Here is a 72,089-nt window from a genome sequence, read left to right as displayed (position 1 = left end):
TGCATTTCATTAAGTTTCCATTTAAAAGTTTTGTTTTGTTTTTGCTTGGCTTTGAACAGTGATTGAAGCTCTGATATTACAGGACTGTACCAGGATATGAGAGCTAGATAGTGGACCTGAAACTAGCTATAAACAAAACTGACCCTGACTAGCCTATATGTTAGTGTCCAAGCTGAGAAAGATGCAAAAAGTAAAATAAAAAAAAATGCCACCCCATCCCACAAATAAACAACTCACCATTAATGATGAGAAGTAAATGAGATAAATATGATTTTTTTAACCAATGTGCCTTCAAATGTTCAGTTGTGAATTTTAAATAATATATATACTGGTATTGTACAATGTACTCCTGACTTTGTATTAGCCAATTCGGTGTTGGTAAGATCCCAGCAGTGGTAATATGCAATAACAGAATCTAGCTGGATGATTCATCAGCCAATCAGCTTGTGGAATTTCTTCCATCCATTTTGTAATTCAGGAGGGACCTTCCCTATCTCACCCACCCCCATTCCCAGTTTAACCCTCCAATGATCCTTTTATCCCGTATTGAAAAGGACTATAATCCACACTAAATATGCTAATCAAGAATTACCTTGAGAGTCTTTTTTGATCATTTGACTTATACAAATGTGCTAAACCGGCCGCTTTCTGCAGAGTTATCTGAATAGTAAAGTCACTGTCTCTTGTATGCGTTATACCATTTTCTTTGTCCTGTACAATAGGCAGGTTTTAAACATACTACTGTGTATCCCCAAATCCAGGCTGTGAGATTAGTTGAATGGGGTGAATTCCATACAAGCACGGCTGTTATCCTGGCTAAATGCTGTGACCTTCCAATCAAGAGATATTATTGCAAATAATTTTAAGGGGAACAAAGAGGAGAAGGAAGCAGTCTTTGTCCCCAGGATCCCTATTTAGATCTGTCTCTCTCTCTCTTTCCCTGGATCCCACAGAGAATATTCTGTGTCTGAAGATTTGTGTGGATAGCGGATGAAGTTCCATTAATGATTGCATAAGCATCCTCTTTGCTGTGGGATTCCTTGAAAGAAGAGTGCTAAAGGCAGCTTCAGGAAGGGGAAGTCCCAATAGCTCTGTGGGGCTGTGCTGCCTGATGGCCAGTCAGGGAGCAGAGGGCCTTAGATGCATGTGTTCTGCACCAGTGGTCCTATGCCTCTGGTGGAATCTCTGATCTGTGGGTTGTGGGAGTGAAACCCTTTCCACTTTTCAGGTGGGAAAAGCTTCACCCCCATCTCCATGGGAACAAGCTAGGGAAAACTCGCTGAGTAAAACACCATAGAAGTTTCCTTCAGCCAGTGCCTTCTCCTGAGCATTTTTCCATGGGGAGGGGCTATGACCCTGCTAGCTGTTGTTATAATTGTCAGATCGTATTACTCATTGTACTGGCAGATGGAGAAAAGTAGGTTTAAAAACACTGCTAAAGAAAATGGTGGCTCTCTCTCCTTGTAGCTGATAGCTTAATATTTGATCTTTGGAGTAGATCCCATGAGGTACTGAGCTTCCTGAAGGCTCATTAAAGGGAAAAAGAGCTGAGGACCACACAGTATCACTCAGAAGGTGCTCAGCACCTCAGAGGATTGGGCCCTACATTCCTGCACAAAGAACAAGAAGAAAAGGGCAGAGTTTAGCATTACAAACATCAGGCTAGATTCTCAGCTGTTTGAAATTGGCAGAGCTCCACAGCCAAGCCAATTTGCACCATCTGAAAATCTGGCCCTATGTATTAAAATAGGTCCCTTGGAAATATTGCATAGTCTTGATTGAAGCAGAAATGCCTAATGTGCCCTTCCCATTTCTATTATTTAAAGGGTCACTAATCAATCAGGATATCCAACTGAATTTACCTTACTGACCAATCTACATACCAGATTATCAATATTCATTTGGCGCTAATAACATCCCTTTCGTATATACCGCACTTGTGAATACAACCTTAGCCATCTCCCTCCTAGAGCAGGACTGGCAAAAACTGAGAACTGGGAAATGATCCCCTATGATTTGCATTGCAAACTGCAGGGAAAGTGCTTCTAACCACCAGCAGCTTCTGTTGGTACAGTAGTGGCGAGCCTAGGAAGGGTTAAAGTTTTGTCTGTGACACTGAAATTGAGGCCAGCTGTAGGTCATATTCACGTCCCAGTCACAGGAAAATGAACCTGTGAGACAGAACCTAATTATCTGCTAAACCAAAAGCCAGTCTCAGTTCAATAACTTACGACAGAGCTGGCAGCCAGATATAGTGTTGCCATGGTAACACTGAAAAAAACCCACTGCAGTGGAGAACAAGAAGGAAAAGAAGGAGACTGTAACCCTAAATATGCTGTAGCCATTTGCTCTTGGACAAGTATGTATGTCTAAAGAACCAGATTGCTACAGCTGTCTATCCACTTTAATATGCTCTATAATTACTGAAATGAAAAATGCAATTATAGTGTGCTCTGAGCTAAAATCTAGGAGTAACTGGCTAACTGGGAATTAATTTTAGAGTGAACAATATCAGCTTCTTCCCCTCTCAACATGCAGACTTAGAAGTATGTGGGGGTTGGAGAGCAAAGGCGCCTGCTTCATGCTCATCCAAAATTCTTTCATACCAGTCAACCCTTTGGTTTTCACCATTGCGTTCCCTTCCCCCTATCTTCTCCCCGAAATATCCACAAGGGAAGAGTTTAGTAGATTAAAGCACTAACTCTCACTTTGGAGATATTACTGTGGTTAAAGAACTATTTAAAGTTATGAGTAAGATGAGTTTAAAGGTCTCAGCTCAGTGACCGGGAAATGGTACCCTACACCAGACAGCTACAGTAGATCATATGCAGAATAATCAATCTATGTTTCTAAAAGGCACAGAACTAAGGACCAATCCTGCAAACGCTTACTACCAAGTATAGTGCTTGCTACCATGAGCAGTTCAAGGGAACTTCTGTTTGGTGGTAAGGGTGGGGCTCGAAGATAACATCAGAACTGGGCTTTTCTCTCTCCTCCTCACCGCCCCCCTCCCCATTAGCCAGATAAAAGGAAATCTCACCCTACAGCTGCCTGCACTGTACACAACTTGCAAATAACTAGAGAAGTCCACTTGCCTGTTTGCCAGTTTCTTAATTACAGCCACAAAAGTTCATTCAGCACCTAAAATGAATTCTTCATTTTGAAAACAAAGAATTACTGCTTGCTGCTTCACAGGAATCATGTCACTTTCTGAGCATTTTGTTCTATAGTCCTGATGTCAAACAGGTTAGCTGAGATTTCATAAGGGGTGGGGAGTTGTGCGAGAGAGAGAGAGAGATTAAATAAAATACCGTGGTTGGGAAAATAAATGTAAGCCAAAAAAACCCCAACCCAACCAAGCATCTATTCTGGTCGGCACTTCTGTTATACGTGCATTCAGGTTTCTAGTCAGTGTTATTCAAAGCAGATTGCTAAACAGTGAGATTCAGCCAATCACATATTTATGCTATTGAATCTCAAAACACTGGGTAACTTTTAATTTAAAATTAGATTTCTACTAGGGATTTATAGTGGCAAAATCATTTCCCCCCCTGAAAGCGTGATGATGAAACATCATCCTCATGTTTTTTATCTTATGTAGTTTTCCTTCATATTACTGGGCAAACTGCTGTCCTGATCCTGCACCTTACTCAGGAAGAACTTCCATTATTCCAATTGGAAGTCTGCCTGAAAAAGGAATACTTATCCTGGTCCTCTGTACTTTGCAAAGCAGGTTGCACATCTACTGCTACTGCATGATGCTATATAAGTAATAAAGGAAAATGACTTGTTCAGCAGTATGTTATTGGGTATCATAGTTGTTGCTCACTGTGTAGAGAAAAACAATTATTTTTCTTCCATTGCAGGCAGTAGAGAATAAAAGTATATAAGGTTCTCCTTGCATCTCTCAAATGCCAAAATTAAGGACCTGAGCTTGTAAACAATTACTACTGAATGTAGCATTTACTCCCATGTGTAGTCTCATTGAGCTGCAAGGGGCCTAGGATGTTTGCAGAGTGTTGGGGTATGTGTTCCTTCTATATGCATGCATAGTTCCTGTTAACAATAATGAACATCAAAGGGAGGATACGCTGTTAGTTTCAATGGGCCAGACTTACAGCTGACATAAGTGGGTGCATTTCTGCTGAAGTCAATGGAGCTGAACCAGCTTATGCCAGCCATGAATTTTGGCCCCATTTTTATCACTGCAAATATAAATGTCCCAACCGTGGACTTTAGCTGTGCTTTACGTTTCTGAAGTGATTATAACATGCTTTTAAATCAATCTGGGAATGTTCTCCTTCTTCAAGTTCTGCAAAGGCCTTATAGGACCAATTCCACAGCTAGTGTAAATAGGGTTAAATGTGCTGATTTATAGCAGGTAAGGATATGGTCCACAAACTTGTCCAGAATACATTTTTTAAAGGCACATTTTAGTAGTGACTCCCGATTTTCTGTGATAAAGTCTAGTCTCACAGAAAATTCAAGAAGAAACAAATAGTACAGAAATGGGAAAACTGTTTAGGTAAGCAAACATGTTGGGAGAATGCAGGACCAGATTAAAGCATATTCAACCTGAACCCAAACTCCTGGAGCCACAGCAGATCAGAATCTCAGCTTTCATTTAAAGAAACGGAACAAAAGATAACCCTATAGATGCCATCTATATATTGAAAAGGTGACCAAAGTGTAACTGATGTCTGCCTGAGTATGCAGACAGCCTGAAACAATAAAGCCAAGAGATGTGAACTGCCCTGAAAATTGTGGCTGTCTCCAGGAGGGGCACGGCCACGACAGGGTGTGGAGCAATGGGGAGCCCCATGTGAATTGTGCCTAAAACTCCAGATTGCCTTAATTCAGATATGGGATAATGGGATGATTGTTTACTGAGGTCTCATTTCTTCTTGCTGTATTCTTGTAATTCTCACTGGTATGATTGAAGATTGTGCTTGAACAGCTAGAGGAGAACAATCCCAGCTATGACTTTACTAGGATGTTGCCTATTAAAGAACATCAGGCCTGTACATTTAAAATTGTTCTTTATAACTATGAAAATTATAAGCTAGAGTAAATGCTGCTGATCTCCAGTAGCTCCTCCACTGAAATGCAAACATGTGCCTCGGCTAATCCTCTGGGGCTTGTACAAAATGGTAGGAAAAGATCATCAGTTAATGAAAAGGGGGACATCGCTCTGTCATGGCAGCAGCATTAGAGACATTTATTGATTAAAGTGTCTTTGATTTTTAGCATCAGCATTCACCAAAAAAAAAAAAAAAAAAAAAAGAGAGAGAGAGAGAGAGAGAGAGAGAGAGAGAGAGAGAAATATTGTCAGGCTATTATGGCCATAACAGTAGTGCAGTCCAATGGCCAAATTCTGGCTTTTATATGTGTGCATGAAATGCCCACTGACTTCCAACACAGCTGCATCCACATACCTGGGGGCAGAATTTAGCCCCAAGAGATTTCACTCAAATCCCCACTGAAAACATTAGGCCATTTTAACTTCAGAATGTAATTCTCCAAATGGTCACATCCAAATATTTTAAGGGAAGTCATCTCTGTGAACGAGCAACTTCATGTGGAATTTTTAAGGGGGCCCAATGGAGCACAGGTCCCTATTGCCATTTAAAGTCAATGGGATTCAAGTGCTTAATTCCTTCAGGCCCCTTTGACATCCCATCTATACTGTAACTGAAATGGCCCTCCACAGCCAAAACAAATACGTCTCAGTGGTTCTAAATTTGGCTATGGACTCACTGGGAGACCAAATCCATTTAGTCCAGCATGCGTGAATAGATCCCAGCCACCTTGTAATCAGATTAAAATATGTGCTATAGCTACAGCTGCTATCTAGGCTAAAGGTGGGGTTGTTTTTTTAAATCTGGTTATAACGCAGTGAGTCTGCTTTCCCACTCCACCACACCTAGCATAGTCACCTATGCAAAGTGGCTGAAAAATGGCACCACTCTGACCTGGTAGTATTTTGTGCACCGGTGTAAATGACTACACAAGGTGCACGGCAATGGAGAACCAGGTCTGGTTTGTAATATCCACACCGAGTGGATCAAAGTCACAACTGCATTCGTTACAACTGTGCTGAGTAACCAATACTAAACTCAATTGTTTATACTGCACAGCCAGAACTTGAAAGAAATGACTGAAGAAAATACCAACTAAATCCATTTTGATTGTCTTCATATAACATATTGTAGCATGTCTTGATAAACTGGAATTATAGAGCAGAGTATCTTGATCTAATCCTCTTAAAATCAACATTTATCAGTAGATATTACATTTTGTTTTTGTAACAAGAACTGAATGGCTGCCTTATGAAAGGGGGCTGCAGATTACATCAAAGCACATTTTAGCAAAAGTTATAGACATTTACAAATTATGGGCCCATAATTACAGTGACAGATACAATATATGAATCATCCAGTCAGGTTGCAAGTTACAAAAACTAAACATCTCATTTAAATCCAGTATGAATATTTAAATTCAGTTTCCATTAAAAACAGTTTTTGTATCGAGTAAAACTGGAATATAGTGAGGTTGCTTCAGTTGCTACTTTAAAAAAAGTGTAAGTAAACTGAATATGATTTTAGATTTCTTTGCTGAATAACCAAATATATCCTTTAGTGGGATAACAAAGTCACAGTGCAGAGCTGGTATTCAGCAATACTCCAGTCTTCAACCTGGGCTTTTTAGATGAATCTGTAATCTTTTTTTTATGTGAAAAGAATTCCTAGAGCATGAAATACATCCCTGTATGTTACAGTGGCCCCAGTCCTGCATTGCTTGGATTCCCAGAACTGCAGAAGAAAATCAATAGGCATTTGGGGTGCATAAAAAAGGTAGGATCAGATTCATAATATGGATTATTTCAGCACTAGAAACTTTATGAGTGATTTGTTAGGGTGGAGGGGTGCAACTTTTCCAAACCTAACATTTACTGAGTAAAATCCTGTACCCACTGAAGTCAATGGCAAAACTCACATTGACTTTAGTGGGGCCAGGATTTCACCCATCATCTTTATGTCTAAGAGCTTTATCGTGTCCTTCTGTAAGTACATATGTAGGCAGGGCATTAATTTACACTGAAAACTACTCATGAAAACATCACAGTGCTACATGACACATCTTGCAATCAAATCCGTATTAAAATCCCTCGATTATACAGAACAATGCACATGGGCTGAAAAAGTTACACAACTATCAGAAAAGGGCCAAAACCATCAGAAATAGCCACCATACCTCATGAGATGAGGAAGGCTGCATGCCCACACATTATAAAAAGTGGTTGAAAAAAGCCCTTACAACAGGTAAAACAGCTGAGTTTAATTAAGGTCGTTAAGCACAATTGTGACCTGGGGCCTCAATGACGCAAAGCAGATATCTGCCCAGGCATACATAAGTCTTCAGCTGAGTTTTGCCAAACTTCCATATTCACAAATGCAGCTGCTGGGGCTATTTTGGGAATGCATTCCTTGTTAACCTTAATGTAATCCAGACTGTCAGCACTTTCATCCCACAACAGCACTCTCTCTTTTGCTGCCTCTAGTGATGTGCTGCGATACACCCAATGAACATATTTGCAATTGGCAGCATCCAGTACATGCATTGCCATTGCATTGCATGTCAATTGATGCACTGGACTATGCTGCGTTTTCTCTGTTTGTTTTTTTCTCATGTTATTCTTACAATTTTTCAAAGATATCATACCCCAAAAACTGACTCTTAACACAAACACCACTCTGTTTTCATTGTATTAAAAAAATTGCTGTATGCTGTTTTCAGTAGTTGAATTTAGAATGACATCCGCCACTTGTGTGTACCATCCTTCCCTATAGGTCTTGGACAACCTTCCTCATTCCCCTTCAGATAGCTCCATCTATCCAATGGCAGCTCCATATCAAAATGGTAGGTAGGGCTCTGCTAACTTGCCTTAGCACCGGACCCGTTCATTATTTAACGGCACTTTTGAAAGTGCCCTCGTCTTGTCTTCTGACTGACAGTCAATTCAAGGAAGTTGTGTTCTTGCACTGGAACGCTGTACAGGAACATGTACGTGGATTCTCATTATTTAACTACGCTTTTTAAAGTACCCTTCATTGCTTGCTTGTGATTGCTGGGCTAATCAATGAAGTCTTGCTCTACTGTGGCTGTGAAGTCCCCTGCTGGACTATACATGTGTACTATATAGTCTGGTGCACCAGAGCAGCTGCTCCCACAGGGAACCTTCTTCTGGAAGAGCTATCCCGTTATATTAGCAACCATGAATGACAGAGACAATTAGGGGGAAAGTACATTATTTTTTTCTGATTTTTTCCTCTTTTTGTTTTTGTCAGTGCAACTCTGTTCTGGGTGCCTCAGTTGCAGAGCTTGCTGTGGGAATATCTGGCCAGGCCAGTATATTCATGTAAAATTTAGCATATGGGACAGTTAAAAAAAAACATTCAGGGATAATTCCATTCCCTAAGGTTTTGTTTGTTTGTTCTGCATCCAAATTTTAAAAAATGCCTAGGGAAAGTATCTGTCATAAATTCTGGGCCAGACTGGATGGGATGTGTGCATGGCGGGGCACTGATGTAGATTCATCCCACCCCGCCAGGAAGAATTCCTGGGGAGCACAGACTAGGGTAACAACTTTGCTATCTCTTCAAGGGTTATGGCATGCACTCCCCACCACACCTGGCCAGCTCTGAGAGCCACAGTGTCTGAGATTATGCCCCCCACCACATCCCAAGTATTTCTGGTACCTGTCAGGTAGGAAGGGGGAATTCAAAGGACATTTGCTCCACACCCCCAAAGGGGACTGTGCCAGCACCTACACAAGATTGCAAGGGAGGGAAGTTTCCTTTACACACACAGAGCCACGTACACAGTGTGCCGTTTCTATAATTGTATATCGTATGTAGGAAGTGAAAGTCGTATAACACAACTAATCCTTTATCAAGATTATGGGAATCCCGAATAAGACACAAAAAAGAAGAAGAAAAGGTTTGGAGTAGTATCCCAACATTTGTGAAATGAAATTGATTTCCATTCAAATCAGGTCTTTTACTCTTCTTGAAAATGTCAAGGTGTCAGCCTTGGCCATTACCAGACTGTGATTTATAGTTGAGACAAAGTGATAATACTCAGGTGACTGTCTGGAGTTGTACTGCAGTGTCTGGAAAGGCTACAGATGACAGCCACCTCTTTTCTTAACCAACTTGCATTGCTTATCTAAAATCGCAGTCGTTTCCCCCCCCATCCTTGATAAGAAAACGATAAAATACAGGCCTAAAGATTTACTTAGACTGAGGAAAATAAACAAGCATTGTGAAGGGAATAGATTACAGATCTTCAGAGGAATACATTAAAAACATGCTTTATGACAAACTGTATCTCCCCTGTTTGGAAGAATGTATTTAAAACATGATCCTGAGCAGCTAGTTCACATTGCAGAGGTCATTTTAACTCACCTGTATAAAGACAGTGTATTTCTATAATTCAAGTGAAGTACAAGTATGGGAAATATTGACTGTCAAGATAAATTTCCAAACATTCAGAGTTATAGTCCCAGTTTTATTCCATTTGGAATTAAGATTAAAATATTGTGCTAACCATACCATTCAGAGAGAATATCAAATACTGACGTTGGCACAACCTAGGTGATAAGGGATTTGCACTTTAATCATATGATTAGAAAGAGTTAGAAATGACCCAGATATTGTATGGTCAAATACTCACTGGCAGCGCTTTAATGTGGCTTTGTAGTCACGGCATAAAACCCCCCACCTCCACAAGGGTATAAAAAAACACCTCCACACAGCATTAAAAAAACACTGTGTAGTCGCGGCATAAAAAAACCCACCTCCATGAGGGGAATAGCTACCAGCGCTAGTGCACTGTCTACACTGGCACTTTACAGTGCTGAAACTTGCAGTGCTCAGGGGTGTGTTTTTTCACACCCCTGAGCGAGAAAGTTGCAGCGCTGTAACGTGCCAGTGTAGACAAGCCATCAGATACTCAGTTATTTCTCCCATTGACTTTAATGGGAGTTTTGCTTGACTAGGGATGACAGGATTTACTCCATAGAGCCATGGGCCAGATTTATAAAGGTATTTAGATGCCTAAAGATGCAGATCAGTGCCTAGTGAGATTTACAGACGTGCTCAAACAGATTAGTTGCACAACTCCCATTAACTTCAATGGGTGTTAGGCATCTACTCTGTTTAGGAACTTCTGTAATTCTGGCCCCATACCCTTACCCTTTCAGCTACAAATGCAGAGGGGCCCTAGTAACTTATGGTCAGAGTGGATAACCAACTCTACCTGAGCTCCTAGTGTAATGGACTGGTTAAGAGAGCAGATGTGATCTATGAATGTATAAGCAGGGGAATACAGAGTAGAAATAGACAGGCATTATTGCCACTGCATATGGCATTAGTGAGATCATTACTGATATTCTGTGTCTAGTTCTGGCGCCCACACATGTAAAGGATGTTGACAAATTAGAACAGGTTCAAAAACAGCTTCAAGACTGATCTGAGGTCTGGAAAAACCAGTTTTTCAGTGAAAGTCTACAGAAGTTCAATCTATTTAATTCATCCAAGAGACAGGTAAGAGATGACTTGATCACAGTCTACACGTACCTATATGGGGGAGCTGGACAAATTCAGACTAGAAATAAGGTGCAAATTTTTAACAGTAAAGATAATCAATCATTGCAACAATTTAGGAAGGGTAATGAGGGATTATCCATCACATGAAGTATTTATAATGAAGATTGGTTGTCTACTAAAAGATATACTCTAGCCCAAATAGAAGTTATGGGCTTGATGCAGAAGTTTATATGGTTCATGTTATGTAGGAGGCAAAATGGCTTTAAAAAATATCTGAATCTATAAAGCAGAAGCATTGTAGTTCTGTTGTGTGGGGGAGGATGCCAGCCTCATAAATATGTGGTACATAACTTATATGGCACCAAGTCTCCTAGCATAACTTAATGCAGCTGGTGTTTGGGAGCTGGCTGGGCATGGGAGCAGAGGCATAGATATCATGACTATGCTGTACTTGTGGGGCAGCTGCATAAGAGCAGTAGAGCCTACTGCAGTCATTAGGGTTTGCTGTCACTTCATGGTATGGGCTGGATGCTGGGGACAGGATTTTGGCGTTTGTGAGAGTAAGCAGGAAACAATTTTTATATATCTATCTATCTCATATAGAACTATGGGAAGTGCACAGAACAGGTTTATCTAGACAGTTGCTACACCCAGCAAATCTTTCTTGAAGAGCAATTTATTGACAATACTTTTCCTACTGGATATCTCAGAAAACCATTAGGAGCATTTTAAATGATCTATCTGAAAACTCATAAATGTGGGTGCAGAAACTATGTTGGAAGGTCTTGATGTGGAATACAAGATTCAGGGCATTGGGACAGTGAACCTATCACTGATTTAAATGTGACCCAAGTCAGCAGTGACAGAAAGTTACTACAATCTGGCAGCTAGTGACAGATGTGAAATAAATTGTAGTGTTCAATGCAGCTGCTTGTGGACAGACAACCACATTACAAAAATACACCACCAGAACAGGCTTAGGGTGATTAAAGACTGGATGGTCTGGAAGACTGAACATCCCGCTCACATCTATAGAAGTGGTGGTCCCTGAAGAATGGGACTAGGCCCTGGTCTACACTACAGACATGTTGATATAACTATGTCACTCAGGGGTGTGGAAAATCCACATTCGATCGATGTAGTTACACTGACCTAACCCCTGGACAGCCCATAGACAGCGCTATGTCGACAGCTACTGTTAACCTAGCTTCCTCCTGAGGGGTAGTAACTGACAGGACAAGCTCTCCTGTTGGCATCGGTAGTGTCTTCACTAAGTGCTACAGCGGCGCAGCTGCACTGACACAGCTGAGCCACTGCAGCGCTGTAAGTGTCCACAAACCCTGACGCACATTGACAGTGGTGTTGGGAAAATTGTACTGCTGCTGCTCCCCTTCTGGGCCCAATCTTGCAATTCCTGAAGCACTGGATACATTACCAATATCTATGAAAATGTCTGTCCAAGCAAACCATGACCTTGATCTGATTATTCATTATCGGTATTACCGTAGCGCCTAGAGGTTCAAACCAAGGTGAGGGCCCCATTGTATCTAGAAAGAGACAATCCCTGTCCTGATGAGCTTACAGTCGAACTAGACAAGACAAAGGGCTGGAGAAAAGAAGAAGAACTATACCCATTTGGATGGGGAACTGAGACAGAGAGATCATATGCAACTTGCTCCAAGTCACACAGGAAGCCAGTTGCACAGCAAGGAATTGAACCCAGATCTCCTGAGTTATAGGCCACTGTCTTAATTACAAGATCATCTTTCCACTGATATAACAACAAGTCATGGCATAGGAAGAAAAAGATACTCATGTATAGTAGGAGAGGCTTAATATTCGGTGGAGAGAATTCTCAGGCATGGGTTGATGTTCATTCCCCGTGCATTGGGTTGATTTTCTCTAATCTTCAGACACTTATCTGACTTAGATAGCAAATGCATGTACCTTGTTACCTGTAAACATTTTTACAGCATTTTGAATTGTAGCCATTAAACTTGATGATTGTGATTTTCCCCAAGCATTTCTTAAGAAATGATCACCAAATGCTAGAAGGGCAGTCTGCAGCCTACAGCAACCATAAACAAATAAAAGCGCCTCACTCCACTCAACCCCCGACACACCACCAGCCCTCAGCTAACGCTAACATTCAGGCAAAATTTCATTTCCGTGGAGTCAGTCAGGGCAGGTTACCAAAAGGCCCTCTTTTTTAAGAGAAACCCCTTATAGACACCTGTGACTGGCTGACTTTTAACAAGTCAATATAGCATCTCTTTAGGCTGTATTTCAGGGGGGAAAAATGTACACAGGTGTGACACATACAGAATTATGGGAGATGCTATAATTTAAAAATAGTTTTGCCCTGTATTTTTCCACATGGCTCCCCTAGATTTACTTAAAACATAACTGGTCACCCTAAGCTGCCAAATGGGCAGCTGTGTTATGTATATATACACACAGACTATAGACACATTACATCCCTACAGTTTTGATGAGCCCTCCCGTTAGAAACATAAGTGGAAGTGCAATTACTTCTAGTCTTGGGGGCGAGAGGCAATGCTACAATGTTAGCCACAAAATGGCTGCAAGCAGCCATTTTGCATTCTAGGCATGACAAGTTTTGATGCACTCAACATCCCCATTTCTTTTGCCACACAGAGCAAGACAGTCAGTCTCTGTGCATTGTGTGAGCAGGTAATAGACAACTCAGGACATGCATTAGGCACTGACTAGCCTGTCTGATCACCTGAAGTGCTGTGCAAATAGTCTGCTTCCAGGGGACATCCAAGAAGCGAGCCTGCATACCCGCTACAGGATTAGCTTGTCTGTGGATAAACAAAGGCCTTCAAGTTTCCGGGGCTGTCAATCCAACACTTTTAATGAGCAGTAAATTTGGTTTAAAATAAAAGAATACTGCTAAAGCTGAACATTCATTCAAGCCAAGGTTATTTAGTGTAGTGAGTGCCCTTGAAGGTGGCATAACAGCAGATAATTCCTGTCTCCCAAATCACAGTCTCTGAGATTTATGTTTTACATACTATCCCTTTTATTTTTAATAGTCAATGACCAGGGCTACCACACCATTGCATGGAAGAAAACTAATGATAAGGGGAACTTAGCTGCTTTATTTTTAACCCGTAGGAAGCCACACAATCAGGCAGCTAACAAGCTGGTATGAAACCACTAACTGGCTAGTTACCAAAGGAATTTGGAGGAAATGGCGAAGCTGTAGTGTGCTTTGGTTTGCCAGAGAAGAAGACCAGGACATTGCTTTGGAATGAGTCCTGTCAGCCCAGTCTTCCTGATGATGGGGACAGTCACTGATATCGGGCACAGCATTCCTGACAGCCTATTTCTAGTTCCTGACCCGTTTCCTCAGGCTGCAAAATTAGCGGGGGGCCAGCTTATCTGGGACCTCATATCCAGAAAGTGAAAGAACAGGCATAGAGCCAAAGCAACAGTAATAGTGGGAGGCAGGGGTTAATTCAAACCTAGACTAGGGGATAGAGTGCATTTTGTGGTGCTTCACATTGATGGTTATAAAAAGGAATTTATTCCGCTGGAGGTGAGGAGAATACCACAATGGAGGAGGAGGTTGCTTCTTTTAGGGAAGGGAGAAAGGCCAGCAGCTGAAGACAAGTGCAAAGATTTCAGTTTAGATGCACAGTGTAATGCACTGAGAATGGGGCTTATAAGGGTTAACATTGTGCTTCCATTTCATATGACATCTGTTATCAGAAAACAGTGACCAACTCGCCCCATTCTTTATTTAGGAATGCCATTTTTTTCAGCATCCATTATGGGACAGCAGAATGTACACAGAAAATAAAAGTACAGAAAAATTGGAAACCCTGGAGGACAACATGCTCAGATTTACCTCAGGACACAAAGAGATTTCTTTCACATCAGAAGTATGATACTGTACCCTACCCTGGCAAAGGGATGTACTGTGATCTAAAAGGTCTCTTCCCTTGCTAACTGCTGCACTGATATTAAAATCATCATGTAAATTAGAAAGACAGAATCTCTCTTATTCATAGGAGAGATTCTGTTCATCTAATGTAGCATACTGGTGATGTTTTGGGTAAAGGGATACATTAATAAGAAAGGCATTTTGTTAGGAAGTATTGAAGTTGCAACTTAATTCCTGAACCAATCTGTTAAAGGAAATAACTACCTTAACTAAAGTACATTTTCTTTTTATGCCCGCTTAATTTCTACTTTAAACTTTCCACTCGTACTCTAAGCTCTACCAGTGAATTTAAATGGGGATTCACTATATGTTTAGTGCATTCAAGAATTCTTTGTTACAGTTCCCACCCTGCTGCATTATGTGAGCTCTGCCACGGAAGTCCAGCAGTCGGTTTGTTTTCTGCTATTAATAAAAGAAGCTACTTTTTTCCACTTCTTTGAAGAAGTTGAAAGGGCTACATGTTAGAGGGGGAGGTGGTGGGGAACAGATTGTGGTGTAATCCCCAAACGCAAATGCTGTCTAGATTAGAAACCTCCCTGAAGAAAATTTACAAATACTAAGACTGTGCTTTTTGTGTGAGGAACACTAGAGCAATAACTTAGCCACATACTGGGTTTTGCCTACTGCTTAGGGAGCCTACTAGGTGAAAGGAATTAAATGAAGGGGGAAAAATCTTCCAGTTGGGTCTTTGTTCTGATGCCATCCATTCCTTTCAGTATCCAGTGACTTACCAGTAGAACTATTTTGATATGTAGTTCATCACTGAAGTATTCTAATATAATTCTGAGGGAATCTATTAAAGTAAAACCCACCAAATGGGATTTACCCATTGTCAGTATTTTTACAGAGTCCAGGAAAAGCTCATTTAAAAGGGTGCGACATTTTACATTGTTTTCCCTTCACACCTCATCATGCACAAGGAAAAACTATTCAGCAAAACTATATTAATTTCTTTTGCTACTTAAAAATAAATAAATAAGAAGCAAATGATTACCGCAAAGAATGATAGCCCTGTTACAATCACTAACGGGCAGAAGTAAAACCCAAAATCTGTTTTTTTCCCCCACAGGATACTTGTATTCTTCTAACCATCATTATTGTATCTACTTTATCACACAATTACAAACTAATCCTTAATTCCGAAACAAGCAGGAACAAGAAAATGAAGATGCCAATGCAGAAAGTCTATGAGAGAAACTTCAGTGCATAATCAACTATATGATTTTTAAATCCCACTTATATCAGGTTAAAAATTCTTATACACATAACATAGTTTTGTCACTGTTGATTTAAGGAATCTTATATTCACTTAATCTCAATTGCCTCCATATTCCACCTGTTACCAGGCCACTGTAAGTAAAAAGTAGCTTTACATACAACTTAATATTACTAGATTAATGTATTTCATCTGATAAGGATGAATCTAGTGTTACGGAGGGCTAGAAAGATGCAGCATTCAATGAAAACTGAAGATGCCTCATTGTAAGTAACAAATGATGAAAGATATTACCAAGGGGATGTCTCCCACAGATGCCTTGTTTAGACAAAGGGACTTTAAATGAACCTACACAGCAAAATTAATGTAGTCCCAATATTTATCTGGTGCTTGAGTGATACAATTTACTTGACAATTGTTTATGGGATCCTATCTTTTGAATGTAAATTTGCTTTTTTCTAACAATGTTTGTAAGGTCAAGGGGTTTTATATATAACATTGACTTTGGAAAGTTGGTCTCTTTTCTGGGTTGCAGATGGAAATAGCTGCATTTCAGGGCTAAATTAAGTACCCAGTCAGGAATGGAGTATAGTCAACATATGGACAAATCAAAATGATGGCTACATTTACTGCCTACAGATATTTTTGTTGCACTGCATCTTAAAGTGGTGAAAAAAGCAGTGAGTTAGCGAACCATTGATGTGCCGATTTTCATTACCCATGTAAATGGATAACATCTTCTGTCAAACTTCATTGATATATTTCATCAGATGAATAGGAATATGCCCTGAAATGTAATAATTGTAGATTCTTGTGATACAGTTTAAGGTAGACTATCCTTTCCTCCAATTCCAACAGTAATTAACCTGGACTGCAATTCCCCAGACTCATGTAGCATTCTTCTAGACAATATTAATGGATCCTAACGTTTATAAGGTTTGGAAAGGAATCCTGACTGGTAGATTTAACACTATATATACAAAGGTATTAAGGACTTTCAGGTTAATGAATGGTACTGATCAACTCACACTTGGCATGAACCATAAACACATTTTATTTTGGTATAACATGAAAAGTGTTATCTTTGTTGAAACTGAAAATGCTTAAAAATGACATTCTGGAAAATGTGTGTCCCCCCTATTAAGATTAAAAGTGAAAATATATGATTATCATGATAATAACCCAATTGTACATGGCAGACAAAAGAAAAGCTAATACTTCCCCTTGCTTTTTGACTGATGTTTTTGTTGGGCTCCAGCTAAACAGCACTTTAAGTTGACAGTAAATTAGCAAACAATATGAAGGAAAAGGGGAGGAAGGAGGAAAATCATGCAGGGGTTAAGATGTTTATGTAAAACAGTGATTTTCCTTTTTAAAATTAAAACGTACAAATAAGCTGGTGTCAGGGGCTAGGTGATCCTTCATTTCCACCGCATTGAGCAGGCTCACATCAGCAGCAGACAGCCGTTAATATATGCGTCTGGCTCAGTCTGGTCTACCAACTAGGAATTCATCGAATTGTTAATATCACTCCTTTTTTGTATGCATCACACATCATTTTCTCTCTCTCTCTCTGTTGCTAGAGGGTTTTTTTTTTTTTAAAGCTGTAGCATGAGCTGATTACCCAAAATCACATATTATATAGCATTTAGAAAATATTATACTGCAACAGAAAAGGTAACAGACACATGAATATATATATATATATATATATATAATGTGTATGTGTGTGTATACATTTTTGATATATAAATCATAAGCACAAAAGATCTGTTTGCTGCCAAGCAGCTAATAAAGAGAAGTAATACATGCTGCCAAAGTATAAATAAGACTGCATTCTATAGGCTGTCTGTGGGCTTGATCGTGCAGTCTGGACATAGGCAAAAAGTCTCACTGACCTCAATGGATGTTTTGCCTGAGTAAAAGACTGGGCTATATATTTTTATGAAGGCTTTAACATGTGCCAGTTCTTAGTTTGGCGTTGTTTGAATAGGAAAAAAAGGCTTAGTGTGCTCCAACTTTTTCTCCCTTTTCCAAGGGCCAGTGGTGAATAGGGTGGGTATAGAATACCAACTATACTATCAGAGTTCAAGCAATTACTGCAGATCCAGTATTCTGCCCCCTTCACTGGATTCATGTTTTTGGTGTAACACTAAATAAGCCACACAGGGTTATTTTCTGGATTAATTTGATCACCACTGTCATTTACAGAAAATATTTGGAATCTATGTGTTATTAGTTCATGACTGAGACAGGTGAAAAATGCAGCATCTAATGTCTTTTTTTTACACTTAAGGATAATTGTAAAATGAATCACAGACATGGACAAATTAGATATGAACTAATCACATTCAAGAAAATTGTGCTTATACATAAATGCACTACAGATCCCTCATGTATACATATATGTGCATTATTTATCTGATAAATGAAGCATAATCAGGATTTGTACTTTGGAAAATGTTATGCATATTTTAAATACCATAGTTATTATATATCAGCATGTCTATACCACCCACAATATATTTAGATCTCACTATATAGTTTATCAGGGCAGAATACCTGTTCACCTGATCAACACCTTTAATATTGTTTTTAAAACAAGTCAGAGAATCTATTATGTATAATAAAGTCAATTGCTACCGAAGTGCCTCATCAGTGCATCACCCTGGTTTGATATTTTAGTTTTGCGTACTCAGATTTAGATCTACTCCTCTCAGATTACATAAATAGAAACCATCATAGGTCAATACACCTTTCTTTAAAAGAATTACTAGTACATCTAGGATGGATCAAATGTTTCCATGTAACTCTTGAGTGTTCTGAGCATGCAAGATTGATGGCTTTATGAAGAAAACAATTTCATCATTATTAGAAACTATGTCATCTTTGGGATAGGTAAGAATTTTTTTTTAAAGTAAAGCTTTAACTGTAGTTTTAGTGACTTGATTGAAAACTATACAAAGTGTGGTTTGTTTTGTAAGAAAATAGGACAACAAAACCTTGAATTATTCTGTTTAATAATAATTTATTTTAACAATAGCATTACAATAAAACACAATTCCTCCCACATATGTGGAAAAAATAAACTGGAGCCAAAATATCAGTTTCAAAATGACCCAATTGTTTAGATGCTTGCCCTAAGTAAAGCCTTTGTTTCAATCAGTGAAGTGTGACATTAGTACACTATTAACAGGGTGCTGCACCATCTTGGGTTAGATACAGGAAACTGAAACAAAAATTAATCAGGACCAAACTACTTATAAAATATTAAGAAATACAGTCAAATTTTCTGTGTTCTGGTTCAGCACTTTAGGAGTGATAGACATTACAAAGTAGCTGTGTCCTGGTAAATCTTATGCTGAAGTCATTGAAGTATTCAGCATATGGGGACAACACAGCAGTTAGTCTGTTTTATAAGTGAAAAGTAAAAAGTGAGGGAAGAGACTAAAGTTTGAGCCTAATTCCTGGTGTCCGGTCTTCTCTGCTGAGATACAGTAAGTAGATGAAAAGTATGTAGTTCTGTGTGCAAAGTGACTTCAACACAGCATTATGAATTTGACACCAGCTTTCTCTTTTCTTTCAGAAATGAGAACCTGTATTGTATTTTTATATAGACTGAGAGAAATAGTAACAACTATAAAGGAATCTCTGCACTGCCTTACAGGAAAAGAGAAGCAACAGTTTTCTTGCACGCTCAGATTATTACCCCAAAGACAACAGTATGAATGCATTTGCTAGGCCTCACAGATCAATGTATAATTTGTAAAGTTTCAAAAAGTTCATTAAATATTATAGCAATATATTTGGAAATGTGTTTTGTTTTATTATCCACCAGAAGGATCCATAATAGCAAATTATGGTTGAAAACAGTGCATTTATCCTTCAGTACTTGATTTTTTTATGTAGATATCTGTCATTCATTTTAAATTTTAATTCGAAATGTTACATGTTATCCACTACAATATAGGTTTCCAAACATACAAATTATGTAGAATCTTTATATTGTACAATACATAGCAGCAATTTTTTTGTAGCATAACACTAATGCTTAACATCTGAAATAAATATTTTCCCCCAGATAAGAAAATCTCCTTTGGTTCTGTTAATATTGCAGATAAACAATCAATAAAGTCCAAAGCTGCTGGTTCCCCTCCGCCTAGGTCCCAAGAGCCTGACTTGTGATTGTTGCTAAAAAACCTCACAAGTTAGGGTCTCAGGGACTAGGAAAAGTCCGATATGATCCAGTAGAATTCTTCTTCAAATAATCTGAATCACTTAGTCGTCAAGATTACATTCAGTAAAACTTTTGTTGCTGTTGTATAAAAAACCCACCTTTTCAAGTAGGGGTTGGAAAAGATCAAATAAGTAGGCAATATACACACATACATTCAAAACAATAATATCAGCTGATTGATCAAGACACTTCTTAGAATAGATTCCACAACTTTGGAAAAAAGGAGTACAAATAAAATCTTTACTATTCTGACTCATGAGTAGCCATAGTACAATACATCAGAAGGATAAGTCTATAAATGGGTTAAAGTCTGCTTGCAGCAGATTTGTACAGTAAATGTTTTATTCTATTTCCTCTAATGCCTTAAAGAAGGATTAAATGCTTGTTAATGGGCTTCTAATTGAAATATTTCCCCATTATACCTCTACAGTAAGGTGGGCCCTAGGATATACAGCACTTTAAACCCATCCTCAGTGCAAGGATAACTTTCGGGCATCTATTTGCTTTTTGCTTCTTCCCCATATTCAACATTTAATCCCATTACAGGCTCATATTAACAGCTTCTTCTTTTCCAAACTCAAAACTATCTTTCACTCCTTAAACTGTAGACATTATTGACATGCAAAGATTGTCGTTATTTGAGTCAAGTCACTTGAACCTCCTACAACTTTTAAACATTGTTGATAGAGTAAGAAAACTGATCATATTTCCCAAATCATTTTGTTCTGAAGCTGAAAACTTTTAATGGCACGACCGCAATCCTGAATTAGATTCACATTCATTCTCCTCCAATCTTTAGCCTTGCTTGCGGGATGGAAAAGAACATTTCTACTTTAGGGATGGATCCACGATGTTTTTTCAGAACCCAGAGCAAAAGAATCAGTGGCCATAAAGGTCCTGGCCACTGAAGTAGAATCTGGTATAGAAAATTCAGTGCTCTTCAGGAAGCGGTTCAGCTTTAAAGGGAAAAAGAGAAGAAGGGGGGGAAAGAATTAGAATATATGCTAGTAGAACAGGTGAATCATCCATTTACAAGTAAGCTGTACAGAAAGCTATGCTGAAGAAAATATTTGCTAACTGCCTTACTACCCTCTTGCCCTCCCTCACTCTTCTCTCCAAATGTTACCTCAGATTTCAATACATCTTGGATTACTTTAAATATTTTGGTCAGTGATATAATGCAACATTATATAGGAGCTTTTCTTTGTCATTTGGTATGCTCTATTCAATCAGTTATGCCTTAGACACTAACTAGTTAAATGAAACAATTAAAAAAAAAAAATCCAAGCATTCCCTAGATTTCATTCCATGCTTTTTTAAAAAAAACTGAGCATGGTTTTCCAAGCAATTTTTGACCACGGCTTTCAAACCAATAATTAGAATGAAAAATCTCTCCCCTCTATAAATATGACATTAACATAATTACACCACCCCCATCACATAGACCCATCCTCCTTAGGGAATACATCTGATGCTCTGAAGATGGAAATCAGTCAGTTTTTAGTTGCTCTCAAACGTACCTTTGCTTCTCACTGACTGACTCGCTTTTACCTTCCACGCACACGCACACAGCCACAGACACACACACACACACATACACACAGACACACACATGCGCGCACACACAGACACACACAAAAAGGCAAGGCAAAGCAGCGGATGCTGACTCAGAGCGGTTGTGTGTGGAGGGGGTGGTATCGGCTGGTATTTTCACTGCACTCATCATTAACATTAACTCACTGTCTAGCATCCACCCTCTCTCAGACCTGCTGGACTGCAGCATTTGCATGACGCTGTCACTCTAGCCCTTGCAGGTCAGATGTTGGAAGGATAAAAAAAAAAAAAGCCTCAAGGCTCTCATAAGAAATGCCTTCATTTCTTCCAAAGGGTCCCTCTTCTTATTTTTCCACCTTTCTACTTCCTCTGTTGCTGTGTCTCAGTTGTTTGACATCTTTCCGGAAGAAAATGTCTTGAGCTGCAATAAGCCAGTAGTCAGTCGGTCCTCCCCTCACCTCACACTCCTATTCCCTCCCCCTTTTTCTCCTAATCAATAAGACAGATCTCCAAATGCAGTTGTGAAAACAGGCTCTGACACACAGACTTTCATCCTCGATCCTCTGCCTCAGGAATAGCAGGCAACCCAGGCTCACACGTGATGTAGGGAGAAATAATGCCAGCAATTCTTTAACAGTCTTAGAGTTCATTCTACGCCTTCTTCATTTTTTTCCTTTGCTTGAATAAATATTGATGCAAAGGACATAAGCTGCTGGGATCCAGAATTTTCTCCTATTTTTTGTTGAATAATGAAAATGAAAATTTCTAATTTTAATGTGAATCCAAATGATTGCTTTTTTAAAACTAGTTGTACTCTCACTTGGTAGGAATTATATTATTTTAGCCAAATCATTGCCAAGATCTGAATCACCAATACGGTGTTGAAATCATAAATTGCTGGATTTAAATCAATGCCTCACAAGACATTAGTCATTCTTTATTTTAGACCTCCTTATACAAAATAGCGTCTGTGTGTGTGTGAGTGTGTGTGAGAGAGAGAGAGAACAGAAGCAATATATACTATTCAATATACAGAATAGTGGGCATGTGAGTACTTCATAATGCATATATATTGATCTATATATTCTGTGTCGTTTATCTAGAGTATTCTGTGTGTGTGTATGTGTATATATAGTACAGTGTATAATGTATGTATTATACATATGCACAATACCTGTAAGTTATACACACAGTATAAAACAAAGCTTTGTTAGCTGAAATGCAGGCACATTTGTATTATACACTATGAAATCCATAAAGCACAGTTACGGTGTGTGTTTCTACCTTGTTCCTTTGTTCTTAAAACAAGGTACTTTCATGACATACAGCGTAATAAACTCACTAGCGTTTCCTTTTTACGTGAGCAATTATTTTACCAGACAATACCACTACACAGTGATTTGTAGTATAAAAATTATTTACAAAAGAGGGATGAGCAGCACACAATTCTCAAGCCAATTCTAAAAGCTGTCTGGTGCTGTAGAAATTCTCAGCTTACCCACACGGACAGATCCCAACATGCAGTGCAACACTGCAGTACCAACTGAGGTAGCAGTTTGGCAACATAACTGTGGCAGCAAACGTGAAGGGCATCCATTCGCAGAAAAGTTCCAGAGAAAACACTACAACCCCCCAGACTACAGAAAGCAAAAACATCATGGTACGAAATCTAAACCCAGCTTGTACACCAACTCATGACCAATCATCATTAATAAACCAAAAGTAGACAATTAGGAAACAGTTAAGTCTGTAATCTCAGAGAGAGGCACACACCCACAGACAGAGAAAGCAAGCGAGAGAAGAACGCCAAGCATGAGACAACAAAAGCAAGACTGAAATCAGATTTGGAAAACTGAAAAAAACACAGGATTATAGCATTCAGTTTAGCATTTACTGAGGTATTAAAAAAAATTTAACATTCACAGCATGGCTTAAAATACTTATTGCCATCAATAGTCCGTGACGGATGCCAGCTTCTTACTGCTATACGTACATTAGATTGGTCATCCCCTTTTAATCTCCATTTGCTCAGACCCATCCATTTTTTGCTGCTCCAGCATCTGTGCCCTTTATGCTTTTTTTCTGTATAGTTACCCACAATACCCTGGATAAATTAATGTTGTGACCTTGCTATGGCTATCACACGCGGGAAAACGTCTACTATTTTAATAATTGAACGTTCGTGTACAGCAAACTGCCTCCTGATAGCCCAGCTTTGTGGACAGCCTCCAAAAAGAAGCCTTTGCTAGCTCTGCAAATCAAAAACAACAGATGCAGATACTAGCCACATCTTTTGTTTTTCCTCCTCTGTCAGTGCCATCTCACACTCTCTGCCTCTGTCTCCTCAATAGTTAAAAACATTAACCTGCTCAAATTAGAAACTTTAGAGTAAAACCATGAGGACGAGTCAAAATTTTAAATGGCTGCACATTTTGTAAATTTATGTCCAGACGGTGAGTAGGGAAAGTATCCAGGTTCAAGTGCTGAGGCTTCACTTGGGAGCACCTTTGGGACCAAGGGGCACACAGACTAAATTAAATCAATAGTCGTCTGAAATGAGATGTCGTAGTCAATCAGCTCAATTACCACTGTCATAGATCTGGGCTTAAGGTCTTTCCTGATTCCACTCTTCTAATCATTAACCCTTATACAGCCTTAAATAGGAATTTATGCTTCCTGTCACCCTGCCTTCCAGATGGACCAAAATTTAACTTAGCTTTTTTCCCTAGGCTTTAAATGGTATGGGATAAGGAGGCAGGACAGCAAAAAAAAATGTTTTAAGTGTGAATATGGCAAGGTTAGATGCATTCGTTTAAACATACCATTATGTATTTGCCATATATGATTACTATTATGCCTCTGGGAGTGGCTGGGTGGATCAAAGAACGCTGTTTAATTAACATTCAACTCAGCTGTTTCCTTGGAGATTACAAATATGAGAGGACTAGTTGAATTAGATGGGAGCTGTTCACCCCTTGCTACTAAGCCAATATTATAGAACTCTTGCCCCCACAACCTAGTTAGGGACCATACATTTCTGGTGAAGCAACCTCTAGGATAAACTATTTTTAGTCCATGAATAGCTGTTAAAAAGTTTTTTATTTCAAGATACCTTTATATGCATATTGGAGTTGCACAAAATCTCCCTTGTCTCTTTTTACATTTTGCATCCACAGTTTTCTCCCATGTGCAACAGCAGAAACACAGAGCTGTCAGTCTCAGCCACTGAAGCAGAGTCTTTTAGCTCTCATTTTACAATTAACATTTCCTGCTTATAGACAAAAATTCCATCAATGTAACGAGTTTTTCTTTTTGCAAATTCTGAAAAGATCAGAAAGCTTTATATCAAAAACATCTTAGCAAAAGTTGTATATCTTTCTTGTTCAAGTTTTAACACGTTGGGTGGGGGGAACTAAAACAAATCCAGAACTCCAGATTACTTAAAACTGCTATATTCCCACCAGCACACTCAAAATAATAAAATAATCCCCATTACATTCACAGTAACATCAATCTCTGTATGCATTGCCTTTGTTTCCACCCAGAACCACACCTTTTAATTGCAGGTCTGTTTTCAGTTGGAGAAGCAGGATGTGCAGCATAAGTCCATATAGTTCTACGAGTGTCATCTGACAGAATATGCTCTATACCTTAAGGTGCTGACATAGTTAAATAGAACACATTTTGGTGCTCGCTATATTTTGGGGCTGGATAGGAGGGTAGGGGTGAGGCATGAGAATGGGATAGCAGCACTCAATGGCTGTCTCGATACAAAAGGTTTAGGCAAGGAAGTCGAAGGAAGCTGTTACAGGGGAGTACACCTGAAGGAGCATGGGTATGGCACTCTTGAGCTACGTCTTGTAAATCAGATCACATTTTTTGGAGCATGCTCAAGGAAACTTTCTGCAATATCATTATACAAGACATATTGTTATTGGGGATCAATTGTCTGATTCAGTGATTCAACTGATTTCATTCGTAGAAACGGAAAAAACTGCCTATTTCTTTTTAGTAAGATTCATTCTAGAAAATGATTCAGTGCTTAGTACAGTTGCCTTTTGACGGGGATCCAAGGGACTTAGTCCTCAGCCAGGAATTACTTTGTTTCTACCTTGATTTAGACATGAAGACAACACAGCCACTAATGTCTTGGGGGGAAAAAGACCTCAGGTTCATATCCTTACAGGGATGGGCTCTATCGACAGTGGCACAAGACACAGGAAGAAGCTGGCTACTGTCCTTTAGGGATAAAAAGGAATGTGATGCATTCGGCACCAAAATCAGCCGGAGAAAGGGCACACAGACACACTGCTCAGCTTTACTTTGCAGTACAACATAGGCAGCATTTTAGACTGCGAGCATCATCCACAAGGGGACAGCATTCACATCCACAATGGAAAGATGCAGTCTGCATATAAAGAGCAAAACGAGAGCAGCAGCCATTGTTGCAGTCACCAAAAAAAAAAAAAAAAAAAAGAGGTGCCTTCGCAACTATTGCTTATGGGGTGGGGGCAGGGAAAGATGAGCAGAGAGGCTGGACATGGATGTTAGATGTCAAAGTACCTTCGTGTATGAGATATCTTTTTGGGAGTGGGGAGGGGGGATTAGACAATGAGACTAAATGTGATTTTTAATATTAATGAGATTTTTCTGCGTGTGTAATATGTATATGTACACACACACAATGTAAAGGAAAGAGGTGGTGGACGACGACAAGAAAGAGATACTATTGCAGGGGAATTGGACTATATCTTCCTAAAAAGGAAGGGGAAATGTAAGTGATATCAAATGTGTGACTGTGGTGTCTAGGTTTTAATTGTTATAATCTGTGTGCGCTTCAAGCGGGATATAAAAACACAGAGTTGTTTCGCAGCAGTGGAGGCTTACGGTTTAGCCTCTCAGTGTATCTCTTTTACATATTGTTCGAGTGAGTGTTTAAGAGTAAGGCTGAGAGTGACCAGTATGTCATACCTTTGTATGGCTGTTCAGGAAATCTCTTCCTGTTGAACAGCAAGGAGATAAAGAGTTCAGAAAAATTCCAGATGAACTGGAAATATAAAATCTATCCTGTTGCTTCCTTGATTCAAACCCCTCACACCCACCCTTAATGTTGTTTTTACTGACAATGTTTCCCCTCACTGTGATCAGAATTCTCACTTAAGCATAATGTATTTTATTTTAATTGCATAAAATGGAGCTGTACAACCAGAAGCTGAATTTAAAAAAAAAAAATCACTAAAATAGTAACTTACACAGAAATAGCGACCTTCCAACTCTTTCTGTGCAAGTTTGCAAGAATTCTTCGTACTTGGGAACTACTACTTTACCCTCCTTTTGCTGCCTTTTCAGTTTACCTGTCCTTAATTAAAATTAATATACATGACAGCACAAATTATTGCAGTCTGAATTACTTTGAAAGTATATTCATCCATATTAAATGGCATTTGATTTTATTGATATTTTCAATTTTAAAAAATCTTTTCATTTTTAATTATTTGTGAAACAAAATAACCAGTGAGACAGATTTTATATATATATATATTCATTTTCAAAAAGTCCAAAAGCATGAAACACTGAGTGAATTAGTTTGTTTTGTCTATTGAAGAGCACATTATAGTCTGATTTTATTATTTCATATTAATACTGCTTTAGTCTAATCTGAAGAAATAGCCTGGGAGTAAAACAAAACACAGACTGTAAATAAAACACATGATCACTGGGGCAAAAGTTTGAGTTTAAATTTTTTGATAGGCTTTATTTGGGGATACAGTCTGCTAATCCCATAAGATTCAGAGACCCATATAGTCTTAAAATATTAGCTAAATATATTTTCTGAAATTTCTCTTTTCTTTATTTCCTGGATAGCTATATTGTGTATCTATTGACAGACGTTCAGGAAAGGGTTTAAAGACGTTGTTTCTTGCCAGAGGTCCCACTTTCCCATGCTGGAATTTCACCCTGTAGTTGCAACATTCAGCGGGCCTGATCCTGCAAAATACTTGAGCAACTTTACTTAGGCTGTACTCCCAGTGAAATTAACTGGACTATCTGCATGGCTGTTTGCTCAGGATCAGGGCTAGAATTTATACAAGAAAATCTGATGCACAGCAGTGTGTATCTTTCATGAAGGATGCTATTTAAAGGATATGCCTTTGTGACATACATTCCCAATAAGTGACACTATTTCCAGAACTTTGTTACAGGAGTTTTCAAAACTGGGCTGAAGAAATGTAAATCTTTTAAAAACTAAAATATGAAACTGTAGCTGTTAAATGCATGCAAAAATATTTAAAACTTTCTAGACAGTGAAGGTTAAAGACTATCTTGCATTCTCATAGTTCTGTCTCTTCCCTTTCAATCAATTGCATTGATTTTTTTAAGGGTCAGAGGCTATACCTTCATTGATCAAAGAAACAGCCTGATGCAGCAAAAGAGTCTGCCAATTCCAGACAGATCAATCACACCTTTGTCTGCTTTTGATACATTATGGTTATTTATTCTGCATCACCACGACTTTCTGTCGCATGGTTCTTAATTTAAAATGCTGCTGGGGGACAAGAAAATCGGGAAGGGGGAAATATTCTATTATAAACATTTTAAGTGTGCTTCTGGTATTTCTGAGGGTGGTTTATGGTGGAACTTGGCCAGCATATTTTATTTCATTTTTGACTTGGAACAGAACTCTTGTTCTGGTATTTAGTTCTCCTTACTGTCAGCATTGCGTAGGATTTCATAAAGAATACTGACAGCTCTTTGAAAAAGATTTGTGCAAAACGTATTTAAGGAAGTAATTAAATCTTGATAGAATAACAATTATGACATAATTACAACCATCATATTCCATATTTATCTATGCATTTGTTTAGAAATATGCCTTAATAGATATAATGTAACTGATATCAATCCATGGCCACTGACAGCTTTATAATTGTAAAATGAAACTAAATTGTCTGCTTAAAATTATTGCTAGAAAATCATGCTGAACAAACAGATACAAAGCACTGAAAATGTCTCTGGGTTTGCAAACTACTATACCACAAGCCGGCTAAAGCTTTACAATCTTACAGTACTTCCCTGTTTTTTCACCTCTGAAAGTTGCATGTTATTGATCTTTTCTTACATTTATCTGGTCTTGAGATGCAGGCTTTGAATTTATTATTATTAATGGCCAGATTCTGATACTCTTATGCACACTAAGTAGCACTTTAACTCCACAAGTAGTTCCATTTACTTGAGTGGAATCACTTGTGGGATATGGTACTAGTTAGTCTGAGTAAGGGCATCAGACTCTGACTCCAAGGGTAAAAGCCTGTCATCATTCAAGTCAATGATAAAACTCCCATTGACTTCAATGGAGTGAGGATTTCACCTCCAGAATATCAGGCCCAATCATGCGAAAGGCTAAGCACCCTCAACTCACATAACCTTTGATGACAGTTGGGGGCTCCCAGTGCCTCATGGGATTGCGCCCTAATATAGCACCATAAAATGGGCATAGTTCTTAGCAAAGCATACCCCTTCTTCCTCCCTCCCCAATCCTACAAAGACTTGTGGTTAACTTTAAGCATGAGTACTCTCACTAAAGTCAATGGGAATCCTCACTGTACATAAAATCAAGCATGTATGTCTCTGTAGAATCAGGGCTATAGTGCAATAAAACCTAATCCCTGCATTGAGTAGCATATTCATCTAAATTGTTAGAACATTAAAAGAAAATACTTAATAGTCCAAACTGTTGGCATTTAATTTCTGATTTCATTGTATCTAGTCTTCTAAGTGGTTGCGTGCCAGATTTACAATTGCATCAGCATTATTATGCAAAGTGAAAGGTAAGTGATCTACAAAACTGGAATAATAAACCTTTTAACAATTTATGAATTTGACAGGGGCCTGCATGTATTTGTATGCATGCTAAGAGACACATTTTAAAGCATTTAACTATTAAACTAAAGAACACTGTCTTCTAATGATAAACTACAATGCCTAAAAGACAGAAATATGACTGCCACCATCAGAGGCCACAGACCTTTAAAACAGTTGCTGGTTGACAGCATTACACAAAAACATACAGTTTCTTCTGTGATGATATAAAGCTGAATGTGCAACATTTCTGAGGAGTTTTGAATAAGTCTGTTTGTCCAGCTTACTTTGCAAAGGCTGTGTAGAAAACAGCACCATAAACACTTTCAGTCCCCACACAAGGGCTAAACAAAGAGTCCTCTTTCTAACATTTAATCTGGTAATTTATTTTTTCAACCATCACATAAATCGAAACACAGCTGTAACCAATGACTTGCAGATCCAGTTCCCTGCCAGCTGGATCCTGTTCTGCTGAAGCAGCAAGATTTTTACATTGTTCACTTCTGTACATCTGGAGAAATCGTTTGGGTTCAAAGGTGACTAGAAAAGCTCTTTAAATAAACTCAACCAACAGTGAAGATTGGCCTAAGTATCTACAGAATCCACATGTAGTTCCAGAAACAAAAATGTAAAAAGTTCATTTTATCAAATTAATGTGTACATAGGAACAATTTGTATCTTCCTACATTTTGTTACTAAGAAATTCTAATTGAACTATACACTCAGATGCCACTTTTATTACAAACAAATATTTAATATCTCCAAAGAACTTTCCCAGTCAGTTATCAAGACAATCAAGTAAACATTTGCCTGTGTGTCATATCTTAGCACAGAAAAAAATCATAAAGAAAAAACCTTTATTATAAAATACAGTAGTAAAAATAGAGTCTCTGCTATCTATCTTACTTATCCCCTAAATAAAGTCTTATTGAGTGTTAAATAAAAAAAGACAATAACAAGCATGTACTGTATTAAGATATGCTGGACCAGAATTCTCATAGAAACAAGTCCTTTAAATAGTTTTACTTCAATATTAGAAAATCTTTTAAAATAAATAAATAAATAAATAGAAAGGCAGCAAAATCCCATATAGAAAAATTGCTGCTAGTTAAGTAACAAAAGTGTCCTTGACATTTTAAATTGCACACAATAAATTGATTACAATGCATCATTTCCCTCAGAAAAGCAATCACAAAGCAAATCAGCTGCATTTTTGAAGTAAATAAAAATGAATATTGAAAGCTCATACAATCTGTAGCTTTGACTGTTTTTCAAAGAACAGAGACTGAAAATATGTATATAACTGAGGGGTTTCATGCATAGACTAAACCTAAAGAATATAAAAATACTGCACCTGTAACGATATCTACATTAGGACTTCTATAGATACCCAAGATTTATACACATGTACTGTCAATCACAAAATAAGCCAAATTCTGCCCTTTGATGCATGTCTGCTCCCATTGATAAATGGGATATATGCATTTCAAAAGGAATAATTTTACCCTAACTGCATGAAAGTCAATCTACTTCCTTTAGTAGTTATTAAAAGTAAGTAAGTAAATAAATAAAAATAATCAAAACTCAATCAGGCCTCACTACTTGTAACAGTCTCACTTCCTCTCCTTCCAGTGTTACTGAAACAGTACTAACAGGACGATCTTCTGAGCACATCTCTGTACTGGCTTTCCATCTTCTTCTGCATGTCTCCTCCTCCCCATCAGTTCCATCCCACCTATACTTCATTTCTTCCTACAGACTGTCATGCTCCCTACTTTTGCTTGGGCTTCTCTCCTCAATTATCTTATAGAAGCATGGGAATGCACACAAACACCCTTAACTCTGCCCTGTAGTGACACTGTGCACACCTCCTGCCAAAACAAATCTTTACTGTGGCTTTAAAATCCAGTTGTAATCAAATCTGAGACTACAAGATTTATTATGCACTAATCACAATTGTATTCTTATTATATGACATCACTGCAGGATCAAATTAAGGGTGTTTTGGTGCTTTAACTATGCATTTCCATACGTTATTATATTTGAAATTCTTTTAAGTGTAACTTGAGCTCTGAATCTCCTAAATTTGTAATGATTGGATTGGGGATATTTACAACATCCCTGAAGTTATTGATAACTGTACCTTAACCTAGTTTTTATCTCAGACTCTATAAAAGGATGAAAATATCACAAAAGGGAGTGAAATGTGACTGAAAAATAAGATGAAAGTTCCTAATGAATACACTTATACTATGCTACCTTTTGGTTAATTACTCTACCAAAATGACCAGCATAAATCAAGAGTTTCAAAGGCACCAACTGGCAATTCATCTGCCACGTCCTGCATTGTTAGGCCACCGCTAGTCCTTTATAGTTAATATTCTGTATTGTCAAAATTATTTCCTTCCCTCCTCTTCTATGTCACCACCATGGAAATATAGAGCCAGTCATCGATTACCCAAACATCAGTTTTCCCAGCTGGCCTGGTATTTAAAATAGGATTATATCCACCCAGGGTGTCAGGTAAATGAGGTTTTGTGAATGGTGACTACTACTTCCCGCCTCAGTGATCACCACTCAGTAGATACTTGCTGCAGTTCACTACCATGGATAGAGTGACAGTGCCCTGGCTCATTCAGGAACTTAACTGCCAAGACAGACCTTGAAGCACAAGTCTTGATGCATTCAGATTTTTTTCACCACATAAAGCCCGAAGCCCTGCTGAGTGAATCAGCCAGCTGGAGAACTAGCTCAGCAGGCTTGGAAGTTTGACTCAGGATCTTCTGAGCCTGAATGCCAACTTCAGGATCTGCTGAGCTAGCTCATCCAATTATCCAAACCCTTCCTTAGTCAAAGAGTATGGTTGTCCCCTCTGAGACCTTTGGAAAACCATGTTTGTACTGTATATACCATTTACTTGTGCAAATTTATATTGTATAGGGTCTTTCATACAGGCAGCATCTCTAACTGCTACATGGAGCTAAATAAACTGTTTTGCTGCTAAATTTGAAACAACAGTACAGGGAGAAAGAAAACAAGAGGCATAGGCAATGGAGAAAATAGTGGAGAATCAAAGAGGACAAGAAATACTAGAAAGATGTTCTGACTGGTGGGAACTGTAGATGAGAAGCCACCATACCAACAATAGCCACCAAAGAATACACACAAAGGGAAGTCAGACATTTAACTGAAAGAAATGGTCGTTATACGCTCTAACTGATATTTGATCCCTTCATATTTAATTTCTTGTTAGGAGGAATTATACATCAACACACAAAGAACATACTTAGTAATATCTGGCACTTGAACTGAAATTACTGTAGAGAAGAGCACGTCTAGTACAACAGAACTCTTAGTAAAATCAGCTCTCTGATTTTCAGAGGTTATGGTTTTCCTGAACTGCAGCTTTGTGTCTCCATGTATAGTTGTCTGAAGTTCATCTTCTACCTCATTCTCACTGTCCATTCCAGAATCATAGAACTGGAAGGGACCTCGAGAGGTCATTTTGTCCAGTTACATGCACTCGTGGCAGGACTAATTATCTAAACCATCCCTGACAGGTGTTTGTCTAACCTGCTCTTAAAAATCTCCAATGATGGAGATTCCACAACCTCCCTACGCAATTTATTCCAGTGCTTATCCACTCTGACAGTTAGGAAGTTTTTCCTAATGTCCATCCTAAACATCCCTTGCTGAAATTTAAGCCCATTGCTTCTTGTCCTATCCTCCAAGGTTAAGAAAAGCAAATTTTCTTCCTCCTCCTTGTAACAACCTTTTACATACTTGAAAACTGTTATGTCCCCTCTCAGTCTTCTCTTTTCCAGACTAAACAAACCCAATTTTTTCAATCTTCCCTCATAGATCATGTTTTCTAGACCTTTAATCATTTTTGTTGCTCTTCTCTGGACTCTCTCCAACTTGTCCACATCCTTCCTGAAATGTGGTGCCCAGAACTGGACACAGTACTCCAGTTGAGGCCTAATCAGAGAGGAGTAGAGCGGAAGAATTACTTCTCGTGTCTTGCTTACAACACTCCTGCTAATACATCCCAGAATGATGTTTGCTTTTTTTGCAACAGCATTACACTGGACTCATATTTAGCTTGTGGTCCGCTATGACCCCCAGATCCCTTTCCACAGTACTCCTTCCTAGGCAGTCATTTCCCATTTTGTATCTGTGCAACTGATTGTTCTGTCCTAAATGGAGTACTCTGCATTTGTCCTTACTGAATTTCATCCTATTTACACCAGACCATTTATCCAGTTTGTCCAGATCTTTTTGAATTTTAATCCTATCCTCCAAAGCACTTGCAACCCCTCAGCTTGGTATTGTCTGCAAACTTTATAAGTATATTCTGTATGCCATTATCTAAATCATCGATGAAGATATTGAACAGAACTGGACCCAGAACTGATCCCTGCGGGACCCCACTCGTTATGCCCATCCAGCATGACTGTGAACCACTGATTATAATCAGTAATTACTCTCTGGGAACAGTTTTCCAACCAGTTTTGCACCCACCTTATAGTAGCTCCATCTAGGTTTCATTTCCCTAGTTTATTTATGAGAAGGTCATACGGAACAGTATCAAAAGCTTTACTAAAATCAAGATATACCACATCTACCACTTCCCCCCTATACACAAGTCTTGTTAGCTTTTTTTGACAGGGTATCAGGTTGGTTTGACACGATTTGTTTTTGACAAATCCATGCTGGCTGTTATTTATCACCTTATTTTCTTCTAGAAAGCAAATTGATTGCTTAATTATTTGCTCCATTATCTTTCCAGGTACAGAAGTTAAGCTGACTGGTCTGTAATTCCCCGAGTTGTCCTTATTTCCCTTTTTATAGATTATCACTATATTTGACCTTTTCCAGTCCTCTGGAATCTCTTCTGTTTTCCATGACTTTTCAGAGATAATCGCTAATGGCTGAGATATCTCCTCAGTCAGCCCCTTCAGTATTCTAGAATGCATTTCATCAGGCCCTGGTGACTTGAAGACATCTAATTTGTCCAAGTAATTTTTAACTTGTTCTTTCCCTATTTTAGCCTCTTCTGATTCTACCTCATTTTCACTGGCATTCACTATGTTAGAAGTCCAATAACCACCAACCTTCTTGGTGAAAACTGAAACAAAGAAGTCATTAAGCACGTCTGTCATTTCATGTTATTATTTCCCCCTACCCCCATTGAATAACGGGCCTATCCTGTCGTTGGTCTTCCTCTTGCTTCTAATGTTTTTGTAGAATTTTTTCTTGTTAACCTTTATGTCTCTAGCTAGTTTGATCTCATTTTGTGCCTTGGCCTTTCTAATTTTGTCCCTACATACTTGTGTTATTTGTTTCTATTCATCCTTTGTAATTTGACCTAGTTTCCACTTTTTGTAGGACTCTTTTTTGATTTTTAGATCATTGAAGATCTCCTTGTTAAGCCAGGCTGGTCTCTTGCCATACTTCCTAATCTTTCCTACCCAGTGGGATTGTTTGCTCTTGTGCCCTTAATAATGTCTCTTTGAAAAATGCCAACTGTCTTCTATTGTTTTTCCCCTTAGACTTGCTTCCCATGGGATCTTACCTACCAACTCCCTGACTTTACTAAAGTCTGCCTTCTTTAAATCTATTGTCTTTATTTTGCTGTTCTCCCTCCGACAACTCCTTAGAATCATGAATTCTTATCATTTCATGATCACTTTCACCCAAGCTGCCTTCCACTTTCAAATTCTCAACCAGTTCCTCCCTATTTGTCAAAATCAAATCTAGAACAGCCACTCCCCCTGGTAGCTTTCTCCACCTTCTGAAATAAAAAACTGTCTCCAATACATTCCAAGAACTTATTGGATGATCTGTGCCCCAACAGATTCCTAGTAATTTATTTGCCACCATAAAATAAATCAGCCTAGAAACTGTGGCTGGAATTATGAGAGAGTAAAGAATGTTGTGCTGAAAAGAGTTTAACTGCTATACAATATGTGTGATCAAGTTATAGTTTAAAATGTAAAATTGCTGCAGTTCTCATAAGCTCACTGTGATCATTACAGCCACAAAATATACACAGCTCACCTATAAAATATACTACCCAATACAAGAGACAACATTTTGCCTTATTGTTTGGCAACTAGCCTGCTTATCACTGACGTGGAAGGTATTCCAAGCGTCAGCTTTTGAGCTTGTGGCATAAAATAGAAGTTGAAAGGCAGCATCTGGCGTATCTTTCATTTCACATCTTGCATGCCATCAAACATTGTGTACCTATCTTGTAAGTAATTTCTGTGCTGCTGTGTTCTCTCACACATACTATTCCAAACAAAAATACAAAATGATGAATATAATTAATATCATATCTATGATATATGAAAAAATGGTGGATTGTTGTGATCTACTCATACGGCCATGTTGGGCCCTGAGTTTTTATGCAGAACGCCCCATTGAAACAAATGAGTTCTGCTTAAAAGAACTGGCACAAAGGAGAACAAATATTTGAAAGTGCATCAGAATTCCACAGGATGCACAGGAGTGATGGATTAAGTGAGTAGATTATGCATTTGAATCTATGACATAGTCGAAAGATATGTAGAATTCACATAGCCAGGCAGTTTGCACACTGACTGCACAGAGGAGTAGACTTAACAATGTAAGTTATTCCTTTCCAAGTCACTTGTAGTTTACTTGTGAAATGGCCCTCAGAGCAAATACAACTATTTCATCCCTGGAATAAATGATTAGTTATAAACACCCCACTTTTATCGAAACCACAAACACATTGTAACGAGGATACCATGCTGCATGTGGATCTGAGAAGCTGCAGTCTTTAGAGAATGGCAGAACCATGGTGTATATGGCTATCTGGTTAAGAAGCTGCAATAAGACCTTTAAATAAAGAATTTATACCAAGTATCAGAGAGCCACAGTGCATATCTGAAGAAGATATGGGCCCTCCTAAAAGTCCTTAGAGATTCTGGGAGATAACCTGACACAAGTGAAGTAAATGGAAAGTTTGCCATTTACTTCAGGGGGGCCAGTATTTCAATGTCAGAAATGGTGACCTATGGAAACAGAACAAGGTCTCTAATGTTTTTGTTTTTTTCAATTTTATCTAGGAAGGAAGGGTGCTCAGGCAGTCCCCAAGTTGTTTATATGCTCCTACTACTGCTGGAAAGAAGCCACAAGATGATGATTGGCAGATGGAAAGCAAACTTTTAGTTCTTCATTTCTATCATAAACTGAGATGTGGCTGTAGAGAGTGAGAGAGTCCTGGCTGGGAAACAGCTAAGACATTGGAATTCCTGCAGAGCAGGGATTACCAGGTTGTCACATGGGGGAAAGTGGACTCAGAAAGAAATGGAGTGGGTTGTTCTTTTTGCGGGGGGGGGGGGGGAAGAGGGGGAGGAAGGGGAAAGGGAAGAGATTGTTGGAGGGGGGGTGCAGAGAGAAGAAACTGCTACTTTGGTATTTTCTTCAGTCATACTTTATTCCCTTCACTCTTTGTTTGTCTTGGTATATTTCCAGTTGGATTTTCAAGCAAACTCAGCATTGGCTTACCTCAGGTAATACTCTTCACTGAGTTCAATGGGAGTGAACTTGGGGACTGGGCACTTATGAAAATCCTACCCTTAGAATATAAACTCAGCAGGACACGGACCATCTCTTGCTATGTTGATGTATACCACCTAGCCCAAGTGGATCCTGAAACTGATTAAGGCCTCCAAGCACTTCTGTAGTACAAATAATATATAACTAATAACAATGATAGATAATCAGTTATACCATATTTATTATAATTATTTTTGCCCTGTCTCTGCTTCTTGGTATCTGAGTAAGCCTGTGAAGAGGGGGAAAGTTAATGAATACAAACCCTAATCCGAAGCTAAGATATTTTTAACTATATGTTTGATTCTTTAAGATGGCAAAGGTGATCTGGTGGTGCTTCCTCTGGTGAACTCCAGGAAAGTAGCTTCTGGATGGAAACATTTAAGGCTGCCTGGCACCTAAAATGGCTTATTAAATAATATTCAGAAGTGCCTGTTACCATACGATATAAAATATTTATTTATGCATTTTAAATAAAATTATTCCATTGATGAAATAGGCAAGGAAAGCTCAGGGAATAATGTTGACTGTGAAGTTGCTGAGATATAAGATGCAGCTCTATATAGAGCCATATACTATTAACCATTAAAATATCTACAGTTTTGCCTCCGTGAGAAAGAAATACATAGTTATTTGCCAAGGAAATTATGAACAATTCTATACAGGGTTTTTAATAGCAAGCACTGTTGGCATTATTTATAGTCACACATAGAATAGCTGTTAGCTAAATCTGTGAGCCTCTAAATCTCTTTTGCAAGATGGAATAGCATTTAACTCACCAATATAAGTAGCAATACACATCCAGGGATCTACAGAGAATGCTGCAAGACCCTTGCTCATAGAAAATGGGCCCAGTTCGGTCTTTATGGTTTTAGGATTTTTCAAAAGCATTTTGAAGTGTAGCATTGGTTTTAGCAGGTCAGACTATGCTATCACACTTGGCTCATTACTAAGGCTGGTAAAGTGAGCACTTAAGATTGTTAACAAAAAGGGGGTGTATTATTCCGTGTATTGCAAGGAAAATCTTAGACTCACAAGCTGAGGGCAGATTTATCAGATCCATCTATATTATATCAGGTCTTATCGATTTAAAATTGTTGAATGTTCTTTGTAAAATGTGACTTTTACCACATTTTCTTATTATGTGATACTTTACACGGAGACCTCATAGCAGTGGGGTTTAGGCTTTATATACCAGATATTTATCGTTTTCTCCATTTCACTAAACTAATCTTTTTTAACATAACATATTGTATACAGTCTGATAAAGTTTCATTTTCAAGGCCTATCTGCCCCTATTTGCAGGAAGATTTGTCTAACTCTCATTAACATTAATGGGTGTTAATCCCCTGAATATTAATAGGAAAACAGATCTCTAAAATGGAGTCTGTTAATTCCTAATCTCATTACATTTTTACAGTCTTTTATCTAGCCTAATATTCTTAATTATATCTTCATCAGATGAACAAGACAATATATTTATATCCCTTTAATTTAGAATTGTTTGGGAAAAATTAGAAAGCACATGAAGCATCAAGCGGCATTACACTTTAGTGAATGTCTGCATCCTTAGTTTGATTATTGTGTTTATAATCATGTCTCCTGGGATCCTCCCAACTCTTCAAGATGATCCAAGGTTGAATTCTACCCTTAGAATACTAGAAAGGAACAGTGTGTTTGTCTGCTGAGGAGGCAGGAATCTGGGTTGATGCACAAAAGAAAATAATTTCAAATATGTTCTATGAATTTACTCCCACAATTTAGGTGTGGGATTAAAGATCTACAGGAGGTATTTACATTTCAGCTTATTTCCCCAAAAAGAGGAAAAATATTCTAAATGGAAAATTATGACTTTTTTCATAATCCACCTATCCCTTCCAAATGTTACAGCTAATGAGATTTTAAGCAAAGGAAAGATCTTTTTCTGTGAGGACCAAGCCTTCTCATTCACCACAATCACTCACCTCTCTGTTAGATACTTCATTACATCAGGGGCCTTCACCACCTACAGAACTAAACTAAAACTCATGAATGGAGACAACATATGTTATGTCCTCCTTTTTTCCTTGTGACTGAACTCAGATCACACCATGGTGTTCTACTGAGGTCATTTTGTCTTGATTATTATATAAAAATAGTTAATTGGTTTGTTTCCTCAATATTGATATTAATATTAATTAACAGAGGAACATGCAGGAGTTATTGTTAAAGAATCAGAATTTGCCCAGAGACATCTGACATACCACTGTATTTCTCTACGCCTAGAGTAGGAGATAACTGGTATGTGTGATAACTTAGTAGTGGCAGTGGATAAATGCTGACGCATCAGTGAGAGCTACTGTAGAAGAGTAGAGGAAGGTTGATGAGGTATCTATTTTTAAAGTAAACAGCAGGAGTCTGATCTTTAGTCCAGATAAATGTTTAAAAAAAATTACCAGGGATGAAATAGTTGGATATTAGAACTGGGAAAGAATAGGCTAATAAGAAAATGTCATCACTGTTTTATGAAAATAAATCATGTCAGGTAAATTTCACCATATTCTTTAAAGAAATGATAAAGAGACCATAGAAGGACAATAAATGATATTCACCTCTGTGCAGAGGACCAGCACAGGCCGATACATAATTTAAATCTGATCTATGCTCAATTTTGAGGACTGAAGTGGTGAGTGGGCCTTTATGAGGGCCCGCTACATGGGGTGAATTTCACCCAGTATCAAAGTAAGCTATCTGCATTGTTTGTGACACAATCAGGGTCCAGACACAAAAAGGGGAGAACAGGAGGTTTGAACCCCAAAGAATAAGCAGTTGAGTCAACTAGCTGTATACAATGTTATGTGCTATAAAACTAGCTGCATTTCTCCAAATTAAATCTCACTTTTACTATTATCTGTCCATGTCTGTAATCTTTCTTGATCTCTTTGTATCAACTTTCTCTCTCCACTGGAGTTCACAGATCTTTCAGGTTAACTGTTACCTTTGAGTTTCATTAATATGGTGTTCACTCCCTCTTCTAGCCCATTAATGAAGATACTAAATAAGACTTGACTTAGCACACATCTCTGTGGAATCCCCTTTACTCTTCCCCAATTTAACAATTTACTATTTATCATTATCTTTTGTTTCTTGTCCTTTATCAAATTTTCAATCCATTATTTTTGTATCCAAGCCAGTTGAATTAATTTTGAGAATAAGATTTTATGAGATGCTATGAAACAAAAATCTTTAGCAAAACTCCAAGTATATTACAACTACGTGTATATCTGGACATTTCATACGCAGACTATGAGCATAATTTTCTATATACCGGTATACAAATACATGCATTCATAAGCATAGTCTGTACACATATCTCATAATAGCCACTAAGTTTAAAACATTACAAGCTAAAGGGTCTTTCCTATGTCTAGATTCTATAGTGAATTTTGAGGAGACTAAGCAGAGAAAAGAACTAGTTGAGTAGGTTAGTAGTGAGAATCAATATAAAGGCAGCACAACAACTTATCTACTGTGTCTATAATAGATAAACATTTCCCACCTTGCTCCTTTTCTCTACAAACTAAACAGTCTCAATCTTTCAATCTCTCTTTACAAAGAGGATTTTTCATTTCTCTAATAATTTTATTCACCCACCTCTGAAACCCTGCTTATTTTTATTATACCCTTTTTGACAAAAGGCTGACCAAAACCGAACAAAGCGTTCAAGGTGAGAGGTGCCATCAACTTATATAATATCATCATGGCCTTATCAGTATCATTTCCCACCTGTTCCTTATGTATCCTAACAGTTAGGTGGTTGGTTTTTGTTGCTTGTTTTTACCACAGCCAAACATTGAGCATATGTTTTCACTGAGTTGTCCACAACAATGATCTCTTTCCTGAACTGCTACAGTTAATTTAGAATCCAGTAAAGTGCATAAGTAGTTCAAACTATTCCTTCCAATGTGCACTACCTTGCATTTATCAACACTGAATTTCATTTGTCATTGTGTTGCCCATTTTTGTAGCTTTGATGGGTCACTTTGATGTTCCTCAGAGTCTTCTTTGGACTTGACTAACATAAATAATTGTGTCATCTGCAAATTTTGCCATCTTACTTCTCACCCCTTTTTCCAGATCATTAATAAACAAATTAAACAACATCTGTCCTAGCATTGGAACCTGGCGGCACCCCATTGTTAACTTTTTGCTCTGATGAAAACTGGCTATTTATTCTTGTTATGTGTTCTGTTTCTTAGCCAGTTTCTAATCCATGAGAGAACATTACCCCTCACCCAGGGATTCCATGGCTTCTTTAATAGTCTCTCATGAGGGATTTTGTAAAAGTCCAAGAAAATTATGTCAGCTGACTCTCCTTTTTCTTGTGTTTTAATAATATGGTTAGTTTCTATTATGATCATCTCAGTATTTTATAATTCTATTTTAAATTATAGTTTCTCCCCCTTTCCCTTGTCTTGAAGTAAGTTTAACTGGTTTAATCCAAAACAGCTTTCAAAAACTAACCACAATATTTGCTACCCTCCAATTCCCCAGAGTAGTGTCTGTACCTTATCCAGATGTGAGAAACAATAGCTGGTCAGAATTTGGCTCAAGTTCTCTATTGCTCTTTCCCAAAAGTAATTTTGCTTTGTGGAAATACTGAACTGGATTATCCCCCTCTTGGAATATAAAGATTCAGAGACCATCCTTGTTACATTAACTCTCCAGATATACCAGAAGCAAAGGAACTTGAAGCAATAATTTTCTAAGCAGCACCAGACTTGAATACACAGAGTATTTAAGTTCAGAGACCTAAACTGAAACCCTAGATCCAAACCCCTCCAAACTTTTCTCTTTTTTTGGACTTTGAACTTGCATCCAAATTTCACAGCTGGTCCCATTCACTGTAATGTGCCAAACCAAAAACACCCCAGAACTGTGGGGTACTTGAAATCCAGATCTGAATTTTGCAATTTGAGCTCATTTAGTTCTCACCGCATACTGTGATGAGTTAAAAGAACACTGTCAATGTAAAAGCTATGGGTGAGGTTCTGTGCTGTAAAGCACAGAACTCACTGAGCAGGGAAGAAGAGGGCTAACACGGCTTTACGCCAACTTCGTGCCATCTCCATCTCGCACTGCTCTGCAGGTTTTGGTATAATTTAGATGGCTTTGGGGGGGCTTGTCTAAGTTATGGCAGCCTGACCCCAGCTACCCATGGCCACAGTACTGGCTGGAATCTCCTCAGTGGTGCATGCTGCAGCCTTGCCTGTGACATGGCCCTCCTGCCTCTGCAACAGGGATTGATAGGAGGTCCTCAGACAACAGTCTGATGTCTGTCTTCCTCAATTCTAGGGTCAAGACAATTCTCCCCCAGTCAGATCCAGTTCTTTTAGGCCCCTTTACATCACTCTGGCTGCTTTACCAGCATAAAGAGGCCGGAGCAGGGGCAAGAAGAGATCTCATCCTATATGTTGCAGGCAGATACACTTCTTTGCCTACATTACCAATAACTAACATTTTAGATTATTAAAAGAATTTTTAAAAATCAATTTTTAAGTCACTATTCATTCTCTTGGTTTACTTCTTACTGTGGTGTGTTGAGGATTGTATTGGAATGGCAGGCTGTCACTTCAAGTGCGGGGCATTTTCTGATCTTGCTTGCAGGCTAGGGGCTCTGTAGTGAAGCATCCGGGGGCAGCAGTCAGTCTGGAAAGAGCCAGCTTAGACAATGGTATGGTGAGTTGTGACTCGCTGCCTTAGGAAGCAGCCTGATTTGTCTCTCTTTGTATTTGGGTTCTTGTGTGTTATCGTTTTAAATTCTAAGAAATAAGCTAGTGTTAAATTGCTACCTTCCAGCAAGAGTATTTATGTTTTTATCTCACTTCTCTGTGTGTATGCTACGAACATGCCGCTTACATTCCTCTTACCATTAACAATGAAAATCAGTGATGTCAGTTTTAGTTTTGTATATGCTCAGTTTTCCTTTCAGAATCTATAGCACTGCAATATTCGGGTTCCACACAATGCTGGTGAATGTTGTTCATGTATTTGAAAACAATTGCTGTTATAGAGTATGTGGGGGGGTTTTCCTCCAGAAAATGAACACATTCATATTGCTATTATGGTTTTATTGCACAAAATTAAATTTTAAGTCAAATTTAAGTTGGCTGTCTTTAAGTAAAAATAGGTGCTACCTGTAGGTAAAATAGGTATTGCATATGTGCCAATACTTGCAAACCAAAAACCTGTGTTTTAATTTGCATTCCCCTTTTGATTGGGGAGAAGATATTATCTATCTATCTATCTCCCCGATGTTAGGGAGGAACACGCTGGGGGTAAGATGAAGCATCCAAGCTAATTGCTGAAGCCTCTTTGAGGCAGGTATCCAGTGCAGGTATCCATTACAGAGGGGATAAGGTTCCGTAATAAACAGGAATTGGAAGTGGACTTAAGGGAAGTCTTACCCTAAAGAAGCTAAGGAACAAGGTTGGAGCACCTAATGTCTGGTACAGCAAGGAGACAAGTCCTTTCCCCGACCTCTTAAGCCTCATACTAGCTGGGACCAGCTGTGGAGTGGTGGTGGGGTGATGGCAGCCCTCCACCAAGTGGAAATGATTAAGGAAGGAATCATGACCTGCACTGTATGAGTTATTGCCTAATAGTTCCCAGATGAGTTAAGTAATATAGTTGAGGCCTAAACAAACCACATCCCTTGTATCTTATCTTTCTTTCTACCTCTCCAGGACAATAGGTGTTGCATATTTGCCAACACTTTCAAACCAAAAATCTGTAGGTTTTAATTTGCGTTCATTTCCAAAGATTTACATAATTTTACATAAACATGTTGTCCATTTGCTGTACTCACACCCACTTTATACAATTATTCCACAACTGCTTTCACTCCATTCTAGTCTTTCCACTCCTTACACTTCCCAGACGCAACTGACTTTGCACTGACATATCAGATTCTCAAGTGTTTTCTAAGCACCTTTCTTTTTCTTGAAAAGGATAACCTGGCTTACATTCTCATGAAATTCTTGGGCTTCTTTTCTCATATTGTTATATAGACTTGTATTCATTTCCAAGGAGAGCCCTAGGGTGTTTAATGACTGGTTCCCCCTCTTTTGGTGACTATTTGTATCTTAAAAAGGAACAATAAAGCCCCACGTTGAAGAAGGAACATGTATTAAAGTGTTACATAGCTGTTTTCAAATATTACATTGGTATTTATTATCTAGTCTGTGTGGGCCAAACTTTACAGTCATTACTCAGCAAGGACTCCCATTTATTTAGTTAGTTAGTTTAGTTTATAAAAGATGTTTCTGACTTTAAGGCCAGACTCTTCCAAGCCTTTATATGGATGTGCACTGCAGGGGAAGAGATAAGAAGACAACACAGAGCTTTATCTTCTGGATAAGCACTAAGCAGAATTGCAGTCCCTGAACTCAAGGGAATACAGGGACTTCCCCAGAGCCATATGTAGTGGGGGGAGGGGGAGCAGGCCCAGGCCCACATGCCCACTCTGCACTGGGACCAGAGCAACGGGGGGGAGAAAACTGTACCTTAAAAGTGTGTAATAACGGCCATGCTGGGGAGCTCCAGGAAGCATTCTGCATCATTGAGGTAGAAAACCTTCCATAGCTCCACACTGCTCTTTACTATGGGCTGTGCCTTAAAGTCAACACTTATCTCTAGGACCCAATTCTGATACCCTGACTCAAGCTGAGTAGCTTCTTACTCCTCATGTTGTCCCAGAGAAATCAAAGGGACTACAGTAAATACTACTTAGTGCAAGCGTGTCAGGATCAGGACTTTACAGAATGAATAATAATGATTTTTAATGAAAAATATTTTTTTAAAGATAATTTATTTTTTTTTAAAAATTGAAATAAGATTTTGTATTTACATGTTGCTAATTCTTTATTTTATTCCCACTTTAGTGTCTTAAATTGCTAATGTGAATGTTTTGTTCTGGTTTCTTTATAGTTTCTGAATTGTTTGTAGAATTTTAGATTTTACACAGATGTTTTCCCCCATAAGAAGTGGCATACTTAAAATGCTCATCTATGCTGGAAAAGCTAGACCAGTGCCTCAGTAACATCCTTACAGTAAGAACACCACAAATTCAAACACAAATGTAAGGGACAAAAGATGGGTCTTTCAATGTGTCCGGAAGGTTAACAGATGGTGGTGGGTCTGGTGAACCCAGAAAAGAAACTAATTCCAGAGAAGAGCCTCCATGGAAGATGCCCTGCAAATAACCATCTCCTGTTTGTTCCAAAGGAGTTCCAGCTGATCTCAACTGAGTCATCATGGCACAGGGAAAGAGGAAATCTCTCAAACCAGGTCCCAAAACATTTATAAGTTAAAGCCAAGACCATGAATTCCAATCAGAAACTGACAGTGGTGTAACAGTGAGGTCAATGGGACATTTGCTCGAATAAGGTCTATAGCAGGGATCAGCAACCTTCGGCCCACACATCCCTTGCCCCGTGCCACTTCTCGCAGCTCCCATTGGCCTGGAGCGGCGAATTGCGGCCAGTGGGAGCTGCGATCGGCCAAACCTCCGGATGCGGCAGGTAAACAAACCGGCCCAGCCTGCCCAGGTAAACAAACCGGCCCAGTCCGCGTGCCAAAGGTTGCAGATCCCTAGTCTATAGGATTTGGTCCTATGTCAAACACAATATGAGGAGAAATTTTAGTTCGTCAGACTAAATTTGACATTATGTTATGATTGGCCTCAGCTTTAGCATGTCATCAGCACTGCTAATAATACAAATGGCATGGAATTGCAATAGGCTTTGGCAATTGTGGAAGCAATATTTAAAGAAAAAATAAAAACAATCATTTTATGTGGATATTTCTAAATATCAAAGTCTAGATCTTTAAAACTTTCAGTACTGATGAGACACAGATTCTTCTATTGCATAATGAAAATACATCCTGAAACAAAGGAACAGTTGACCCGGCCCCAGCCTGCTCTGCTCTGCTCCCCCAGCTCCCAGACTTGGGGGAAGGGAGGGAACCGCCTCCCAGCACTCACTGGCGGCGTGGCTGGGAGCCCGCATAGCGTAGCGGGCTGGGGGCAGGTCGCTCCACTTCCCAACGCCCGATGAGTGCAGGGCGGGCCTGACCCCAACCCCTGCTGCAGTCCCCTGGGACACAAGGGACAGGGTTTGGGGGGGCAGGGCTGGGGTGGAGCAGAGGTGGGAAGAGGCAGGACAGGGGCGGAGCAGGAGCAGGGGCTGAGGGAAAGGGGTGGGGCAGGGGAAGAGGCAGCTTTCCTGGGCCCTGCTGTGCACAGCCCACGAGGGGCCGGCTCAGCCGTCCAGGGGATCGGGCTGGCCGCTGGAGCTGGATGCAGCACGCAGCTGCATAGGGCACCAGGAAATTTGGGGCAATTTGGCACACAGCTGCGTAGTTTGTGTATGGGTAAGGATGGCCCTGGTGACACTGACTTCTAGTATGAGCTTACAAATCACTTAACTTTTCTGAGCCTCCGTTTCACCATATGTATAACGGGGATAGTGATATTTTCCTGCTGCACAGAGATGTCATTATGTTTGTAATGAACTAAGTGAAAAGTGACAGACATGGATTCCAGAGGTGAGATCACATCACAGGATAACACTAGCTGAAACACAGACCTACAAAATTACACTGTGCCGACCAGCTTAGATGCTCCAGAACTCACAGCCTGAACCTATATCCAATGTCTCAAATCAAGTAGTGGAGGCAGGAATGAAAAATATCAAATTCAAACTATAATTTTATTGGAAAAGATATTTTTAAAAAATCCATTGGGTATTTAATAAGGCTAAGTATCAGAAATTAAAATGTTATTTGACCTTACTAAACAACAATCTCTCTTTGAACATGAGTCTTCAATAATTAGTAAAAGTGTTAAGTAACTGTATTTAAAAAGAGAAAGGCTAAAGATTTGTTCTTTAGTTTTCACAAGTATGAATGCCCCTTTTGAAGTTTCAGTTGGCTTTGTTGGAAAGAACTAATGCTTTTGAATCTCAGCTTGCTCATGTGTGTTCCTAATTGTTCTTTGCTGCTATAGAGGTGTGTTTGAAATGTCTTACCATTGTTACATCTTATGTCTACAGATGCATCACCCAGCACACTCTTGTTTTACTAAGTGTCACACTCTTGTTTTACTAAGTGTTACTGATATCTCTTTGAAATGAAATCTTAATGTATGTGATGGTGAATAGCTGTTCCTTACTTTCACTCACAGATTATAGTAATTTTTCAGTGGATGTCACTGAACAGTAGCAAAATGAAAGCTGATATATCCCCAGATATTAGATTTTATCTGAAATATAATCAAAGTTAGCTGAAACCCAAGAGCCCAAATAGCTAGTCTCCAAAGAACATTATTTGATAGAAAATTATGTGAAAGATTTGCATGATGTTTTCTGTGTTACTGAAAGTTTACAGTTATAGTAGTCACCTTTTCTGCCCATGATTCTTTGTTGATTAGTGTCCTAACAATTAGCTATTGGGGTTGTATAGTTTCAGATAAGTACTAATTATTACCATTTACTGGGTAATGCTATTCCAAAAATGGTAAGGCAGTCACAGTTTCATAAAAATTAAGACTGAAAGTGGTCCACAGGGTTATCTAGTCAACAGTTGCAGGTCAGTTTCCATAGTTTAATACCTCATCCCCAGTGGTATATTGTCTGCTCTTGCCTTGACTACCTCTAATGATGGCAATAACACAACTTTTCTTGGCAGGTTGTAACAATAATTAGAAAAGAAAAACAATTATAAAATTTTACTCATTTAAAGTTAAGTATTTCCTCCATAAAACTTTTAAATTTTTTAGCCTCCACTTCTGCATCCTTATACTGCCCACACAATTTCATGACTCCTCAGTCATCATTGTTGTAGACTGTACACATTTCCCTCACCTTGTTTTAAAGAGCATAGGTGAAACTCTTGCCTCACTGAAGTTAATGGCAGAACTCCTGTTAACTTAAGTGGGGCCAGGATTCACTCCATGTTTTCTAAATCCTTTGCCCTGCTGTTCTTTGGATTTATGTAAAGACATGGTTACTATCCAAAGGCTTCCACTAATGACCTAATGGGAGTTCCAGAGGTATATGGAGGCAGCATTGGGCATTAAGCTATTTCTGGTCACAGAGTCATAGGAAGCATGTCAAAAAGTAGAGGTAAAACAATGACCAGATTTGTTCTGTGTTACAAATATGCAGTAAATTACATGACTCTTGAGACATCTAACCATCGACTAAAAAAGAAGCAAACAAAAACAAACCCTTTCATGTTAAGGCTGTAGCCACCTCTATTTTTTATACTGTATCAGGCCCTAAGAAATCAAGGTGAGCTAAAGCAGTGCATATAAAGAGACCAAAGCACATACAGGAAGAAATCCCCATTGAAATCAATGGCAAAACTCCTATTGACCCCAGTGAGGCCAGGATTTCACCCCAGGCTCTAATTCAGCAAGGTACTTAAGCACGTGTCTAACATAAACATAAGTTGTCTCATTTAGTTCAGTGACACAACTCAAAAGTCTAAAGTTAGGCACATGCTTAAATATTTTCTTGAATTGGGGCCCACAGAGGAGAAGCAGCTATTAAAAAATAAGCATTTGGCAACTCTTAACTACAAAGTTATCACTGACATCTCTGACTCCAAGTATAGTGATAAACTGTGGTATCTTAAGGCCTGGTCTACACTAACCCCCCAATTCGAACTAAGGTACGTGAATAACGTAGCTGAAGTCGACGTACCTTAGTTCGAACTTACCGCGGTCCAGACGTGGCAGGCAGGCTCCCCCGTCGACTCCGCGTACTCCTCGCGCCAAGCAGGATTACCGGAGTCGACGGCGAGCACGTCTGGGTTCGATTTATCGCGTCCAGACAAGACGCGATAAATCGAACCCAGAAGTTCGATTGCCTGCCGCCGAACCAGCGCGGTAAGTATAGACAAGCCCCCAGATACCACCCCCTGTGGTTACTGCTGGCAAAGGATGACTTCTAATGGTGACTGAGCCTGAATTTTATTTAAATATATTTTAATTTACTCTATTAAAGATATGAACATATTTCTCCTAAAAGCTATAGTAGGGGAATTTTTATCTTTTATTTTTTAATAGCCAGGTATTATATATGCTTGGCTTCTGCACACATTTGAGATGCAAGCCTGAGACCAGAGAATTTGCTTGTATTGGGCATGGAGTTTTGTGACTAAGAAAAACAAGAAATTATTATTAAAAAAAAAAGAAGTGCCTAATCTATTTCAGGTGTTTTACATGTGTTAATGAAAATAAAGGGTGGATTAATGAGCTGTTATTTTTGTTAACTAATTTTGTCATAAAGATAAAAATTAAATGTTACTTTTAAGCAGAAGTTCCAAAACCTGTGATTGTATAGCTTTGATTTTCATTAAATAGTTGTCCAGAAACAAGTTCTAGATCAAAATAAAGTTTCTCGGTCTGCACTGAAATGAGGAAAGGAAAATTTAGTCTCCGGGCCAAACTGAGCCCTGCTGTGAGTAATTAAGTCAATGGAGTTATAAGGGGGCTGAATTTGGCCCTGTTAGGAAAAATAATTGTTTCAATTAGAACTAGCTTTAGAAACAGTGGTCATGAATAGATTCTCTCACTTCTCACTAATATGATACTACAAGTAATGTAAATGTAAATGTATGGAGTTGTATTGGATTTGGGTAAATTAACCAAGCAGAAAGAAGGAAACCTCAGTGATGTAGGATCAAGTCTTAAAAATGTAAACAGTGCATCTGGGGCTTTATGTTTTCAGAGATTCACTTTATAAAATACAAGATTGTGGATTTATATGTGTATCTGAGCTTTAACACAGTTCTATCAAATTCAAACCAGAAGAGAAACAGCTGATTATGGTCAGACTACATTGTAGAGTTTTCTAACTCAGATTCACAAATACAGTAAAATAGATCACATGTTGCAGATGTCTGCAGATAATTTAGCATCTGTCTACTAAATTGCTAATTATGTTTTAAAAGAATGAATACACATTTTAATGTTTATTTTCCCCTTCAAAGTTGGCTGCAGATATGAAGAAGCTCATTTTAATCTAATGTTTTCCCTTGTGTGCAATAAGAGCCAGAGGGTGCCTTGCTGGTGCTTGAAGATCATTTTAAGACAAATTTATACCACATATAAATGGCTGTTTAAGGGCAAGTCTACACTAGAGCTCTACATCGGCACAGCTGCGCCACTGTAGCGCGTCTGGTGAAGCTGTGCTAGGCCGATGGGAGACAGCTCTGCCATCGGCATAATTACTCCACCTCCTCAAGAGGTGGAAGCTGTGTCAGCGGGAGAGCATCTCTCACCAACGTAGCACCAGCGTGGACAGTGCTTAGGTCAATGTAACTTACATCGCTCAGGGGCATCTTTTTCACACCCCTGAATGACGTAAGTTACGTTGACTTAAACGGTAGCATACACCAGCCCTAAATGTTCTTTTCTCATACAATTGTACTTTCTGACAATATTTTAGTAGTACATTTCTTTACTTAATTATTTTAATGATTCCGATATTAAATGTATGCAAAAATGCAATTTTATAAACTGGAATACTGAAAGCGATGTCCATGTATAATATAGTTATGTGTATATGGACTGGCTTTCTTTTCAAAACAACTGTCTGAATGGACTTTTTAAAACTCCACTTTGACATTTGGGGCACTGAACTCAATGCCTGAAATAGCTGAGATTAAGATCTAGATATCCTCCAGTATATTTATTGCTGTATTAACACAGTTCATACTCTCCATATGGTTTTAATAGGAAAATCTGAACCATTGATAATCATTTTTTTTCATCAGCTGAAGACTTACAATAGCAAAGATTTTTATGGATTGAACAAATTTAGTGACATGTAGGGGGAATTAATGAGATAGCTCATTAATGGAATAATTACTACCTTCCTAGTCTAGCAGCCTGTCTCTGGAAGTGATCGGTATTTGGTGGCATAACTCTCCCATAATGAACGTAATTGTAAAAATTATCAGAAGGAGGAAGTTCTTCTTGAGCCCAGCAACTATCCAGTTTATGTTGGGAACCAGGAGGATTACTAGTCCTAGTGCAACTACAAATACCATTCTTTTCCATACAATTGTTGAATGTTTTTGAATTTTACCCAGGGTTTCCTTCAATGCTATTTTATGGTAGTGAGTTTTACAGATTAGTTATACATCACACAACATTTGGTAGTTTCTTATCCTTTTTAATTCAGGTTTTTAATTTTGGATTCCTGCTACTTCCTGTTAAGTATGGAAATTCAGTTAAGGCACAGTTATGGCTCCCAACAACCTAAACTTTGCCTTGTAGCGAAACTATACAATAACTATAGGACTATGATTGTGGCATTTTATTGTTTGTGGTCCTATATCAGATTAATCAGATTTTTAAAGACACATGAGATTCCCCCCACCCCCCAAATTGTGTCAGTACAGGGCAGAATTAAGTATAATTGGATGCCCTTATTGCATATTTCCATATTTTAACATATTTGGATTTCTTTTAAGTTTATCCTTAATTCTGAATTTTCTTGGTTCATAATTATTGCTTTTAGGATTGCAACATTGCTGTACCTTACCCTAAATCACTATTATGTAGTTTCAACAGTAACTCAATTTTAATGTCATTTTTATCTGTGTCTTTCCTTAAAAAAAAAAATACATGAAGACTAAAACAAGAAACCCGAAGAGAGTCATTGCCATGTGACATTTTAAATTATTTGAAGATGCCAAGTTTTGACTTTTAATCATTTTTATTTTAACTTCTATGGATAGATTCACTGGTAAATTTTGGCTACTTTATGCCACTCTGGAGCTGCACAGAGCAACCCGAGTACACCGGAGAGTTAAGGCACTTTGCTTCATCAGAACAGTGCAAAGCAGCCAGAGTGTACATCCCAGTTCCCCTCCCACCGTCTTCCAAACTTCTCTTGCCCCTTGCATCTCCCTGTATTCCTCTGCACCAACACTCCAGCTTCCCCCTCCTTCTTGCACCCCCTACATTCCCATGCACAAATACACCAGAGCCCCCTCCGTTATGCACCCCCTACACACCTTTGTATACACCCACTTCAATTTGCCTTCCTCCTTTCTCTTCTAACCTTTCTCCGAATTCCCTTGATCAGACATGCACCTGTTTCCTTTTCCCTTCGGTCTTTCTCTTTTCTCCACTCAGAGGCGGTGCTGGGGGGGGGAAGTTTGCAGGGGCTATAGCCCCCCAAAAATTTGCCTTAGCCTCCCTTGTAGCCAAAGGTCAAACGTTACATAGAAGTAAGGGGGTATGGTATTGTCTCCCTTACTTCTCTGCTGCTGCTGGTGGCGGCACTGCCTGCGGAGCTGGGCAGCCAGAGAGCGGTGGCTGATGGCCGGGCACCCAGCTCTGAAGGCAGCGCCGCCACTAGCAGCGGCGCAGAACTGCAGAAGGGTGGCGTAACCACAAGATGAATAGCAATTTTCTGTCTAGCCCCCTTCTGCCCAGCCCTGCCCCCCTGGAAAAGGCTGGTGCCATTATTTTTCATAACTGAAAATTCATCTGTTTACAGAGGCTGGTGCATAAAATATTTTCTGTATGCTGAGGAGCCATTGAAAATCCTAGTTGAAAATCACCAAAAATGTGATCTTTTATCCAATCTATTGTTAATGTAAGTTAAACAAATGTTACTGCCAGAATCAATAGTTATAAATAAAGTAAAAATTAAATAGTACATTATCCAAAGAGAGAGAACTGACCAAAAATACCAAAGAGATTTTCACTAGACCTGTAGTGAGTCATTGTTGAAAGAAGAGTTCAGGCACAGATAAATTCAAGGCACAATCCATAAAACTGGAAGTCAGCCTTACCAACATGTTACATAATAAGGAACGTCATTAAACTAGTGTCACCTACAGAAATGAAGACTCTACACAGTAGTGAAATAGCCAGCTTCTCCTAATTTAAAGGGCATCCTCATGACAAAGCTACACCTGTTCACACTGAAAGATACGGCACTGTTTGCTTGAGATTACCTGGGCCTTCTGTTAGCATGGATCCCCATGCCATTGGCCTACTGACTGGAATGACCCCAGATAGGCCCAGGGGCAGTGCTGGGACCTTAAACTTATCTCCTTATATCGCTAAAACATCTTGTATGTTTGCATAACTATATAACTAATAAATAATAAGGTAGCTAGACAAATACTTTTTACATATAATTCAAATATTTTCAGCCAAATATTAACCTTGATTTCTGAGCTTTCCTCACTATGAGCAAAATCTTGCCCTTACCTTGAAGGCCTGCCTAGGGCAGGGGGGTAGAGTGATTCTAATCCTGTCTGGCACAAGAGCCATCCCAGCAGCTGCAGCATAGAGTGTTTCAAGAGAGCCCACTGTAACCTGGTGCTGACTGTTCCTCACAGCAGAAGCCTGCATGTGCCACTGACATCAACATGCTTGAACGCAGGACAGGGGGACAAGGCAAAAGCTCCTTCAGCAGATCCAAGGAAGGATCCAGAATTCATCATGTGAGGAAGAAGAGAAAGATCCTTACTCACCAGCCCCCTTTGCGCACCTGCCCAGCCCATAGCAGAGTTTGGGCCTATATTACATGTACACATTTATTTTTGTTTATATGATCAGTATGTATCTGGAAATAATAAGAGCTCTCATTTGACAAACTCTTCAAATTACGTCATCAGCTGCAGAGCCCAGTGCTCAGCTGCTAATTTCCTTCATGCTCCTTTTGCCAATATTCTTATTTTTCACATTTGCACAATGTCCACAAACTACAGCATCAGTATACAGTAGTAGCACCAATTGTACAATAGTAGAAAAGTTAGGACAATGTTTTAAAAGGTGAGTGCCTAAAGTTAGGCATGTCCTGTAAATCCATAATTAGACACTTAAATAATAAATGCCTGATTTTCAGCAGCACAGAGCAATCCACATGCATCAAACTGAAAATCAGGCCACTTATTTATGAACCTAAGGGGAAAATTTTCCAATGTGCCTACATGACTTAGGAGCCTAAGTCCCATTGTCAAAAGTGCTGAGGAGCTTAAGCCTTATTGTAAGTCAATGGGACTTAGGTTCCTAAGACGTTTCTGAAAACAAGATTTAAACGCTTTTAAATTTTTTACCCTAAACACGAATTTAGGTGCCAACTTTGTTACTTATTTGTTACTCATTTAAAAAAAAAATTGGCCCTGGTTTTCATTAGAAATGTCAATAATGGTAACAATAAAACTTGTAAATAATAAGATATTTTGACTAGAAGCCAAATAATTTCAGCAAAACAGCAATCTTCTAGTACATTGTAATGAGGCATATTAAGGAAATCCTTTACCAATATAGGATTCCGTTTATTAATAAAAATTGTATCCTGAAGCCTGCCCATAATACCAAATCTAACCCCTAGTGCTTTAGAATACTTGCCTCAGAAAATGTATATAAACCATCAGGCTCAAGAAATCAGAAATGGAATCAGGATCTTAATGCATATAGGTCATTGCTAATTAAATGTGGCCTGGATTGGTAGAGGCCAAAAGTTTTCACAACCTGGTAGACATTCAATGACATATATGAGGTGCCATTGGTCACAATCTAGTTCCTTGGGACAAGACTCTACATCACAGAAGGACACCCTCAGAACTGGCACAAGTTAACACAGCCACTGCTGGAAGTCACATCAGGGGATTCAAAGACTTAGGGTGAGATTCACTTCACTTGCATAAAGCCCAAGGATTCGAGCCCTGCAAAGGTAAGAGTGGTCAAAGAGGTGAATCCACCCTCCAATCAGGATAAACATGAGTGGTACTTCATATGGGCTAAAATAGTGGCCACACTCCTCAAAGCCAGTTGCGTGGAGTAATGAAAACCCTGGATTATCCTCACAGGGGTCTGTTTCCATGGCATACAAGGGGCGAATGGGCATTCCTGTGCATCTGCTCAGCTGATCAGCCTCATGAGGATGTGCAGACCCTTGAACTGGCCCTGAATGCACATGGAGTTTCAGCTACTTTCACCGCAAAGAGGTAGTTATGTAAAGAGAAGGTGAAAGCATATTTTTAGGAATCATCAGAAAGATTAGATTTTTTTTAAATAAAGAAAAATATAGATAAGCAAGCTACTCCACAACACCAAAGTTTAATGACTGTAGCAGATAAGGTATTTCTAAGGGTTCTATTGACTCTCCTCTCAGATCTACACAGTGCATATCACTGCAAAGTGAAATACATACATTTCAAGGACTATCAATCGCCTATTTTCAAAGCTGTGGATCTGTCTAGAAACTAGAAAGGCAGGTCTATGCATGGGCAAACCTCAGAAGGCTCAGAATCCAAGAACATAGTTTGAAATCTGTCCACCCATATGAAACCCAAGTTTTCAGGCTCTGTGTAGGAGGAGTTACGTAGTGGTTAAAGATGTCATATCTGCTCACTGAATCCAAGGTTATGGTGTCATACAGCCCTGTCGCAAGACTGCTGCTCCAGTCTATTGGCTGGAAGAGCAGACACAAGCCTTCCATGCCGGTTGTGTTCAGGTTTGGTTTGGTTAAGCACCTGTCTCCCTGTGCACCTGTGGCCAGGACACTTTCCTCCCTCTCCTTCCATCTTCCCCCTCAGTCTCCCATTGCACTCCTTGACTGTGGACAAACCCCAAACCTCTGCCAAACCTAAATCTGTCTTATCTGTGCTACTCTGCAGTCTCTGGAGGCTTTGTCACTAGCAAAATTGTCATCAGCAAGTGAAGGAGTAAGAATAGAGCAACAGGGAAATAAATTCAAACATGTGAACCAGAGACAAGCAGAAGATCATATGAGAGAAACAAATGGTTATATGAGGGTATGTATTTCCTAGATGAGCATAAGGCCAACACTGAAAACAAAAGCTCAAGTGGTTTGGCTGAGAGATTCAAAATGCACAGATCAGGGCAGTAACTGGTAAATGGCAATAGAATATATGTGTATATATTAAGAAAATAATAAAATACAGAATGACTCTCACCCAACTGTGGGACAAAAGCAGGTAGCAGACAAGACTGTCTGAACTCTGATGCGGGCAGTCTGGGACACAGTGTGCTGTGGTTGACTCTGCATCATCTTCCTGATGCTCCTGGTGTGCTGGCCAGCTTGCTTGAACATGCCAGAAACATTTGCGCTCAGGCCTGTCCACCACACCCAGCACCAAAAAGAAAAGTCATCAGATCAGGTTCCCAAGCAGTGTGATTCAGGTGAGAATTCCATCTCCAAAGGAAGTTGGGGCCAGGGCATTAAAGACAGCGGGCACTCCATCTGTGTTATTATGGCACTGAACATGGGGTCTTAAATGACCACATGGTATAGACATATGGCCAACATTGCATAGGTCCAAGTTAAATATTAATCACATGAATTTGAAGACTGGACACAACTAATTCTGAACATACATATCTATCTAAAAAGGGAGAACTCTACACAGTGTATGCTGTGCTGCTCTTAGAGAAGACAAGAATACACCTATTTTTCCCAAGTATTTTCTCCTCCTATCCCAACCCACACATATAGGAATATGAATTAATGTTTCTTTGAAAGTTTCATATGCGAGATCTACCGCAGAAATACAAGGCTCTTCCCTATGTGTGCGTGTTACAAGAACAAACCAATAATACAAAAGAGGGGGTGGAGGAAAGGAAATACTGCACCAAATGTAACTGAAATTGCCACATAAATTGCAATTAAACCATTAGCAATGAAATTTAGCTGAAAGCCCCAGCAACCATGTACAAAGTTAAATACAGCCAAAAAAATCACTTGGATGTAAATATTTTTACTAGGTGAGAAAAGACCAAGCTGAAATAAGTTTAATTCTGGTGGGAGATATAATGCACATTAGCTTTTTGCATTTACTCATCTAATAAAAGTAATAGTCATGTCTAAAGAGACCCTTTCAGACAGATTAGGCCCAAAATTTTAGTTTTATTAAAAATAACTAATAGAGGAAATTGTATTGGAGACCACCCTGATTGGGTAACAGGTTGTCATGTGAAACCATGCTAAAATAACACAAAAAATGTCAAATGCAATTTTGCTCCCTGTTTATCTGATAAGCAACCTATTGTAGGTCTCCTGAATGGTCACAAAGAAAAGTTTCACAGGCTGATAAATACTGTTAGTGGATTTCTCCCTTTTAAAAATGTCAATGAAAACATTTTTTTGGTTTGGGTTTAAACATTCCCTTACATTCTCAACCCAAAGACTGCTGCCTTGAGCTAGTTCCTGACAAGAGAAAGTGAAAGAGACTAAAAACCACAGTAAAATTGACCCGTTTATTTTCATTTGTCCAAGTTAAATGAAAATCAGCAGAAACTATGAAAAGATAATTAGTTTTTAAAATTTCTTTCAGTTTTGATAATCTAAGGGATTATATCTAACGTGGATTTGAAAATATATCACTTAAAACTATACGAAGCCAGATTCACCGATATGCTCCAGCTGCTTTGTATTGTTTTGGCAATGCACAACAATCAGTAAACCAGTTAACAATCAGTTAACTAGTTTAACCAGTCAGTTAAACTAGGTTGATGGCTGCTATGTTTCACTGGAATGTCTCAAAGCATCCACACTGTATCTGGCCCATGATTTTTAACCCCAAAGTGTCCTTTCTGTATACGTTTTCTTTGGATTTGTGCCTTGCTATTCTCCTTAGCTTACTCAAATGAGTTGATTTATATGCAAGCAGGATTTAGCATGGGTGCCACCTGAAAAATTTTTATCCATACTTTGAACACCCAAAAAGTTTGTGGGTTTGGAACCAGGTTATGGTTTATGCTAATCTCCACAAAGGAATCTGTAGAATTGACAAGCACATTTGGCTGGTCAGCGTCTCTGCAATAACACATACAGAACTGTTGGAATATTTCTTTCCATGGGCCAGACCCTGTGAGGTACTGAACACCCATAACTCCCAGAGAAATCAATGGGAGTTCAAGCTGCCCATAACCTTAAACCCAATCCTGCAACTCTTACACATGTGAATATTCCCTATGCACACAGGGCAGTATAAGTGAAGATAAAATACTGAGACTACTTGAAATCAATGGGCCTACTTTAGAAAAGATTACTTATGTGAATAAATATTGCCAGTTTTGTCCTATATTTGAAAACATTCACGATAAACTATGTTATAGGGGTGCGTTTATTTCCTAAAGCAGAAAACAACACAGCAACACAATGCTAATTACTGCTTGATCAATTGGTATTCTGGCATCCTAGTAATCATCTTTAAAGGTCAAGAATGCCATGTTTTGCAAAAAACAGACCATATATCTTATGGCTTCAAAATGAAACTAAAGAATATAACCTGCTCCATCCAGCTGTACTTAATAGATTCCTTTCTTTTTGTTTTTCATTCTCTGCTTTCATCTGCTTCAAAATTAATGGACTTTCCCATAAATTTGTGCACAGAACTTGATAACTCTTGAAACAACATATTATACATTGCAAAGTAAAAACATTTTAATTAAAGTTAATGATGACACAAGGAAAATTTGCATGGCAACCTATAAACTATACTGGATAGAATTATAATTATATCATGCATTTAAAAGACCAAAGAAACGTTCCCACAGTTTCTGTACCAGTCATTTCTATTTGGTTTCAGATCAGAATAAACAATCCTCCTTATTCTGTAAAATTAATATAAATATTGCTTTGTTGGCAGAAAGTAGCAGTGACGTCTCTTTCCAAAGGAATTAAACTACAAAAAAGAAAATAAAAACAAAAGAAGACAATGTACTGGTGATGACTGGGGCGACTTTTAATCCAAGGAGGACAATAAACCTTTTTGTCTAGATTGGGAGTGGCCCTCGCTCAGCCTCCTGGGTGAGCAACACATTCCCCACACTCACTTAGCTGCAGCTCACTGTCTGATGTCCCCCCACTGGCTTGGGGCAACTCCACACCATCCCCTAATCAAGGTTGTCTCTCAAAAGCCATAATCTAGCTCTTAAACTTTCCAGGCACCTATCATGCAGGTACAATTTCCTAATTTCCTTGCTACAGCTATTAATGAGCAAGAGTAAATTCAATTAAAAATTTAAAAAAATAGAAAAAATGTGTTTCCTCTCCTCCCACATCTTGCAGGGCAAGGGGAGGAAAGTCAAAAGGAAAGGATCTGAATTTCCCCCTGTTTCATGCTTGGCCACTGTAAGGCCAGCAATCTCTTGTATGAGAACTTGCAGGTTAGGAGTCTGCCAGACTCTTTTACTTGTTTCCCACTGCAACATGGGGAATTTAAGATTGCTGATCGGAGGGGAGCTCTTTCATGCTTCTCCACTGGAGACCTTTAGACTATCCATCCTCCCACCCTGCTCATAATGGCAGGTGGGGTGAGGTAGGGTTCTTGTTCCTACTGATACATTCAGGAAGCACCTCAAAAAAAGAGAGTCTACAGCAGGTTGCTTGTTTGATCTGACCTTTGTCAAAGTGTTAGGATGGCAGGAATTCTTTGTAGTAATTGTGGTTCTGAGCCATAACAAACACGAGTACAAAGCTAGCAACGAATGGACAACGCTATGCCATGTTAGCATGGTGGGAAAGGCTTTGCAATCATACAGATTCAAGACATGCCTCCTATCAGCCCAATTTTCTTCCCCAACGGAGATTCCAGCTTGAGGGTCAAATTTCATTGGTTTGCGATTCCTGTTTTGTCCCCAAGGATCTGGGGCCTGTACAGGCATTACATTGAAATTGGACATATTCTCTTTTCTTTTCTGAATGGATGCTGGGAACTTTATTACGTGGTTAAAAATTCTCACTAATGAAAGCTCTGGCCTTCTCTTATAGTAGAACTGAATGGGTTTTATTTCCTGCCCTTGATTTAGGGTGATAGCAGCAAAACATTTTCACGTCTTTTGTAAAACACAATATATAAATGGTCACATATTTAAATAATCTCAGAGAAGGATCTATTTAATGCTAATTTCAGAAAAAAAAGGTAGTCTACTGGACATAATATAACGACCAAAATAGAACAATACCCATTTTATACAAAGCTTTGTTATTTGCTAGGAAGACGGCATTAGAGGTCTCACTGCTGAAAGAATACAATGTGCTCCACTATTATATTTCTTATTAGTAATACTATGATTTACAGAATTTCATCCCCTTTACCCTTCTCATCAGCAAGGCCTTGTCTACATGGAAAAGTTGTACCAATTTAATTAAATTGATTTAGAAACTGATTTAGTTAAATCAGTGCAATCCCTTGTGTGGAATTCTTATTTTGGTTTAAGAGTGCCTTGTATCAATTGATCAATAAATATAATGCCTCTTTAAACCTTACAAGGCCCAAACGTGATAGTCCTTGGATTATTTTATCTATTTGATGAAATGTCTGTCAAAAGTATTCATATACATAATGTAAAATGATTTTTTTTAGGGCCATGGTAGACAGAAGGGAAAGTACACGATAAGAATATTTAACACAGGACATAAAAATCAAACAGTCCCTGATTTATACACATCCATCTTCCTGTTTTGCTTGAAAAGTGATTAACTGACCTAGGTCAAAGTATTTTTCTCGCCACTAAACTCTATCATCATTTTTTTTTTTTTAAAAAAACAGGTGACTTGCACTCAAGGAACACAAGTTCTCTACAGGGCAAGCCCTAGTATCTGCACTAATCTCTGCAAAGGGAGCAGGAGCAGCTGGAACCATGGCCCCTGTCCCTGCTGGACTGGCTGCAGAAATGAGCACATACTGCACCCTCTTTAAGATGCATGCTGGAGCTCTGGAAGATATAGGCAGGGTATCTTTCATCTCCTGATGGGCTATGGCTGTATGCCAGAATTAAATCCTAAAAATCTAAAGTTTAGTATGGAGACTAAGTTTTGAGTTTGATTATGAACAAATGGGGTATGGTGGTCCCTATTGTTAACTTCTGCCATCATCATTAGCACAACTTCGCTCAGATGGCAATCTGTATCTAGGAAAGACCTGGGACGGACTGAAATAACAAGGTTATTACAGGTCAGGATTCAGGGACATTGATAGAACTGTGGGAGGACCCAGAACTAGAATGCTTGGGGTGCTGCAAGTCAATACTGAGGTTCTTGGGCAGAGCTTTGTCTGAAATCTAACAATGGAAGAGTAGGAGTGCTCCAGGTTAGAACTGAGGTGACAATGTAGGACAATGTATGCATAAGAAAGGATATCACATTCCCACACAAAGCTCAGCACTAAACAATAATACTATGTATCTACCTAAGCAGCGTGATGCAATATTTATTCCAAAGAGTCATAAGGAGAAATATTTTTTAAATAGTTTGTTTCTGTACAGTAGCAGAATATCAACAAATTTCAACTATTTAGGATGAGCTAATCCTAGAGAAAATTAGTACCATATTAAATACTTGATATTTTATCAATCTGTAAATTAAAATCAAGTTTTAAAGCCTTGTTGTTAATGGAATTAAAGCACCATCACTCTTTTCTAAGTGTCTGTAGCGTGTAGTCACAGTCCATTAGGAGAACATGTTAGCATTGTTCATAACAGGATGTGAATGAAATAATCATGTAATCAGGACTATTTCAACATCAATAAAGCTTCAGAGTGATTATTCTGTATAGCCGTAACACAATACCTTTTTGCACAGTTTCCCTGATCAGATTAAAATGATGATGAATTCCTCGATGGCCCAAGTGTGCTCCAAGGAAAGCTAGAAGGTTGTACAGTTAACTCCCAGGGTGTAACTCTAAACCATACAACCTACTACCTCAACCCGGATGCACACAGCTTCCAACGGTGACCATAAAGTCTTCTTCACATCTTCAGCATCTCTTTCAAATATGGCAGCCACATATCTATGTGCTCCCTACTGGGTGGATTTTGAAAATGTTAAATATAGTTAACTCTATTTTCAGTCATGTTCCATTTTTAACATTATAATGAAAATACATATTTGTCTATTTTGAGGGCACTGCTAGCAATCTGTTTCATCCAGTTCTTTTCTTTTTAAGAAAAAACTTGTAAAGGGATGATGCGAATCCAACTATATTTCTAAAAGAACTCACTGTGGTCACTTAGTGTCTTGTAAAATAAAAATCAAGTAGACATCCAAATTTAGTTATTTCCTTTGACCACATGCTATTTGAATTTAACATTGTGTAATGTTATGTATTTATTTAAAACTAGTATACTCTACCCTTGCTCTGTGAAAAATATTTAAGTTCCTTAAATATGAGTATAGATTTTTAATCGGATTTTAAGACAAGTGTGCTTTAAAAAAATCAAATGGAACAAAATGATTTAATACACTAAATAAGGCACATGAGAACAAAAGCATAACCGAAATAAAAGTTTAACAAAAAAGTCCAAAATCCACTTTTACTTGAAGCAATCACTTAGACATCTGATTTTCAAATATCACCAAGTAGCTTGTCATGTAATCTTTTGCCAGATCACCAGAGTGACACAGACCCATAGAAGCGAGCTTGTGCAGTATACTTTACCACAAGATCGGATCTACGGGTTTATGCCAATTGGCACCATCAGCTAGCATCTCCCATTTTAAATGAAATGTGGAATACTTATGGAATAACTTGTGAAGCATTTATAATTATGATAATCAAAGAGTACAATATTTAAATCAACTGTAAAAATATATCATCCAACGATTGGCATACAGAAAATAACTTTGCTACTTTTTTAAAAAAGAGAAAAAAACAAAAAAAACACCCTACAATATTTGACAGGTTTACTGTCTAATCTTTTTATCCATAATCAGAGTAAACATTATTTTGCATAAACTTTGCAACATTGGTGCATCCAAAATTCGCTGTGACGTCCATAGGAGTTTTGCATGCCCAAAGAATGCAGGATTAGGTCCCATAATTCGATGTGAAATAATATGAACAACATATGTTTGGCTTCTATGCTTGAATATGAAACGTACTACTAACCAAGAATGAAAATCAACCCACTGTATCTGAAAATCCATCATGTATGAGAGCTGGGCTCCAACATATAACACTACAAAGACTGGCTAGAGATTTCATCATATTACAATGCTTACAGAACTAGATTATTAAGCAAAGCATATAAAAATCAAACCCCAGAAATTAGTTTATATATTTTGTTCACTAAAATTCCAAACAATATTGCTTCCTGGTAAAACTTCAGGATTAATTCATAAACCAAATTCGCCCTTATTTTCACTGACCCAAATTATGGTGCCTTATCCAAATAGGCCCTTTGTAGAAATATTCAGTAACTCAACAGGTGAGACAGACAGACACATTTTTATAATCTAAATATTTTACATGAATGTAATTTCATCTCAATATTTTAAAGATCAATATATGATAAATGAGTGTAATTCTAAAACAGCATAACTACAAATGTATTTTTAAAATATTGGCAGCAGAGGTGCACCTGTTAAAATAACTGCTGTAGAGATGATTTGGTTTTAGCAGGTTGCTGAAAATGTGCAGCTGAAAATCTGTATCTGAACTAGATTTCAATATCCGCCTTAAATTAAAGGCCCAACTCTGTAGTCTTTAATCTGGCAAAACTTTCATTTAAGAGAGTGAGAGTACTGCTAGCATAGGGATACTGGATCAGGCCCATACTCTGTTCAGTATCTGGAAAACTGCAGCAAATACTTCTAGTTTGATAATGACAACAATGATCTAATGCCTGTGAATGACCATTGTGTTTTTGAATAATTTAGTGGATTAAATTTTAGAACATCTATGATATGTTACTTGGTTTTTTGTAATTGTTTAAACAAATTATTTTCCAGAAATGCATGTTTTAAACTTGCTATGATTTTATGTACATGTGCGCATTCAAGAGTAATAAAACTTTATACATGCTTTCTGCTGAAGCCAAAGGGTTAACATATCTTGTCATAAAAGCCAATCCCTATGCCTAGAATATTTATATTATCAAAAGCATGGATACTGACTGCTTACATCTCTTACTGATTGATTCTAATGGATGCTATAGGAGAGTACTTTTCAGATATTTCCATTTCTAGGAATGACGGAGAGGTATTTAACATTTCATTAAAAAAAACACACATTGGTCACTACATTTCAAATATATTGTAAAAGATCTAAATTATATACTGATTTTTCAGTTTAGTCTAAAGCTGCATAGAAAAAAGTATAAACGTAACCAGTAGTGCACTATTCCCAACAGAAAACAATCAAAGAAAAAAGTTTAATAGATATCTGTACATTAGTATTTTCAGTGTTCAGCTTTGTTTATTTATATAAACACATGTATAAACTATATATATAAACTATTTATCTTATATATGTAAAAATGTTTAAGAAGATCACTTTATTACCTTCAGTGATTTCTGGTATAACCAACTTCTTCATTTTTCATTTCCGTTTTAATTTTTCCTTGCACTAAAACAAGAAAACGATTAAGAAAGAAATAATGAGAAGGTCTATTCTGTGAAAGTATTTTTAGAACATGAAATATGCAAAAGGATAGCAACCATAATTTTAAAGATCTAAAACCAACGCCCCTCTGAAGGCCACTGGCAAAACATGCAGTGAGCCACACACACTTAGGCAATGTGACTGTGTCATTTGTATTTTTCCCTTATTTTTTTTATTTTTAAAATTGTATTAACAATTCCAAAAATAGAAGCGCACACTTGCTAGAAAATAAAAAAGGTTTGCTTAAAGATGCTTATCTGATTTTAATTTAACATGGAACTTAATATAAAAATATTGGAGAAAGTTAAGTTCAATTACACTTACAATAATTTTTAAAAGATACTTTTTGAAAACCTCAGAAAAATATATTTCTATGCTTAAATTAAAGCATAATGATTGCTATGCTTTAATTTACAATAGAATTATGTTCTTTTAAGAAAATGCAATAATAGATTTTCCACTATACGAATATGCATTATTGATATATGTAGTTATTTTTATGCAAGTATTGGTGGGAAATCACAATAAATTTGTTCTTTTTAATATAGGTGAATAGAGCTATATCTTTCCTATACATATATGATCTCAATTTAGTAATTTCCCACAATTCACTGCAAAGCAACAAAAATATAAAGTAGCACAATTCAGCAGGTAGTCTTAGAGCAGCTATCCAACTGGCAATCTATAAATTGTGAAATACATGTTTAAACTTCACTAAATATATTTTGTAAAGCCATAAGATGGTTATAAAGTTTGTATAAGAAAAGAAACAAAAAATTACAGTTTTTTAAAATAAGAAAATCAAAGTTTTCAATGAAAGCACATTTTATGTCTCAAAGTATTTTCTGTCCAGGGACTTACAACTTTTTAATATAGGATTCAAAAGAATAGACAAAGACTGAAAAAATTCATACTGAAAATATATAAAAAATATTGATTTGAACAACACTTTCATTGTTTGCCAGGTAAAATGAATTTTATTACAAATTGTTCCAATTGCCTAGCAATTTATTTCCAAAGACAGACAAAATGATTAAGAAACAATTGATCTGCTGACACAGCACTGTGCTTTAAACTTACAGTAACTTTGTATGCACTTCTCACAAAAATATTGAATGGGTATTTTAAGCACTGTTTCAACTATTCATGGACAAGTGCTGATTTACCAAACATCCTAAAATAGGCACTGTTACTAGCAGCAAACCAGGCTTGCTGCATGAAACTTCAAATAATGTGCCTTTTATTCCTGTGCTTATTACACTGAATTCTTTGTAATGGATTTAAACACAAATTGTAAGATTGTATGTGAACCAACTCAATCATAACTTTGCTCTAATATACTGCTTACAAGAGTGATCTTCTCCTACAGCTTTAACTTTTTCCACCCCCCCCCCCTTTAGGAATTGAAAGCATGAGTCACACTATATAAAAAAAGAATGGACTTTCCGTAGCAACCAGCTCCAAATACCCATTTTCTTACAGATAACCAAAGCTTATACTGAATACATATAACCATTAAAATCTTTGAGTAACTTCAGTGCTTAGCTAAGATAAAATGTGCCAACTACTTATTTATATAGTTTCTGTTTTTTCCTGTTTGTTTACTTTTCTATTTTTAGCAGTATTAGATCAAACACAGTGAAACAAAAAGTTAGTAAAAAAAAAAAAAGTGTGATTGGTTGACTACGGTAAATTTAATACACAAGGACTCAGTTTCAAAATAACATGTTTAAAAAGGAAAAAAAGAAAAGAAAAGAAAAATAAGCTATACCTGATATGAAAGGTACGTTTTCACCCACTGCCAAATATTGCTATTTAAGCAATAATAAAATAAAATACAGATTTTTTTGGTAAGTAAAAGAAACAATCGCTTAGGCTCATTTAGTTATATTGTTTTAAGAAGCTCTAACACATCCTGATGTCTCTGTAGTTAAACATGCCAGATTTTTTTTTTTTTTTGAAGCAGGAGATTCACATTTTTTCCATCACTCTTGTATCTAGGACAAACTCAGATTTGTTTCTTCTTAGGCTCCTGTTATTTCTCGGAATAGGACCAGGATGCCTGTCTTCTTTTTCGTTCTTCTCGGAATTCCAAGCACAAAGCACTGCGCAAAAGCTGCACCAATCCTTGTTGCAAGTGCCTGCACAGTGATAGAGGTGGAAGAGACCAGAAAATTCATCTAGCCCCTGTGCTGATTTTATAAATGGGGATTGCACAAATCTGCCGAAGCAAAGGGGTGAAAAGGCAGGGTGCCAGTTTGCTACACTATGCTGCAATGATCTCATGTTCAGTGCTGTCGCCCCGTTTGCCCAGTTCAAACGCCTGTTCATTAAACAGTAAGAACTTTTATTCTTCAGACAGTCAAAAAGATGGTTATAAACCACAGTTCAGCAATAAAAAAAAAATAGAACCTATAGTTTTAAAATTCTATGAAGTCTAAATATTCTGTATATACATCTATCTATCTATATCTCTATATATTTTTTCCTAGTTAGAGATAAGCAGCAGAGTTTATCAGGCGTGAAAGGGACAGCCTCCTGGTGGTGTGCCAAAAAAGCCAGAATAAAGGCAAAGTTGTGCTTCAAAGCTCAATCGCTTGCTGAGTCTGGCTAAAGTCAAGTATTAAGATCCACCATTTTCTGAGCCATGTAAGAAAAGAGGAAAAAAGTCAGAACGGGTACTGCTTTCCAAGTCTCCGTTGGCACCATCACAAAATCTCAGCCGTAAGGTCACATGATTCTCTGCCAAATGTGGAGTGCATTCCCATAAACCATTCTGCTGATACTGCGAAGGCAGCTATTGTCTAGTTTATACCCAAAGTTCAGCCCACTCTTCATTGAATTAGCTGAAAAACGCATCACCTTTGGGGGTTGGGAGCCATGGAAACGTCTACCTGGCAGGCTGCCCACTTTTTCTGCCCATCAACCAGAGATGGAATTGTGCTGCCTAATGTAATGATGACTAGGAATGTGAAGAGTCGTCCAAAGTGAATCTGATTCTTGCGAAGCCTGCTTCATTTGCACAGCAAACTCTGGCTTCTTGTCGTAAAAAAAAAAAAAAAAAAAAAGCCTTTCTACTAAATGTAGCAATTAAAGGTCTAGTAAACATGCCTACTCTGCAACTTTACTTTATAACACACCCAAATGGTTCCCAAACTAAAAGAGTTACTAGAATGCAAGTTTTCTGATTTAAAGCAGCACACTTTCCCCCCCACAAATTAAAGCAACATTCCCTGGATATTTTTTTCTCCTGAAGATATAAAACACAGTATAGAGTAGATCTCACAGCTCTTCTCCCCCCCCCCTTTATTACTTCCTGATTTTATCTAACACATATTATATATGTGCACAGCAATACCCCCGAGTAACAGTGGGGATTCAATATTGCTGCAATCTTCCTCAAAGCAGTCTCCCGAGGCAGCTAGCTGTATTTCCAACAGCATGAATACCTTCACCTTAGCCCTGTTAGCTTCACTACTGACTAGGACAGCTGGTGTGCAAGTTTGCAGACCCACACATTTGAGAACTGCACTGTCCCCTTTGCTAAATACAGATCAGATTGATAAAAAATACAAGGTATGAAATAGACAAGCATTTGATATAGTTCCCCAGCTTCAAATCTATAATTTCTATTCTGCCCATCTATTGTTCGAATGTAAAATGTCACAAGACTGCCAAATAAAAATGCCAACAATGATACACTTCTACAGGACATAAAATAGGCTAGTCAAGAGAACTTATCTGGAGTTCAATGTTGTGAACAAACTAACAGAAATCAAATCAATTCTCCTACCTCAGTTTCAGGAATTGCTGCAATATAAATGTTAAAATATAGTAACGTCCATAGTTTCTACATTAATAAAAGGGAGGTGGGGACGAACTTCCAAACTTACTATTAATAATTAATATTTGTACATAGCACCATAGTTGTGCCTAGCACTTTACATAATAAGTAAAGGCAGGATCCTGCCCGAAAGAGTTTATAATCTAAACTGATTAGGACATGGCAGGGCAATGTGGGAGGTAGCAGACAAGGAACAGGGAGAGGGAAAACACAGTAAGGTAACGGGGTTGTAAGGATGGTAGGGTATTATCTTAATTCTCTTCTTTTCATAGGTGCTGGAACTAGGAGGGTGGGCGGGATGCTACCATGCCCCCTGACTTGAAGTGATTCTATCAGATACAGGGTTTACAGTTTGGTTCAATGGATCTCAGCACCCCCACTATACACATTGCTCCAGCACCCCTGGTTGTTTTTGTTTTATAATTACACTTTTAATTTCATTTTATTTACTTTAAGGATACCAGAGGTTCATTATATGAGGGATTGTGGGAAGGGGGTTTGATGAGGGATTTGAAGGAGGACAGGGTGGTTATGATGTGGAGAAAAGGATCAGGAAGGACATTCCAGGCTCTGTGGGCAGCATGGGAGATGTCATGGAAGTCCTTGAGGGCAGAAGGAACAGTGAGGTAATAGAGGTGGAACTGGAGGAGAGAAAGGTCTGAACAGAAAAATGGTGGGCAGCCAGTGCTGAGAGGAAGCAGAACAGTACCAGTCAAGAACGTGAGGATGAGGGCTTTGAAACAAATGCTGAAGGGGATATGGAAGGATTCATGAAAAGGGCTGATAGGTCTAGCTAGGGCAGTGGGAGAGGAAGAGGAGTTTAATGACAGAATGGAGGAGACTGAGGGGGTTGTCAGGAAGGCCAGAAAGAAGGTGAGAGTAGTTCAAGCAGAAAATTATCAAGGCAGGGAGGATGATCGTCATAGTAGGATGAACAGGAAAAGATGGATTTTGGATATGTTGCAAAGGAAGAAATGACTGAATGGAGGGTCAAAGGACAGAGATTCCACAAATCCCAACCATCTGACCTTAAGGAAGCAGGAATAAAGACCCCAATCAAATGGTCTCTCTTTGCCACCCCTCCCCACTCCCGATCAGACCTGTCACATTGTGTAAAACACGTATCAAATGTACACATACACATGCACTCCCACCCACTGTATGCTTTCACTCACCGTATATAGGGTTTGTAACGGTGAATGTTAGGGTTAAAACTGAAACCTCAAGTTATTTCTTTGAATTTCTATAATAATAAAGGGACACTGATCCAAAGTGTTAGGGTCCCCCCACCCCCCACAAACTACAAGAACACAAATAACATTAAATAGCAGTTTACCCTGTGACAGTGAGCAGAACTCAACTCCTCATAAATCTCCCCCATTCCCCTAAACCACCCCACCACATACATCAACCACCTTCCCTCCACAGAAAATAAAGGCACCTTATAGTGTGCCCAGCTTGGTGAACAGATCAGGGCTATTTTAGTACTGAGAGATGAGCGGATCTTGTTCCAGAGCTAAGGGCCCCTTAAAAAGAACAGTTCCCTCTCTTTTCCACCATTCCGTACTAGGATGGCATCTGGACCCTCCTGTGGTAGTGCAGTTATTCCTCCTAAGCTTTCTCAAAAAATTCCACATTAGAATGAAATTTCACATGCATGGTCTCAGCCCAAAGATAACCTTTTTGAAAGGTTAAGGAAAAGCCTTACCCATATCTAGTTATTAGTAGGGAAAAATACCCTTTATCTTTTTAAAAACTCTCCAGTCTAGGGCCTCTGAGCACACAGTAAAAAGTCCCCACTTCACTGTGTGACCTTGGGCAAGTTATGCAGCTTCTTTGTACCTCAACTGTTAAAATGGGCATGATGGTACCCTGTTTCATAACATTCTTTGAGCTCTCCCAATGCAAACTAGTCTATCAGCCTAAGTACTATTATTTCAGATTTTCAGACTCACAAATAATTCAAGAACAGCTGATCCAGTCAACTTAAAGTGTGACTGTAACCTAAAGAGTGATTCTGTGAAAAAGGCAGCTTGGGCTTCCATGTTTATTGTGTCTCAGTGACTTTCACATCTAATTTATTCTTGTGATAAATCTAAATATCTTTTTTCTTAACTCCCAGTGCTTCAAACTCAGCTAGGAATATGAAAGTGAAGCTGGGGTCTTACACATCATTAGCCATAAAGATTCTGTTGGCCAAATTACATCCTCAGTAACAATGTCTTCAAATTAAGCTCTTTGTTACACCAGTGCCACCCCGCTGACCTGCAGTGCAGTTACACAGGTGTAACTAATAGTTTAATTTGAAGACAGATGCTGTTGCCCAGGTAAAACTGATAAAGGGCAAATTCTGGCATGTAAAATGGTGTTGATGTGTGAGAAAATAAAGGAAAAGAGCTTGAATTTCAGACCACAGTGGCAGTTTTGCAGTGTTTGAAAATAATACACAAAACAAAATATATTTTTACTTATAAACTGAGCTAATTTGAGCTGGAGTCTTTGAGATATAATCAACATGTGAATCCACACAACCATTTTTAGAGTCACTTTTCTGGGTAGAAGAGCACTTTCATATGAGGCTAATCCTCAATGAGGACACTTTTGTCCCTGCATGCCAGACGACTGGTAAAGATCTAGATGAGTGCCCTACCCATTAAACAATGTGGTGATGTCACAAAGGGTGAAAAATAGTATGCACCGACGTGTGTGGTCTTGTCCATGCCTGAGCAGGCAGCCATGGCATGGAGGCAGGGGGAAGGACCATGACTTTGAACAGGAGAATTTTATTCCTGCTACCCCAAACATAGGTAAGAAAATGGTGGTGATGGGGAAGCTTGATTGTGCTGGGGATTCCAGTCATAGTAAAGCTCGAGGTAGCTTTTCACCATCTGGGCACCTGCAGAGCTACTGGAGTCCCAACCAGGATTGTAGGAACCCATAGAGACTCCCCTCCTTATGAGAAGGAGAAAGATGGGAGCCTCTCTCTGAATCATGACAACTTTTCTATACACCACCTTAGCAGTGCATGGTACTTTACGAAATGAAATTAAAAACCTTTGCTCTGCAGACCACAGCACTGGTATACTGGGGAGACAGAGGTGACTGTAAAATGTATGCAAAATGTGAAAGAGTGACTTTGAAGGCTCTGAAATCAGCAAGGTAACCTTTTTTAAACATCTTGCCTCCTCTATTTTCTCTTCAAATGGATGTATGCCTTCCCATCTTTCTATGGTTTTTAAGGTTAGTACCACATAATTAAATCCTCCAGCTACAGCTAAACAGGCAGGAGACTCCTTGTTAAGCGTCTGTATCATTATTCATCATAAATAATATTCATTGTGAATTAAAGCCTTTTCCTGATCTTGAAACATTTGAGAGCAGACAAGCTTTTAAACAAATTTATTTGTCTTCCAAATTTCAGTCTATGGGCTACTTGCAAACCCTTGCAAGTTTTGTTTTGGCTATTCACAATTCAGGTGGGGTCTGATTGGTCACCTGAGTCTCCTGTCTATTTCCTTGTAGGAGGAATCAGACTGTTTAACAGAACGGCAGCAAATAATAATGTATAGAAAATACTTTTGGTCGCGCAAGAATAATCTTGTTCACGGACAAATATGGGCATTTGTCTGAAGAACAGCCATTCCCCTAAGGCACATGAGAACAAAATACGGTATTAATGAAGAAAAGGAGGCAAACATGGTCAAATCAGTCAACCACCTAAATTGAAATGAACCTTCCCAAACGCCGTTTTACAATGTTTTAAAAGTTCTACTTTACAG

The sequence above is a fragment of the Emys orbicularis genome, chromosome 1, assembly GCF_028017835.1.
Source record: "Emys orbicularis isolate rEmyOrb1 chromosome 1, rEmyOrb1.hap1, whole genome shotgun sequence".
In the NCBI taxonomy this organism is placed as follows: Eukaryota; Metazoa; Chordata; order Testudines; family Emydidae; genus Emys; species Emys orbicularis.
This window is presented reverse-complemented; position numbering follows the sequence as displayed.